This window comes from Miscanthus floridulus, chromosome 18 (assembly GCF_019320115.1).
Source record: "Miscanthus floridulus cultivar M001 chromosome 18, ASM1932011v1, whole genome shotgun sequence".
NCBI lineage: Eukaryota > Viridiplantae > Streptophyta > Magnoliopsida > Poales > Poaceae > Miscanthus > Miscanthus floridulus.
The window spans coordinates 21,602,109-21,673,863 of record NC_089597.1 but is presented as its reverse complement, the minus strand read 5'-3'; the positions used below and the strand labels follow the sequence as shown (position 1 = coordinate 21,673,863).

Here is a 71,755-nt window from a genome sequence, read left to right as displayed (position 1 = left end):
TCCCCTCCAGTATCGGCAGGCTTACCTAATATTCAATCTACACCGATACGATCAGATCTGGTACTACCAGGAGGACGAGTTCAGCTTAATACAGATCTATCGGCATCAGCTATGTCAGGCCCTGTGTCTCAGAATAGCCAGATTCCTGCTAATTGGTGGGGATATGGTATGCCTCCGGAGTCATCTGCTTTCAATCCTGGGTTACCTCAAGTGTTTGATGCAGTAGGAAAAGCTCCTATATCATCGGCTGTTTCGTCGATGGCTCAAGTGCCTCAATATGCCACAGCAACTACTGTGCAACCAACTCCAGGAGATTTCCAGATGCAAACACCCAATTCAGGTCCATCGGCAAGCTTACTGCCGATGCAGCAGAAAGCCCCTGCTATGAGTCAAACTGGGGTTCAGTTCATGCCTCAAGCTGGTTATAATTATCCAACAATGTCAGTAAATTACCAGCCATCGGTAAGTTTTGCACCGATGAGTTTTAATAATGGTTGGTTAGGACAATTACTTGTTCAACATACAGTTCAGCAAAATCAGTAGGTTGCAGGGATTCAACAAGGTCATATGCAAGCTGGTGTCCAGAATCAAGCATCGGCAGCTCAGCCGATGAATCCTTTCCAACAGGTTATTGGACCACAAGTAACGGCAAATATGCCGATTGCTGGAGATCGTGGGCCACAAAGATATGTGGAGGGATATCAGCAGGCACCTCTTGTAGAAATTTAGCCAGTTCGTCAGCAGGAGGCTGATGCTTTTTGGGCCAATAAGATAGCAGAAATTATGAAGGATCAGTTTGGGATAAAGCCTAAGGTCAATACTTATTCTTATCGGACTCCATACCCTCCTGCATATGATTTAATTCCTCTCCCAAATCGGTACAAGGTACCAGATTTCACTAAATTCTCTGGGCAAGATGATACATCAATAATGGAATACGTCAATCGCTTCATTATTCAATGTGGAGAGGCAGCTAGCAGAGATGAATTAAGAGTTCGGTTATTTTCATCATCTTTGTCTGGATCGGCATTTACATGGTTCATTTCATTACCACCAAATTCTATTATTACTTGGGCTGATCTAGAAAAACAATTTCATAAGTATTTCTTTGCTGGAATCCATGAAAAGAAGCTTACCGATTTAGTAAAATTGAGACAGCGTAATGATGAATCGGTAGAGAGCTTTGTGCAAAGGCTATGAGATGTAAAAAATAAGTGCTACAGCCTGGTGCTGGATGATCGGCAGCTTGCCGATCTGGCTTTCCAAGGATTATTGCCACATCTTAAAGACAGATATGCTTCTCAGGAGTTTGAAAGCCTCAGTCATCTTGTGCAAAGGATCTCTGATCAAGATACTAGGGTCTTTGAACCTAAAAAGAATTGGAGTAAAAAAGTATCATTTGTTGAAGAAGTAGGAGATTCTGATTCTGATGAAGAACCAGTTATCGGCTTAGCTGAGTGGATTAAGAATAAAAAGCCGATATCTTGTCCCTTTGGTCAGAAAGAGCCAGAAAAGTTTACCTTTGATATCACCAAGGCCGACAAGATATTTGATCTTCTGCTTCAAGAGGGCCAAATTAAGCTGTCACCTAATCATGTGATCCCATCAGCAGAAGAGTTGAAGAAGATCTTGTACTGCAAATGGCACAATGCAACTTCACACAGTACAAATGAGTGCAAGGTGTTCAGGCAACAGTTACAATCGGCTATTGAATCTGGGAGAATTAAGTTTGGTACTTCTAAGACCCAGAAGCCGATGAAAATTGATCAACACCCTTTTCTAGCAAATATGTTGGAGGCCAAAGGGAAAACCAAGGTATTGACGTCAGAGGCTGCTGAGAAAAATACATCAGTGGATCCCCAACATCGGATAACTACCGATGATGCAAAAAGTAAGGGTTTGCTGGGAGAAAGCAGTAGTTCCAAAAATCCTCCTTGACCTGGCATTGTGATTACTCATCGAAGGCAGCAGGAGGGTTGGCGTCAGCGTAATGACCGATATCGACAACAGCAAGAAGAGAGGCGTCGGGAAGAATGGTATCGGCATAAAAATCATTGGAGGTACCCGTTTTTCATCCATTGCTGGGAAGAAGGTATTAAATTGCCAACTGTTGAAAATTGCCCTGAGTGCAATGGTTATTATGGGGTCAATCGGTCAGAAAGGAGGTTTCAACCTGGCAGTCAAGGTTTATTTATCAATGAGCCGATCAGAGGCAGAGCATTAGTGCATGATCGGCTGGGGGGCAGACTTAGTGTACATGAGAGGCTTGGTAAACGCGCTGGATATTTTCCAAGGAATCAAGAGGAGCTTGAGGAGATGGCAAACACAAGAGTTCCCGATGAAGAAATATTCTACAGGGACCCTAATATACATCGTGTGGAATCAACTGAGACCTGTTATCAGCCGGTGTGGAAAACCAAGTTTCCTCGATGGTGCCCGGAGGGTTTGACAAAGACACAGAGAAGGAGGATGCAACGTGAGCATCAGGAAGATTTATACCGAGAGGAAAATTTCTCCAATGAGAGGTCCGGTCATCAGCAGTGGCAGGTAAAACACAAAAATAAGGGTCCATCGGCAGATGTTAATATGGTATTCATGTTGCCAATGGAATTTCTGGCACTATCTGATAATGAGAAAGAAGTTGTTCTCTCTGATTAAGTAGCTCAGTTGACACTAGATCCAATGATGGTTGTTTTTGAGAAACCTACCGATGATGAGAGACAGCATCTTAAGGCTTTGTTTGTGAAAGGCAGAGTTGATGGGCAGCCCGTATCTAAGATACTTATCGACGGAGGGGCTGCGATTATATTATGCCTTATGTGATGTATCGGAAACTTGGTAAGGGAGATCAAGACTTGACCAAAACCGATATGATGCTGAAGGATTTTGAAGGCAATGTGTCACCGGCTAAAGGGGCAGTATGCGTTGAATTGACCATCGGCAGCAAAACCTTGCCGACGATGTTCTTTGTTATTAATGGCAAGGGTGCATATAATCTGCTTCTAGGGAGGGATTGGATTCATGCTAATTGTTGTGTTCCTTCTACAATGCATCAATGCCTCGTACAGTGGACTGGGGATAAGATTGAGGTTGTTCTTGGTGATTCTTCTTATATCATCGCATCGGCAGAATCAGATACTTATGAGCGAACTAAATGCATATCAGGAGAAGTTTGGGAAAAAGAATTCCTTAGAGTGGCTGATTATGAAATTCCACCGATCCAAGCAGTCGGTTCTGAAGAAGAGTTTTAATGGATAGGTTTGCCGATGATGGAAAATTAGGTCAAGGGTTCACATCGGCAGATGATTTAGTAGAAGTAGATATTGGTGATGGCGATAGGCCAAGACCTACTTTTATTAGTGCTAAGTTAGATTCCAAGTGTAAGCAGCAAATGACTGATTTGTTAAAAGAGTATAAAGATTGTTTTACTTGGGATTATACTGAGATGCCTGGATTAGACCGATCGATAGTTGAACATCGGTTACCTATCAAATCTGGATTTCGGCCACATCAGCAGCCAGCGCGCCGATGCAACCCTAATATACTTCCTGACATTAAGGCCGAAATAACTAAATTAATTGAGGCAAAGTTTATTCGGTAGTGTCGATATGCAGAGTGGATCTCTAATGTGGTTCCTGTTTATAAGAAAAATGGAAAACTTCGTGTTTGTATTGATTTCAGGAATCTCAACAAAGCCACACCGATGGATGGCTATCCAATGCCGATTGCTGATTTGTTGATTGATGCTACAGCCGGACATCAAATTATCAGCTTCATGGATAGTAATGCAGGTTACAATCAAATATTCATGGCTGAAGAAGATATTCCTAAGACTGCTTTCAGGTGTCCAGGTCATGTAGGGTTGTTTGAGTGGATAGTCATGACGTTTGGTTTGAAAAATGCCGGCGCTACTTATCAAAGAGCTATGAACTTTATTTTTCATGAATACATTGGTACATTAGTGGAGATCTACATTGATGATGTAGTGATTAAGTCTGGAGATATCACAAAACATCTGGCCGATCTACGAAAGATACTGGAGTGCACAAGGAAGCATGGATTAAAGATGAATCCTAATAAATGTGCATTTGGTGTATCAGCAGGTCAATTCTTGGGTTTTATGGTGCATCAGCGGGGCATCGAAATCAGTAGGAGGTCCATTGATGCAATTAACAAGGTCATTGCTCCTGCCAATAAAACTGAATTGCAATCTTTGAACGGTAAGATTAATTTCATTAGAAGATTCATATCTAATCTGTCGGGTAAGATCAAGGCTTTCAGTCCATTACTTAAGTTGAAAGCCGATCAGGAATTTGTATGGGGAGCTGAGCAGCAGTTAGCCCTAGATGAAATTAAGAAATATTTAACAAATCCTCCAGTGCTAGTTCCACCTCAACACGGGAAACCTTTCAGGTTGTATTTGTCAACTAATGATACCGTCATCGGTTCAGCTCTTATTCAAGAATTTGAAGGAAAAGAACGTGTTATTTATTATTTGAGCAGAAGATTAGTGGATGCTGAGACAAGGTATTCGGCCATCGAAAAATTATGTCTGTGTTTATACTTTTCTTGTGTCAAATTAAGACATTATTTGTTATCTGCCGAATGTACGGTCATATGCAAAGACGACGTAGTCAAGTATATGCTGTCAATGCCGATATTAAGTAGTAGAATCGGCAAGTGGATTTTAGCATTATCAGAATTTGAACTACGTTACGAATCGACTAAGGCAGTTAAGGGGCAGGTTATGGCTGATTTTGTCACTCAGCATTGTAATACAGTGGACTCTCTGGAGGTTGCTCCTTGGACACTTTTCTTCGATGGGTCCACATGTGGTGAAGGAGCAGGTATCGACATTGTGTTGATTTCACCTCAAGGAAGGAAGTATGAGTTTTCATCGCCGATTGTTGCTACATCAACAAACAATTAGGTTGAATACCAAGCCTTGATAAAAGGGTTAGAATTGCTAAAGGAGATACGTGCCGATGCTGTTGAAATCTTTGGTGATTCTATGCTAGTTATAAATCAATTGGCTGGGATTTATGAATGCCGAAGTGAAGTTTTAATTTCGTATTATGAAAGATGTTTGCAATTGTTGAAAGGGTTTAGAGATGTTCGTCTTGAACATATTTCTTGACTGCATAATGAAGAGGCTAATCGACTAGCTCAGCATGCTTTAGGGTATCAGCCTATTCAGGAAGTGCTAACATCGGCAGTCGATACCGATGACTGGAAAAAGGAGATTGTCGATTATTTAAAAGATCCATGTAAAAAGGTTGAAAGACGTATAAGGTTCCAAGCTACCAAGTATGTGCTCCTCGATGATGAATTATATTATCGAACTATAGATGGAGTTTTACTCAGATGTGTTAGCAGTGATGAATCGAAAAGTTTGATGGGTGAAATTCATGAAGGAGTGTGTGGAGCGCATTAATCGGCTTTCAAGATGAAGTGGATGATCAGAAGGAATGGATACTATTGGCCGACTATTCTTGAAGATTGTTTTAAATATTGAAAAGGATGTCAAGGGTGTCAAAAGTTTGGTAATATTCAGAGAGCGCCTGCATCGGCTATGAACCCTATAATTAAACCTTGGCCGTTCCGGGGATGGGCTATCGATCTCATCGGTCAGATTTATCCGCCATCAAGCAAAGGACATAAATTTATTCTGGTTGCTACTGATTATTTCATAAAATGGGTTGAGGCAATTCCTTTAAAAAAGGTGACATCGGCTAATATGATCGATTTTGTGAAAGAGCATATCGTTTGCCGATTTGGTATTCCTCAGACTATCACTACCGATCAGGGTACTATGTTTACATCGGGAGAATTTGATGAGTTTACTGTAGGTATGGGAATTAAAGTTTTAAATTCTTCTCCATATTATGCTCAGGCTAATGGTCAGGCTGAGGCTTCCAACAAAGGGATCATCAAACTCATTAAGCGCAAAATTGAAGAAAATCCTAAGAGGTGGCATACGGTATTAAATGAGGCCTTGTGGTCATATCGGATGTCATATCATGGTGCAACCAAAGTAACGCCTTATCAGTTAGTATATGGACACGACGCAGTATTGCCTTGGGAAATTAAAACTGGCTCTAGGCGAATACGTTCTCAAAATCAGCTGACAGCCGATGATTATGATACTCTTATGAAGGATGAGTTGGAAGATGTGGCGGGTCATCGGTTAAGGGCTTTAGTTAGCATCGAAGAAAATAAGAAAAGAGTAGCCAGATGGTATGACAAGAAGGTGAAGGTAAAGGAGTTTGCCGATGGAGATCTGGTCTGGAAATTGATTTTACCGATTGGGACTAAAAGTTCAAAGTTTGGAAAGTGGTCTCCTAATTGGGAAGGTCCATATCGGATAAATCAGTCTGTTCCTGGTAACGCATATATTCTAGAAACCCTCGAGGGGGTTGTGTTTCCCAGAGCATTAAATGGAAAATATTTAAAGAAATATTACCCTAGTATCTGGATGGATGCATAAAAGTATAAGTGCCGATAACAATCCTATCGGCTAGAATTATACAAGGATATCAATATCTCATAAAGTGTCGATGTAATAGACAAGATTTACAAGTTTAACAAGGATTGGATAGCCAATATCGCACGCAGGCGAATCTGGTCGGCTTTCTTCATTTCTTTGATGTCTTCATCGGCAGCACCCTCCACAGGCTTGAGTTTTTTCTTCATGGCCAAGGCTTTGCGAGCCTGGATGTCTCTTTCTTGCTGAAGGGCCTTGATGACATCGGGTAGCTGGCTTTCTTCTTGTTGGGCATGAGTTAAGGCTGCCTCGACTTCTTTCAATTCAGCCAATAGAGCCATCTTCTTTGCTGATAAATCTAAGATTTTATGCTTAAGTTCAGCGCCCGAAGTCTGCAAGTTGCCGATGCCCTTGTGCTTCTCATCGGCAATCTGTTTCAGTTGTAGCATCTCTTCTTTGAGTTGAGCCTGAGCTGCTCTATCGGTAATGTGTTGAGCAGCCCGTTGATATTGCAGTTGGCGGCTTTCTAAATGGGCTGCTGGGAAGAGTGCTTCTTCAACATCGGCAGGGACCTGGCCACGGATTGTTTTGAAAATTGCCTTTGCGGGGTCCGAGTCGTCTACCAGTTGGGCGGTATCCTGTTGTAACAAGTCCAGGAGAGCTTCCAACTTGGACTTAATTTCTGCCGATATTGTTCCCAGTGCAAGGGAAGAACTTGTTTCCTCTCCATCATCGTCAGAAACGTCAATGGCAAAGGAAAATAGGCTGTTTGGGGAGTCTTGTTCCTGAGAAAAAGAAAAAGAGGTCAGTTAAGGATAAGTATGAATATTATGAATCGACTAGGTCAATCGGCTTACCTGTTTCAAGGCAATTTCCTGTACTTGGCTGGAGGAAGCAGCCTGGAGTATGCCGTGTGGAGGATCGACTGAGCTTGCCGATGGGATATCCTCTGTGGCCTCATCGGTGGTTGGCCCTTGGGGTATGATGACCGATGGTATGTCCTGTGCAGGAAGATTAACTGCTTGCTCAGTTGCATCGACTGATTTTGGCCGGCTTGCAGACATTGGGGCAGATGTGGGGATCGGCATGGACTTCTGTCGTTTTGGCTGTGCCTCGGTATCTGTTAAGGCTTTGCGCTTTGCTTGGGCCTCAGCAACGGTTGGCTGGGGGGCATCGGCACTTGTTGGTTGTGGAGCTTGAACATCTGGTACGCTTGCCGATGTACCCATTTGTTGCTGCAAAACAAGTGTAAGGTATAATATTTAACAGATAAAATGTAAAATCAAAGGAATACCTCTGAAGGATTGTTAGAGGTAGTGGTGCTTGATGTCGGAGGAATTGCCGATGACGATCCAGCAGCGGCTCTTACACCCTGATGATTAATGTTAATACAGTTTATGATCGGCATGAGTAGAAATAAACAGGGTTGTTACCTTGAATGCCTTGATCAGGGTTGTAGCAGCAGCCAATGGAGTGGCCCTAGCTATAGCCAATTTGGACTTGGAAGTGTTGGTCTTGGCATGGGTCTTCTGGTGAGTCAAAGCAGCTAGGGTGGGGGCGTTGTAGCCGATCAGTGATATCGGGGAAACAGGCTGAAGATCGAAGGGTTTCCCACTTTTGCTCATAGATGGTGCTGGGTTGTTAACCTGTCACGAGAAAGTTAGTTACCGATATATGAAAGGAAAAAGCAGAAGGGAGTTAACAGAAACTTACTGCGTCATCGGTGATGGCGTATTCAGGGTCGATCATGTGCCGATATGTGTGAGCAGATGTTGCAAACAATTGTTCCTTCCACTCTCGCCACCATTGCTTATATGATTCGGTGATGAAAGATACTGGCGTCCAGTTGGATATATCGACATCTGTAGTATCGGCATCGGGGGAAAGTCGCACTACCTTGCTCCAATCTGTTCCGCAGGTGATTGTTTCTCTAGGTTTGATCACATCGGCAAAACAAAGTTTGATTGGCAGTTGCCCAAAAGCCAATTGACAGGATACTGCCGATGGATTGTAAAATTCATATGTGATATTGGTGTTTTTCCCGCTACCGAATGTGTTTACTGGGATTGCCCTGGGAGTAATGATGGCCATCATGAGTTCATTATCCTGATTCAGAGTGTCATCGGCAAAGTTGAAGAGAAGGGGGAATCTGTTTTCTTCGTCAATATAAGGTACCCAGGCCCTATGATCATGAGAAAGACCATTGTAGAAGCTTTGGAAGAATCTGCCGATCTGGTCTTCATTGGCCTCTGTTCTAGGGAGGACAATTATGGCTTCACCAAAATTGAGGGGGTGAGCGTGTTGCCGATTCCTCATCCCCAAGCACGTGGTCTTCAGTAATTTCTCATGGGAATTGTTGGGCAAAAAAGTCCCATTGCAAACATTTGTGCATATGGGCATTCAGCCACATGTTGATAAACCACCACGGGCCTCCTAAGTTGCCGATGGGTTCGCCAAGCAAAAGTTTCTGAGACACTTGATGAAGAAGATGATAAGTGGAGCTCAGAAGGTATCGGCCAAGAGGGAACCTTACACCATTGGCCAAGAGTTCAGCCACGGGGAGGAAGGCGTTGGTTGGTCCTACTGATCGACCACAGAAGATAAATTTTTCTAACCACATATTCAAGAATGTGGCATGTTCCCTCTGGTTAACTGTCCCAGTCTTTTGGCATTCTTGAATGTATCCCGTCCAACCGCCGATGTTGCGGGTATTCACCCTATATTTAGATTTTCTGCCATAGATGGAGCCTTCATCGGCAGTTGAAATGTCCAAGCCAGTGAGCATGTAGACATCAGCAAGTGTGGGAGTAGCTGGGCCATGTCCAAACATAAAAGTGTTTGTTGTGTCTGACCAGAAGTAAGCAGCTGCAATCATCATTGACTCGTTCTTTTGCATATCGGCAATGGATAGCCTAATGCATTGGTCTAGCTTCCGTTCTGCCCAGTGTACTTGCATCGACCTGTTGACCCTCAAGTACCAATCTTTCCATCCTTTGGTGGTTTTTGGCCAAGATCGGAATGTATCTTTCCATAAATTCAGAGAGAAATTTTGGGCTCTAAAAGGGATTCTGTTAACCTCTGCATTAATCAGATTAGTTGGATCTGGGTTGCCCATTGGTCCTAGGCATTGGACATGCGGCTGATCAGTTGGAATAACTAATTTGTTGTGAAGTTCCTAAGTTTAGAGGATCCGAAGAACAAAGAAAAAAGAGGAAAAATTACCAACTGTATGAACTCGCAAAGACCAGAGGAATCGAGGTAAAAGGTAACGGAAGTGGAACGAACCGCAGGGACGTCGAAGTTGATTGCCATTATCTTGAGGTAGATGGGGGCACGAGCCGGAGAATCAAGGTTGACGTTGGAGAAAAGGTCTTGTTGGTTGAGGTCGCGCAGTTGTTCGTCGGAGTCGCCGCCGGAAAGAGAAATGTCAAAGATTGGAATCTGAGGGTAGAAGACGAGCGTTCCGGGGAAATCTATTTATAAGCCGCTTGGAGTAGGGGTATTTTGGACTTATCTCTATGCCGCATGCATGTAGGTCGAGGTGGTTCAGGTGGATATGGTAACTGTTCGCATGATAATCAAGGGATTGTATAGATGATTTGATAACAGATCAAATTTTGGCTTGGAGGATGAGTTACGGTAATTGGGTGAAGGCAAACGTTATCTAGAGTAAATTTCGGAGCATTAATGGTTTTATACTCCAAAATTGGGGGGCATGTGTTGACACCGTTTTTTGCACATGTCAGAATGATTAGAGTGGGCTAATCGGTAGGAGGAAAATTACTGTATACGCTGACAGCCAATGAAAGTCAGCTTGTAAAGACGGTTGCCGATGAATGGTGGAGATCGATGGAAAGGTTGATTTAGACTTGGGCGTTGCCGATAGAGTTGGAGATATTATTATCGATGCCGATGAAGGAAGGCTTGAAGACTACTGCCGATGAAACAGGAAGTATGCCGATGGAAAGGAGGTCGGTGAGAATTCCATCGTAATTGAGGCGGATAGGGAAATAGATAGGAGTTGATTTCCTTTTCTATATTTAGAGTATGATTCATGTAAGAGTCATGGGTTTCCTTAGATATGGACTTGGTGTCCTAGTCGTATTTGGTTATGTCTCTTTAGATCAGGGTATAAATATAGATTGAGGGGCAATGTAATAATATATATCAATCAATATCAAAACCAATTTTTACTCCTATTTGCATCTACTTACTTTTCGGCGACTTCGTCAATTTGCATATTTTTCCTTTTTACGAGTTCTCATTGATTCGGCGAGTTGCATAGCTTCAGTGTGATCTTCGGCGATTCTCGAGTTCCGCGTGAGTACCTCTTGGCCATGACTTCCGGGCGTATCGCTGTTGTCAGGACCAAAGTGCTCGTATCTTCATCCTTGTCGGTTAACAGGTCAAATCGACTGGCACGCTTTGGATATCGATTCGGGTATTAGCCCTTTGTGTTTGCAGATCTACTTTTTGCATCAACAAGATTTTGGTTGCTGTTTCAGTTTGACTTCTACAAGACTGTGATTCTTGCCAAGGAGAAGAAGATTGTTCAGATGAAATACATAGATTGGGATCATATTGAGACCATGAACACTCCAGACTCTAGGAGAGTGATTGAGGCAGTGACTGAGCATGACTGAAAGATATCATGGGTTTCCAATATGATTGGAACCAAGAGATTTTGGCTCAGTTTCATGCCACCTTCTTTCATGATGTGGCAAATGAAACCTTTCACTGGATGATGGAAGGTGTTCACTACAAGATTGACTTCACCACCTTTGGTCATTTGCTTGGGTTTGCTAATGGTGATAGATATGCTAACAGTATCCAGACATAGCCTGTCCTAAAACATAAGGACATTGTCTTTGCATATGAGAGAAGGGACATAGCTGATGGCAGAACAGTGGGTTTGAAGTCATTCTATGATGCCATGAACAACGTGTTTAGAGAGACTCTCAACCCCAAAGTAAGTGACTCCACTTCATTGAGGAAGTATGCCAAGAACTTGCTTGCTAGGATGGCTCCAGGTAGTGATGCTTTCTCTATCAGTAGGTTCATTTGGATTGAGTTGAGCACCTCACTAGATGATGCTAGGAATGACCTTCCTTGTGCTCCTTACATGATGTACATATTGAGAGGGTGTTAGGCATCGAGTTTAAAAAGGATGTGGAGCACATGCCATATAGGTTGACTAAGTGGCAGGATATAGGCTGGGAGGCACTGGTTGGGGCTGTTGGCACGTCAGCTATGGTAGGAGTTGCACCCTCAGAAAGACCTAGCAGCAGCAGGCCTTTGTCTTCCCATCATAGATCTAGGGGAGCAAGCTCAAGTACTTGCTCAGGAACATATTTTTGCATGTGTAAATATGTTGTGGGTGCCACTTATGAGGGAAGGAAGGACATCAATGACATGAAGAGGCAGCTGGGACTTGAGGTTAGAGAGATTCTGCTACCGCTAGTGTTTCCACCCTATGAGGATAGTAGTGAGGATGATGAAGAGATGGAGTATCCTCATGATCAGGAGACGCTTGGTGAGAGGATGAACATCCTCAGACGTGAGAGAGGACAATCTAGGCCATAGAGGTTCATAGCTACTACACACAAGGCAGCAGGGCTGTTGTGAGTGATAGTGATGAGGAGTCTGGTGAGAGGACTATTTTCGATAGCAGGCAGCAGGCCGACCCGACAGATGATGACGACAGTGACATTGGCAGTAACTGGAGTAGGGGGCAGTGAGATGATCGTGCTTTACCTCTCTTGTTGTTTCCCTTTTTGGCATCTATTGACAAAGGGGGAGAGGCAAGATTGAGATGTTTCTTTTATATCGTCGTTATCTTTCGTCATGGTGGCAGTTGCAGTAGTGGACATTGTGAGTTGTGAGAGTCGAGGTCTTTTTAGAACTCTCTTCTATCTTAGTGGTCTGTAATAATACTTTAATTCACCTTTGTGTGGCGATTGGTGGTCATGGACATGGATATGTGAATTTTATGTGAAATGAAATGCTAGAACTGTGGTAAAAGTTCTTTATATTCATAAGTTTCTAGCATTCCATAATTGTGTGATGTCTGTTCATATATATGTGATGCTTTCTATTCTGATTAGAAGATTCTAAGTGTGTAGAACACGGATGCTCCACGCCTTGGCCTAGAGGCTCTGCGCTTTGGCCCGGAGGCTCCATGGTCTGCAGACCCATGATATTTTCTTTTGTGCATAAACTGTCATATGCATCACGGATTATTTTTGACAGCCTTCTTTTGCACCCCATGATAGCATGAATACAATGTATCTTTCACATTTGCTCTTAATATATGCAAAGTATGTCTTGAAGGGACATTTTTATAATTCCAAACAAATCTTGCATATATTAAGGGGGAGCCCTTGTATTCATGCTATCAAAAGCTCAATCCTTCAATTAAATGTAAGCTTTAATTGTGTTGTCAATATTTACCAAAAAGAAGGAGATTGTAAGTGCAATCAAGCTCTAAGTGGGTTTTAATGATGTTGACCACATAATTAAAGGACTAATGGCTTTGACAAGTGTTTGACAACATATCTTTAATCATGGATGCAAAGAAACAAAGGATGAGACCCCTCAACTCGAATGGATGGCTTGCAACGGCTCCAAGAGCTAGTTTAATTTATTTTATATTTTGAAATTGAGTCATAGCACAAGCCATACTATTAAGGGGGTACTAATGGTGTGCTGGGTGGAACTAAGTGCTCAAAACTCCATCTTCAACTCAAATAATCCTAGCCACAAAAAGCCAGCCGAGCTAAATTCTTATCTGTTCTGGCCTGCGCGGAACCTCCGCGGCACGAAAGCTCTAGGGTATGTCTGACCAGCCGTTTTGTGGGTGACATGGGTGGTATTTATACCATACCTCTTCGCTCCCAATGGTCATCTTCTTCCTCATTTAGTCAAACTCGAACTAAAGCTCTCTCTATCTCCCAAGCTTGGTGCTCCCAACTTCCTTGCTCAAATCTTTGTGATTCCTTGAGGGATTTGGCTCTAGAGACTATGAGAAAGCTTGAGAAGATCCTTCTCCTCTGTTCTTGTGCACTTGGTGAAGCCTTAGCCGCTTGGTGTGTTCATTACTCTTAGAGCTTGGCTCTTAGATAGCTAACAGTCGCCCGGTAGCTCCCAATCCGCTGTGGTTGAGCACCAGGAAGTTTGTATTACCCTTTATGACTTAGTGGAACCCTCTAACCTATTGCCTTGGTGATAGGTCAGAGAATGTGGCAAAACCACCCAAAATAACACACTTTCAGAGGCGCTCATCTTCCACCAAACACTAAGCACCCCGAAAGCAAGCTATATCGGACGGTTCCGTCGAGCACACCCCAACGGAGAACTCGCACAATCCACGTTTTTCCTCTAGGATACAATAAGGAGAACGAGTTTAGAATTCTTAGTCCATTCCATAAAACAAGAGTTCTTAAAAATACATTATTACAATACCAAGTTCAGAGTACGGAATTTAAACAATAGAATTATAATAAACATCTAACGATAAGATACAATGATGAGTCTGTGCCCACCAGAAGAATCCTCCACACAACAACTACTCCTCAAGCTGCACCTGCAATAGGGGTAAATAAACTCTGAGTACACAATGTACTCGCAAGACTTACCTGACTAGTGGGAATAATTTCCCGACTCCAAAGAATATGATAAGCTTTATGGTTTGCTGGGTTTCCTTTTTGCAAAAAGCAATACTAGTAGTGAATCCTTATGTATGTGTTTTATTAGCAGTCATGATTAGTTCATTAGCTAACCATTCTATGTAAGCACATATTCTACTTTCAAGTAAGAGTTGAGCAATCAGATCCATTTCACCATCTTTTATCTTCCAGTTCTCACTATGGTGCTAGATCGTAGACAAGTTATACCGTATTACATGGTGATTTGTGAATCAATGTAGCCCAATTGGGTACCCCGAAACATATGCCCCACTTGTACCCTAGGCACAAGTAGGACCAACCCACCACTCTCCTGTCAAGGGGTCTAGGTCCCCGTCAAAACTTGGACTCCAAGCCCCCACACCTGAGTCCCAACTCAGTGTGGTGCTTAGACCTCCACCATCCCCTCCTCCAATTAGTCGGTCTAGAAAGAGCTGGAACCCATGACAAGAGAGCAACGAGCCTTCCCTGCTCCCATAAACAAGTATGTGCTCAGGATAATAAGTCTGTGACCTGACTAGAATCCAATACAACAGCCGGTCCTTAACCAACACGGATAGGGAAAACAGTGTAACCAAGCTATGTCTTGTTGGCCATGGGACACAACTGTGGCAGAACTGCCCGAAATAACATGCTTCCGAAGGCGTCCGTCTTCCACCAGACACTAAGCACCACAAAAGCTGGCTACATCGGATGGTTCCGTCGAGCACACCCCAAGGGAGAACTCGAATAATCCACGTTTTCCTCTAGGATCCAATAATGAGAACGGGTTTACAATACTTAGTCCATTTTATACAATAAGAGTTTTTAGAAATACATTATTACAATACCAAGTTTAGACTGTGGAATTTAAACAGCGAAATTACAATAAACATCTAACGATAAGATATAAGGATCCATCTGTGCCCACCAGAAGAATTCTCCACACAACAGCTACTCCTCAAGCTGCACATAATGTACTCGCAAGACTTACCTGACTAGTGGGAATACTTTCCTGACTCCAAAGGATATGATAGGCTTTATGGTTTGCTGGGTTTCCTTTTTGTAAAAAGGAATACTAGTAGTGAATCCTTATGTATGTGTTTTATTAGTAGTCGTGATTAGTTCATTTGCTAACCATTCTATGTAAGCACCTGTTCTACATTCAAGCAAGAGTTGAGCAATTAGATCCATTTTACCATCTTTCATCTTCTAGTTCTTACTATGATACTAGATCGTAGACAAGTCGTACCGTATTGCACGGCGATTCATGAATCAATATAGCCCAGCTAGGTACCCCAAAACATAGGCCCTGCTTGTACCCTAGGCACAAGCAGAACCAACCCACCACTCTCCTGTCAAGGGGTCTAGGTCCCCATCCAAACTTGGACTCCAAGCTCCCACACCTGAGTCCTAGACTCAGTGTGGTGCTTAGACCTCCACCATCCCCGCCTCCAACCAGTCGGTCCAGAAAGAACTAGAACCCACGACAAGAGAGCAACAAGCCTTCCTTGCTCCCATAAACAAGTATGTGTTCAGGATAATAAGTCCGTGACCAGACTAGAATCCAATGCAACGGCCGGTCCTTAACCGACACAGATAGGGAAAATAGTGTAACCAAGCTATGCTCCATTGGTCGTGGGACACAACCTCTTACACCCACCAATACCCATATCATATCTCTGCCCAGTCTCTATTTCCTTTCACCATTTTATCATGAGAGTGATAATAATAATCACCTATTGTGAGTAACAATAGGTTACCCACGCTATCGATAGCCTAAGCACAGAAGCTACTCGACCTATGCTAGTAGGACTCATTGGTAGGTTATCTATACATGTTGTTTCAATATAAATCCTGTAACATAAATGCACATCACATATATATATATCCAGTGATCACTCAAAATAAGGGTTATGCACCGGGGCTTGCCTTGGGTAGGTGCGGTGTCAGGTTAGTCAATCAGTGGTGGCTCTGGAACCTCCTCCTACATGAGGATCTCCTCCTTGTACTCCTCGATCACCTCCTCAAACTCATGATCTCCGATGGTCACGATCTCCGCCAACTCATTCTCTACATGCATGCGATGATGATGGAACACTTAGTATTTCGGCAACATCAATTCTTAAAATAAGAATACATCTACTAAGCCGCTAAGCTAGCTCTAATGGTCAAGATACTAACTACTTATCATTTTCATCAAATAAAGTGTTAGGTTCAACTAACAAACACCTACCTTTACAAATAAAGCATATATCTCTATTTCTACTAATGATTTAATGTATATTTGAAACAAAGAGCATTTAACTCCCTTATGTTAAGTCTATTCTAAAACTATAAAAATTACAGTGAGCACATAATAATAATACCACGAAGCTACTGTAAAATTTTCAAAGCTAAAGCTATCACCATTTTGCCACAAAAATTCCTATAATATTTAACCTATTAATATTAAGCACTCTCAAATGATTTAATAGATCCTGGTATCGACAAGTATATATATGGACTAAATACACTAATAGATAGAGCACAATTTTAGGAACTTAACAAAATTGGTTTCACAATTTTTGGATACCTACATGATTTTATATTAATTACCAAAGTTTACCTTAGAAATACAAATGAAAAGCTATTTCTATTCTCCTCAAAAAAGCTAAACTGGTTTCGGCCCACTCGGCCCACGTGACGCAATGCTCGCCTATGTGAGCGCACAGTGGCCCATAGGCGTGGCACGGCCCATGCGTGGAGGCAGCCCACGGCGAGGAAGCCCGCGTGCGCTGGCGCTCTTGCAAAAATGGCCCTAGACTATGAGCAAAACAACCCGTGGTCCATGTTACTATTTCTACAGACAGCAACTTTGCAACAAAACCCTCGGATCTTTCTCCTCTTTACAATGACAAGGCCCTCGACCTCCCCCACACGAGTCGACGCGGCGAGCGATGGCACTAGCGCTTACGACGGCCACACGGGACCCGCGTTGACCTATGGCTATCTATGAGGCCAACGCTCACATAGGGTTCGACGCGAGACGATGGGTGGCGGTTGCACGAGCTAGGACACCATAGAAGGACCTCTCCATGACAATGGGCACCCTGCAACAATGGTGACGGTGTTCAAGTGAGCCGCAGCAACAACAAGGTGGTTGGGGTAATAGGTGAGCAACGATAACTCACCAGTGACCCTACCGAGAAGTCGACTCGGCCAGAGACGACTCGAGAGAGGCTGGCCACGTGCACATGGCAAGGTGAATGACAGACCGCAAAGGCATGACTGTGTCAGTGGCGAGGAGGTGGCACTAGAGCTGTGACTAGTATGCGCATGACGAAGAGGGAGCCAAGGTGAGCTAGTGGTGCAGAGGAATTAGCGTGGGGTGAAGTGGTGGAGACTGGCCACGATGCAGGCGACGACAGGCCTTAACAGCACGGTGGTGGCAAAGCTCCAAAATTGGAGCTCGGCGTGACATGAGTCAAGGCAGGGTGGGGTTGGCTGGAGAGGAGACGTGAGGGTGAAGATGCGAGCATGAAAAATTGATGAGAGATGCTCAATCTCTGGCTCACCGTGATGTGACCCGACGGCTATGGAAAATAGAGGGAGAGAGAGGCAGGGCGCGGTAGTGGGTTCGGCTCGTCCACGCCTTGGTGGGACGTGGCCGACTGGACTTGATACGCATGAATTTTAAAGCGCTCAACACGACCAAACGGTTGCTCCTAAACCTAAACCGTCTTCACCATGCTCAAGATGGCACATGAGACTACCGAATCGAGCTATAACACTACACCACTCCTTAACCCAATCTCTCACAATAAATTACTAAACATAACAGTGTCTAACTATTGGCAGACTTGAAAATTTCCAAGTTTTTGAGCTGGATTTGATTTCCATTTGCGATTTCTAAGCTAGTGGAAATATTAGCTAGTGACATTATTTTTCGACCGCAAGTATTTCATTGTCATCTACAAAGTTTGTACTTCTAACTTTATTAAGGTGACCCATATATGTTCTATAGCATTTTTGCTTAATAAAAATTGGTTTTAAACCCTAAGTGATATAACATGACTATCGAATCAACTTTCATTTCGTATTTTAGTTGATCGTTTCGAGTTACAAAAATTGATCTACACACTTTATTACATGCATTAACACATAAACATGATGCTCATGACATGTTTTAGTAAATGATGTACGGTGTAACACCGAGGGTGTTCCAAATCTACCTCCCTTACAACAAAATCTCGTCTCGAGATTTCATGTGCCTAGTGTGGGAAAAGAGATAAGAAATAAATTTTGATCTGAACAATTACCTCGGTGAACTAGAAAGAAGGTGAGGGTAATGCTTCAAGATATAGCTTTGTTGGTCCCACATTGCTTCGTCCTCCGAGTGATTTTTTCACTGAACTTTATAAAACTTTACCACCTGTTTCTAGTCACTCTTTCTTTTTCGTCCAAGATCTTGATAGGGTGCTCAATATAAGACAAGTCAGGCAAGAGAGGAAGTCCTTCAATTTCCATAGCTTCATCGGAGACCCGCAAACACTTCTTTAACTAGGAAACATGGAAGACATTATGTACTACTAACAAAATATCCGAGAACTGGATATGGTAGGCAGCAAAACGACACCGGGACAAAATCTTGTATGGTCCAACATAACGAGGGGCAAGCTTCCCACGGACAACAAATCAATGCACCCCTCTCATGGGTGACACTTTGAGATACACATGATCACCAACTTCAAATTGCAAGGGCCTTCTTCGCTTGTCCGCATAAGTTTTCTAATTGCTTTGAGCTGCCTTCAAATTGCTCTGAATAATACTGACTTGCTCTCAAGCTTCTTTGATAAAATCAGGCCCAAAATATCCACAGTCTCCCACCTCAACCTAGTTAAGAGGTGTTCTACATTTCTTGCTATATAGGGCCTCAAAAGGTGCCATACGAATGCTTTCTTGATAACTATTGTTATAAGAAAACTCAGCTCGAGTCAAGCATTCGTCCCACTTTTCAGGAAAAGAAATGGCACAAGCCCTCAACATATCCTCAAGTACCTGATTGACTCTTTCTATCTGATCGTCAGTTTGTAGATGATAAGCTGAACTTCTGGGGAGACTAGTATCAAGACATTGCTGAAGTTGCTCCCAGAAATGAGAGACAAAAACTGACCCCCTGAAAGGATCTAGGATGTCGCCTAGAGGGGGGTGAATAGGCGTTTCTGAAAAATCAACACCTTTAAAAGCGGAAACGATTAGTAATAAGAGTTTCCAAAATGGAAACTCCAAATCAAAGTAATACCACCCCTCACAAGTTAGCCACAAAATATATAAAATATACTAGATAAACCTAGGGAGCCAAACAGCTGCAACCAAAGAGTTGAATCAAAATGCACTCGTCAGTTAATGTCGGAAGTCCCGACGTTTGTGTCGGAAGTTCCGACGTGTCAGAAGTCCCGACGTTTGAGTCAGAACTTCCGACGCAAACAATCAGCACTTGCGACCCCTACGGGAAAAGAACTACAAGTGCTAAAATGAACTTTGTGATGCCGATAACTTACAAACCCACTTCCTAGTGGTAAGGTAAGGTGTTGGGTTACTCTCTTGACGTTGATAAGCCACCACTCCATAGATCGAGTCCCAAACCCTAAGAAATAGCTAGAGAGAGGGAGACAACCACATACAAGTAATTTCGAGCAAATCACAACAACAACAAGCACGCGGGAGATAAGGATTTATCCCGAGGTTCGGCAGCCCCACAAAGGAGCTCCTACGTCCTCGTTGTTGAGGTGACCACTTAGGTCGGAGTCTCTTCCACCTCCTTGCCTCACTCAAGGATACCACAAAGGTCACTTGAGTTTCTTCACTAGAAAACAAGGGTAATACAAACTTCCCAAGGCTCTTCCACAAGATGGAAGCTCTTGGGCGACGCCTAGCCGGCTAGGGGAAAATCCCCAAGAGTAACAAATGCAAATCAAACCGGCTTGACGAAGAAATCAAGTGCTCAAGCTTGCTCCAAGTGTTTTTCTCACTCAATCCACTCTCCAATCACTCAAACCCTTTGGGAATCGAAGTTGGAAGTAAGGGAGTGAAGAGAGGGGAGCCTAGAATGCTTGGGGGCTATTTGGCCGAGTGTTTGTCGCAATGAAATGAGTGGGCAACGGTTAGAAGTGAGGAGAGGGGTATTTATACCCCAAGTGAAAATCGAACCGTTCAGATCTACGTCGGAAGTTCCGACGCAGATCCCGGGACTTCCGACGTATGAAGAAAACACTGTTCACAACAGGTCAGAAGTCTGTGTGTGCAAGTCAGTGTCGGAACTTCTGACAAACGTCGGGACTTCCGACGGTCATCACTTCCGACGTACGTCGGGACTTCCGACGGGCACAGTTAATCAAACAGCCAACACCGCTGAGGCCGGGACTCCCGGCTTGGGTCAGGTCAGTGTCGGAACTCCCGGCGAACGTCGGGACTTCCGACGGTCGGAACTCCCGGCGAACGTCGGGACTTCCGACGTGCACAGACAGCGAGCAGTCAGAAGAACCATCGATGCTGGGACTGCTGGCTTGGGTCGGGACTTCTGACTGTCGGGACTTCCGACACACGTCGGGACTTCCGACTGTCGGGAGTTCCGACACACGTTGGGACTTCCGACGTCCACAGTCACCGCACAGGCTGTGACTGAGAGTCAGCACTTCCGGCAAGAGTCATGACTTCCGACTGTCGGGAGTTCCGGCTTACGTCGGGACTTCCGACACCGACAGTCACAGAAAATTATTCTATGTGCTTGTGAAGTGCTAGAGTGTCTCATTATTGATTTAGTTATTATGCTTGAGCACTCTATCTTCCTCAGACCACCTAAACTTGCATCCCTCTTAATAGTACGGCATTCCTATTAACTCAAATTTAAAAGTATAAGGAAATTAAACCTTTTGAGTTGATCTCTTTGAACCGAAGCCGTGTTTTCCAATCTTCATCAAGTGAGGGTGCCAATCATATTGATATTGATCTTTTCACTTGAGCATAGCCATCTTGAGCACGTGACTTGATTCCATTCATCAAATATGAATAACTCCAAATGCATCAAGTCACTTTCAACGCTTTGTTCAATATAGGTTTGATGCTCCACATCAATATGACCGTCGCAGCTTGATTAGTACCTCAACTAAATGCAAGTACTTCCTTCTTCACCCTAGCTAGGTTCTTCGGCCGCCAAGCCGTCGCTTGCCCTTCACCCTTGCTTAGTACCTCGAAGCCTTTCCTTGCTATCTTCACCATCTCAAGCCATCAAGTCACATCTTGTGTTGAATCATCCATTCATTTGTATTGTTGCCTTTTTCATTTCAATTTAGCAAGTTTCAAATATGAGACCATTCCATATGCAATCCCTCATGTCTCATTAATTAATTCTTACTAGCTTGCTTTCACATAGATCATTGAAATCCCACAATAAATAAGCCTTTGCATGAATTCCATTTGCATTGTTGTCTTGTGCTTGAACTAGATTGTTTTTACAACAATACATTATTTTGGCTTTATACAATTTCATCAAGTATCTGTGAGATAATCAATTTCCTGTCTAACACTTAGCAAACATGTTAGACCTTTAATCGTGTTGTCATTCAATCATCCAAAACTCACTAAAGGGCTAGATGCACTTTCAATCTCCCCCTTTTTGGTGATTGATGACAACCCGATTAAAGCTTACAAAAAGATATAAACAATTAGGCTTTTGAATTCAATGATTTATGAGAGGCTCCCCCTTAATGTGTGCAATATGAATTGAATTCATAACTGACCTCAAATGTCAATTTGCACATACTAAAACACATAGGAGACCCCCTTAAATCATTGATCCGTGGGGTGCAAGTGTGTGTCAAAATTAAAAACCGTGATGCATATGACATGATATTTCACACAAGACTAAACAGAAAGCATCACACCATACAAAGTCACTCTAAACCATGCATGGTCCTTATGAAGGTAAATACATCATATATATCACACACATAGCACTCATCACAAAGATTTCTCAAGTCATATCTCTCCCCTTGTCATAGCTAGTCTCCCCCTTTTCTAGCTAGACACAAGGTTGCATTCTTGAAGCTTTAAACATATCTCTCCCCCTTAAGCTTTCATCTCTCTCCTCCTTAAGCTTTAATCATATTTCTCCCCCTTTGACATCTATCGCCAAAAAGGGTCACACAAAGCACAAAGGGTGCTTAAGGTTCAAACTTAGTACTAATCTCTCCCCCTTTGTATTAACCTCTCCCCCTTTGTCATCTTAAAGAGGTTGTACTTGTCACTTGTTTGCAATTCAAAATAGATCAAGTACATGGGTTTACTAGCTCATGAACAAACTCATACACTAACCACTAGATTATATAACCATTCAAGCAACAGTGGTAGTCTATGAATCTAAAAATTTTCATTTGTAATGCATGATCCTATAAGCATGTACTATATGCACTAACCGCATACTAGTAAGGGATGAAAAATGATCATGCACAATACAATGATACCTTTGCTATATTGGAGAGGAAGATAGTCATATAGATTTCAATTCATTTCTCCAATAGCACCATGAAGTCCAATTATAAGCTTGGTGAAGACCAATAGATATCAATTCTTTGAATTCCTATTCTTCACCCATATGAATTAAGAATCACTAATGATTAAGTGCACTCTTCTTGTTGTGGTTGGCTTGCTTCTTCTTTGATCATTGCTTGCTTGAGAGAACTAAAAGATGCACCACTTGTAATACCACTTGAAATTTCATGATACCACTTGAAATTTCATGACTTGTTCTCTTTTGGGTGTTGCTTGCTTTCTAGACCAATCTCTTGATTTTCTTCAACCAAGTATCTCAAATGTCCCTTTAGATTACCACTTGATTTTAGCCATCCAAGCCTAGGGCGAAGTGACCTCTCTCCAAAGAACCATCCTTGATACTCACTTGAAATAACTTGAAAGAAAATCACTTGATCCACTTGAAAGATTTTGTTTGATTGATCCATATTGTTGGACTTAATTTGATGAATAACTTTGAATCCTTCTTTAAGTCCTTTTCTTTCTACTTGTTTAAGTCCTTTTGTTTCTATCAAAAGATCTCCTATTATCACTAGAACTTAAACTCCATCTTCATCTTGATCTTGGTCTTAATCTCTAGCTTGAGTACCAAATGTGTACCAGATACACTTCTTCAAACAAATTGTCTTGTACTCATCATTTGTCATGCTACTATCTCAAACCAAACCCAAAACATAGGTACCTCAATCACTTAAAGATATGATTCTAATTTGAGGACCTTTGAATCTAAGTGACTTTTGATCAATCCAATAATTTTCACTTTCCTGGCAGATTCTGTACTCTTCAAAGAATAAATCATATCTCCCAAAGTACATATCCAAAAACCACAAAATTTGGTGAAGATGTGACACACTAAGCCTTCTAGTAGCTGTAAAAATTTTAGCTTCTTTTGACTTCTATATTGCTACTAGATTTCATATCTTTCCACACAGGTACATGCTGAAAACTGCTGCACTATAGCTGACAAGATCTACTCCAAATCCGAAGTATCACTTATCCAAATCTCATGAAATTTGCACAGCAACTAATACCATAAGTGTAGAGCATGCAGACCAAATTTCAAGCCAATACAAATAGATTTGATTACTCAAACATGTCTATGATCACTGCTAGCTCAGATTTTCAATATTGGACAGATTTCAATAATTGAGCCATTTTTCTCCAAATTGAACCAAACTTGAAATCAACTTGTTTGAATACTCTCACAAGACATATGTCCATTCAAACCACTTACTAGAAGAAATCTTATAAACATATTCAATCAAACCAACTTCAAACTTGATTACTTAAGCATTTAATCCATTCAAACATCTCATAGCAAGCAACATATGCATATATATCCAATTCAATTAACTCATATGCACCCAAATAAACTTTGATCAACAAGAGATATACCTTGATAGCTTATGATCATCTTTGCAAGCTTCAACTCCACTTATTTGCATGCCTTCAAATATATCAATAAATTCCCACAACTTGAATATGACACTTGTATGTTGATAGCATATGGACTTCACTCAATTTTGACTTGGCATTGGGATAGAATTGCACTAGGCTTCAATACTTGACTCAACATAAGATGAACAATAATAATTCCATTGAATCAAGTCTCCAATGCCATGGTACCTACAAACGATCATCCACTTTTCAATGGTACCCAAACTAGTTTGGGTCCTCCCATGTTAGACGCAACATACTTAGGCATAGCCTTAGTATGAATAGCGGAAGATTTTTGCAATGCTAACCAATAGGGTACCATAACAAACCTTCCTAGGCATAATATTTGCATCAATTGAAATAGGCTTAGGATTCTCACTTAGGGGACATAAATTAGCCAAGAATTGATTTTCTCTTTTTCGAATATTTGGCAAATTTATGATTTTCAAAACTTGAGAGAGATTTTAGTGGGACATAGGGATATTTATAGACTTGAGAGAACCATGTCACATGTGATTAGGCAAATAATCAACCAAGGGTAGCAACAATCACAATATGACATGACTAGGTCACAAAGACCCAAAAACCACATGATTTTCAAAAAACCACACCACCTACACATGCTAGTTAGGGATTTTGTAAAACATCTATCCTATATCACACAAATGCACACACTAGCATATAAAGGGCCTTAGATGCACTTACAATACACGTATGTAACTACATACCTTTGCCTTGAGCCCACAATATCACCATTGAGATAATACATGGCATGACAACATCATGTTGACCTCACTTGTCAAATAATCATACCATATATGAAATCAATTTTCATCTAAAGGACTACAAATAATGCTAGATAAATTTGTTAGTCCACAATATCACCACTGAGATAATACATGGCATTACAACATCATGTTGACCTCACTTGTCAAATAATCATACCATATATGAAATCAATTTTCATCTAAAGGACTACAAATAATGCTAGATAAATTTATTAGTCCACAATGGTGCAAAATAGAAACTGAGCTCCCCCTAAATAAGTACCACAAGTAATTTGAATGACTTTCAACAAGCACTTTATTCTTTTAAGAATTTGGGAGTCAATTTTCTATTTTGACCAACACAAAGTAATTTGCCATATTTAAATTTCGTTGAGACATACTCACAACCCACTTAGGTTTGATAGATCACAAGCTTCTGAGCAAATTAAGGATATATGAAATCATATGGATCAAACCTCAATTGCATCCCAATTAGTGCTCTGGTTCCTGCCATACCAGACACGTCCGGTAGGTGCAGGACAGAAACAATTGAAGCGCTGCTTGTGATTCTTCGTTTTAGCTCTAGTACTTCTTGTATGCCTGCATCTAAACAATTGCATTGCTCTACTAGAGAGCCATTAAAAGCATCACATGGTAAACATGATAATTATTAAATGAAACTAATTAGCCACTTCCAATTATTTCATAAATATACTTATTTGTGAGCCATTTAGCACTAAACACAAAGTGGCTATCCTATAAGGTTTTTAGGTACTTGTTACCAATGGTAGAGATGAAGTAAATGATATGGTCATTGATTTATCTTTGGGTCAACCATATATGAGATTATGATAAAAATTGATTGATAGATTGAGTGAATATTTTCAATTTGCTTGCTCAACCACCCCGAAGCTTTCATCTCACCACCAAGTACCTACATTATCAACCTAAGCACATTTTGGTACCCAACTCTTGTTGGGTCCTTTTGGGTTAGTCAACAAGTGCTTAGGCACCCAAATGGCCTTAGTACTAGTTTGTGGTGAACACATCACCTTGCTAGTGCTAACTCCTTTTGTGGTCTTCCTAAGCATATTATCATAAACAAATGTGTTCGGCTTAGGGATGTTACCATTTGGGCAATCATAGCTTAGATGCCCCTTTCTTTTACAAGCATAGCATATGCGACCTTTGTTTGCTTTATGCTTGTTTTGCTTGTATGGACATCTATCAACCTTGTGGCCCATCTCATTGCATCCATAGCATCTTCTTGTTGCAACTTGGGCTACCTTTCTTGACTCTTGATATATTGGGCATTTCTTGGTAGGATGCCCCAATTTCTTGCTCATGAGACAAGCGCTTTGTCCATCACTCTTCACTTGCTTGGCCTCCTTGATTGAAGCCTTTTGAGTGGCGGCTTCAACCTTGTCAGCCCAATTCTTATGTGGACACGTAGCCCACTCATGTCCATACAATCCACAACCATAGCACATACTTTTTCCATATTTCTTGCTCTTGGTTGTGTTGGCCTTGCTTGAAATGTGATTCCTTTGTTGGGTTTTGAAGGAAGCAAGGTTTGAACCCTTCTCAAGCTTCTTCACCATGTTATCACAGTTATCTTGAGAAGGTTGTGCTTTCTCCTTACCCTTCAATCGAATCACATCTTTCTTTAATCTTTTCACCTCTTCTTTGAGCTCTATGTTTTCTATAAATTTTTGCTCAATCGAAGATTGGCTTGCTTGAGAAGCACACTCATTAGCACAAGAAATATTCAATTGAGATTGTGTACAAGTGAGTGTGTGAGTAGGAGGTTGAGATGATTTTACCGTTGTAATCACAACCTCATGAGCCACCTCAAGCATGATGCTTGATTCTACTAATTCTTCATGAGAGCACTTGAGATGAACATAGTTTGCTTGTAGCACATTATAATTGCTTGAGAGTTCATCTAATTTTGCCTTGAGCTCAAAGTTTTCCTTCTCTAGTTGTGAAACACTAGAAGAGGAGTTAGTAACTAAAGCATGCTCAATTGATAATTTCTCATACCTCTCATTTATGGCCTTTAGCTCTTGCAATTTGGAGATGAGAAACTTTTCTTGATTTTGAAGTGATTGCTCTTGTTTCTCATTCTCTTCCTCTAGCTCATCATTCTTCTCAACTAGCTTCATGAGAATGAGCTTGTCTTTGTTGCTTAGATGATCAAGAGTGTAGCTATCTTCAATTTCAATATCACTCTCTTCTTGATCATCTACTTGTGCTATCTCCTTGGCTTGATCTTTCTTGCTAGCCTTCTTCTTGCTTTTCTTGGCCATGAGACACAAGTGATGAGTATCATGAGATACTGAGGTTGACTCATCACTTGGCCACCACCGGGCTTGAGCCTCTTGCTCTGGCTCAGCGCTCTTGAGGTCTTGTGAGGCTTCTTTGCTGCATGAAGACATAATGGACGTATTTTCCATTGACTCGACCTCAAGTGCATCATCGCATTTGGATTTTCCATATAACTCAACGAGTTTGGTCCAAATGAGATGAGCACTCTCCGGAGGTGGTTGTCCATTGAATATTGCCTCATCTTGAACCTCTGCACTCAATGTACTCAAAATGATATTAATAGCTTGAGCATTGAGTTGCACGCATATCTCTTCCTCTTTTGATAAATTCTTATAGTTGCTCCAATCAACTATAGGAAGAGGTATGCTTGCAAACACAATATGCTCAACAAGAGGACTAATATCTCTAAAAGCATTGAGTACATGAATTGACCAAGGTAGAAAGTTTGAACCATTATTTTGGAGAAGCACCGGCTCCAACTCGATAGGCGTCGACATCCTTTTCTCACGGCGGTGAAGCTTTAGGTGAGAACCTCGCTCTGATACCAATTGAAAGGATCTAGGATGTCGCCTAGAGGGGGGTGAATAGGCGTTTCTGAAAAATCAACACCTTTAAAAGCGGAAACGATTAGTAATAAGAGTTTCCAAAATGGAAACTCCAAATCAAAGTAATACCACCCCTCACAAGTTAGCCACAAAATATATAAAATATACTAGATAAACCTAGGGAGCCAAACAGCTGCAACCAAAGAGTTGAATCAAAATGCACTCGTCAGTTAATGTCGGAAGTCCCGACGTTTGTGTCGGAAGTTCCGACGTGTCAGAAGTCCCGACGTTTGAGTCAGAACTTCCGACGCAAACAATCAGCACTTGCGACCCCTACGGGAAAAGAACTACAAGTGCTAAAATGAACTTTGTGATGCCGATAACTTACAAACCCACTTCCTAGTGGTAAGGTAAGGTGTTGGGTTACTCTCTTGACGTTGATAAGCCACCACTCCGTAGATCGAGTCCCAAACCCTAAGAAATAGCTAGAGAGAGGGAGACAACCACATACAAGTAATTTCGAGCAAATCACAACAACAACAAGCACGCGGGAGATAAGGATTTATCCCGAGGTTCGGTAGCCCCACAAAGGAGCTCCTACGTCCTCGTTGTTGAGGTGACCACTTAGGTCGGAGTCTCTTCCACCTCCTTGCCTCACTCAAGGATACCACAAAGGTCACTTGAGTTTCTTCACTAGAAAACAAGGGTAATACAAACTTCCCAAGGCTCTTCCACAAGATGGAAGCTCTTGGGCGACGCCTAGCCGGCTAGGGGAAAATCCCCAAGAGTAACAAATGCAAATCAAACCGGCTTGACGAAGAAATCAAGTGCTCAAGCTTGCTCCAAGTGTTTTTCTCACTCAATCCACTCTCCAATCACTCAAACCCTTTGGGAATCGAAGTTGGAAGTAAGGGAGTGAAGAGAGGGGAGCCTAGAATGCTTGGGGGCTGTTTGGCCGAGTGTTTGTCGCAATGAAATGAGTGGGCAACGGTTAGAAGTGAGGAGAGGGGTATTTATACCCCAAGTGAAAATCGAACCGTTCAGATCTACGTCGGAAGTTCCGACGCAGATCCCGGGACTTCCGACGTATGAAGAAAACACTGTTCACAACAGGTCAGAAGTCTGTGTGTGCAAGTCAGTGTCGGAACTTCTGACAAACGTCGGGACTTCCGACGGTCATCACTTCCGACGTACGTCGGGACTTCCGACGGGCACAGTTAATCAAACAGCCAACACCGCTGAGGCCGGGACTCCCGGCTTGGGTCAGGTCAGTGTCGGAACTCCCGGCGAACGTCGGGACTTCCGACGGTCGGAACTCCCGGCGAACGTCGGGACTTCCGACGTGCACAGACAGCAAGCAGTCAGAAGAACCATCGATGCTGGGACTGCTGGCTTGGGTCGGGACTTCTGACTGTCGGGACTTCCGACACACGTCGGGACTTCCGACTGTCGGGAGTTCCGACACACGTTGGGACTTCCGACGTCCACAGTCACCGCACAGGCTGTGACTGAGAGTCAGCACTTCCGGCAAGAGTCATGACTTCCGACTGTCGGGAGTTTTGGCTTACGTCGGGACTTCCGACACCGACAGTCACAGAAAATTATTCTATGTGCTCGTGAAGTGCTAGAGTGTCTCATTATTGATTTAGTTATTATGCTTGAGCACTCTATCTTCCTCAGACCACCTAAACTTGCATCCCTCTTAATAGTACGGCATTCCTATTAACTCAAATTTAAAAGTATAAGGAAATTAAACCTTTTGAGTTGATCTCTTTGAACCGAAGCCGTGTTTTCCAATCTTCATCAAGTGAGGGTGCCAATCATATTGATATTGATCTTTTCACTTGAGCATAGCCATCTTGAGCACGTGACTTGATTCCATTCATCAAATATGAATAACTCCAAATGCATCAAGTCACTTTCAACGCTTTGTTCAATATAGGTTTGATGCTCCACATCAATATGACCGTCGCAGCTTGATTAGTACCTCAACTAAATGCAAGTACTTCCTTCTTCACCCTAGCTAGGTTCTTCGGCCGCCAAGCCGTCGCTTGCCCTTCACCCTTGCTTAGTACCTCGAAGCCTTTCCTTGCTATCTTCACCATCTCAAGCCATCAAGTCACATCTTGTGTTGAATCATCCATTCATTTGTATTGTTGCCTTTTTTATTTCAATTTAGCAAGCTTCAAATATGAGACCATTCCATATGCAATCCCTCATGTCTCATTAATTAATTCTTACTAGCTTGCTTTCACATAGATCATTGAAATCCCACAATAAATAAGCCTTTGCATGAATTCCATTTGCATTGTTGTCTTGTGCTTGAACTAGATTGTTTATACAACAATACATTATTTTGGCTTTATACAATTTCATCAAGTATCTGTGAGATAATCAATTTCCTGTCTAACACTTAGCAAACATGTTAGACCTTTAATCGTGTTGTCATTCAATCATCCAAAACTCACTAAAGGGCTAGATGCACTTTCACCCCCTATTAGAGACGATAGTAAGAGGAACTCCATGTAGGGTCACAATCTGGTCAAAATACAACTTGGCATACTTCGTGGCTAAATACCTTGTATCCACCGGGAGGAAATGAGCAGACTTAGTAAGACGATCCACAATGACCCAAATAGAGTCATACCCCTTTGTCGTGCGGGACAAACCCACAACAAAGTCCATGGAGATATCCTTCCATTTCCAAACAACAATAGGCAAGGGCTGCAAAAATCTCGGTGTACGCATATGGTCTGCCTTAACTCTTCCACAAGTGTCGCATTCCGCGATGTACTTGGTGATATCCTGCTTCATATTTGACCACCAATACAAGTGGCGCAAATCATGGTACATCTTGTTACTTCCTGGATGGATGGACAACTTGGAGTTATGAGCTTCATCCAAATTTTTTCTTCTAAACTCCTCACTTGATGGAACAACGAATCTGTTCTTGAACCTCACTACACCTTGATTGTCAATACTAAAATGAGGACCATGTCCTTCGGTAATTAACTCCTTGATATGTGGGATTTTCAAAACATCTTGCCTTTGCTCTATAATAATTTGCTCAAGTAAATCCGAGTCTAGAGCAATATGAGCTAGCACCTCAGCATGGTTGAGAGACAAAGGTGCTTCTTCGACTTGATATGACTTCTGGCTCAAAGCATCAGCTACCACATTAGCTTTTGTAGGATGGTAATGAACCTCCAAATTATAATCCTTGATTAGCTCCAACCATCTCCGTTGCCTTATGTTCAGCTCGGACTGAGTGAAAATATATTTGAGGCTCTTGTGATCCGTATAAATATGCACTTTATTTCCCAACAAATAATGCCTCCAAATTTTTAGAGCGTGCACCATAGCAGCCAGCTCTAAATCATGGGTGGGATAATTCACCTCATGCTTTTTCAACTGGCGTGAAGCATAAGCTATCACATGACCATCCTACATAAGCACGCATCCCAGTCCAATCCTTGAGGCATCACAATACACATCAAATGGCATGTCAATATCTGGTTAGGCAAGAATAGGAGTAGAGGTAAGAAATTTCTTCAGAGCTTGAAAAGCTTCTTCACAAGCTGAACTCCATACAAACTTGACATCTTTCTAGAGCAACTTGGTCATTGGTTGGGCTATCTTGGAGAAGTCAGGAATGAAGTGCCGATAATAACCAGCAAGACCAAGGAACTAACGGATCTGATGCACTAACTTCAGAGACTTCCAATTTAACACATCTTGCACCTTGCTTGGGTCTATAGAGATACCTTCAGGTGTCAAAACATGTCCCAAAAACTACACTCAATCTAACCAGAACTCACACTTACTGAATTTGGCATACAACTTGTGTTCTCTTAATCGAGTCAGTACTATCCGAAGATGCTGTGCATGCTCTTATTTGTTCTTGGAGTATATCAAAATGTCATCAATGAACACCACTACAAACTTATCCAACTCCGGCATGAAGACTAAATTCATGAGATATATGAAGAATGCAGGAGCATTGGTGAGACCAAAAGACATGACTAGGTATTCATATAGCCCATACCTAATAGAGAAAGTTGTCTTTGGTATATCTTGTGGTCGGATCTTAATTTGGTGATACCCAGAACGAAGATCAATCTTTGAAAATACCTTGACACTAGCCAACTGATCGAACAAAGTATCAATACGAGGTAAATGATACTTATTCTTAATGGTTACCACATTGAGAGGGCGGTAATCCACACACATACGCAGAGTACCATCCTTCTTCACAAAAATAGCTGGACAACCCCATGGTGAAGAACTAGGACGGATAAAGCCCTTCTCCAATAATTTCTCTAACTGCTTCTTCATTTCTACTAGTTCTTTAGGAGCCATGCGGTAGGGACGCCATAAAATAGGAGTAGTGCTAGGTTCTAACTCAATGGAAAACTCCACATCTCTATCCGATGGCAACCCAGGTAGATCTTTAGGAAAGACATCCGGGAACTCACAGATCATATGAATAGAGGCAAGATCAGGAGAAGCTTCAACATGAGTAGCAACTAGTAAGGTTGGATCTGAGGGCATAAGAAGAGACATCATATCCTTGGAAGAAGGAAGTCATAACTCAGCAACTCTCTGCTTAAGGTCCAAGACTATCCAATAAACTCACAACCAGTTCATGCCTAGAATTGCATCAATGCCTTGCCCAGGCAACACCATGAACTAGAGACGGTAAGTGTGAGTGGCTAGCACTAACCTGACTATGTCCGTCCAAGTATTAACGCACAACTGCACACCCGGAGTACTAATTCTATAGGCAATAGGAATATCCATAAGAGATATATTGTGCCTCTGTGCAAACCCCATGCTCATGAATGGATATGATGCACCAGAATCAAACACATATGCTGGGTGAGAATCAATGGTAAACATACTAGCCATCACAGGCTCATTCTGCAAAATCTCCTCAGCCTCAGTGAAATTGACTTGTCCAGAGCGGCTTACGGACACCTTCTTCTTGATAATGGTACTCTTGACTAGATGGGAGTTGGCTGAAGGCTGGGAAGACTGCGTAAGCTGATTCTATGGACACTCTCGAGCATAGTGGCCTTCCTTGCCACACTTGAAACAAGCACCTGGCTTGTTCCCCTACCCCTGACGAGGCGAAACCTGCTGTCCCTGAGGCTATTGTTGCACCAGTTGAGTAAGCGCACGTTACTAAGTGGGAGGTGCTTGGTAAGTCTGCTAAGGCTGATGGAATGGTTGCCCACCCGAAGACTGATAGGGCACCCACCTAACAACATGTACCTTCTGAGCCTAGGGGTGACTAGAAGACCCAATAATCACCCGCTTGCGCTTCCACTCAGCCTGAGAGTCACACTGAAGTCCTTCTATGGCAATAGTAGCATTCATCATAGCACCAAAAGTCTGGTAGTTCCCTGTGTACAACTCCTCCTATAGACTACAAGAGAGGCCACGATAGAAACAGTCCCTCTTCTTCTCATCAGTATCGACGTGGGTCCTAGCATACTATGTAAGATGGTTGAACTTGTTCACATAATCCATCATAGTCATGCTCCCTTGCTTCAGGTTTAGGAACTCAGTCAACTTCCTGTTCAGCACACCAGCAGGAATGTAGTACTCTCTGAAAGCAGCGGTAAACTCCTACCAAGTCACACAGTGGTCCACAAGGCTGCATGGCATTGAACGTGTCCCACCATGCACTGGCAGAACCCAACATCAGCTATGCTGTAAAGCGCACCTTCTGTTCTTCCATCATGGTGAGCAGCTGAAACTTCTACTCTAGAATATGAAGCCAATGCTCCACATCTAGAGGCTCAGCCATTGGCGTGAATGTGGGTGGGTGTGTCTTTAGGAAATCCTGGTAAGAACAGGGCCCCTCGAGACCACGGGCACCACCCTCGTTCTCACCATTGCCTCCGTGGCCCCCACGGGTGAAGCCACCAATAGCCTGGGCTAGCATTTCCAAGGCACAGGTTGACTCGCACCGAGCAGCTAGCATCTCCACCATCATCTCCGCATGGGTCATCGAAGGTGGTGGTGGTGGTGGAGGAGGAGGAGCCAGAAGTGGGGCCTCGTGGCTCTCCCCATTGCTGTTCTCGTTGCCCCGACCACTTTCGCCTTGGCCTTCGCTAAGGCCACGGCCCGTCCTAGCACCGGTACTCCCTCGACCAGACCTCAAGCTCATCTATAAATATATAAGAACCAACCATTAAGATCAACCCTCTAGATTAGGAATAAGAGACTTAGAGAAATGATAAGGCTTTTAGACAAAGCATTCGTTTTAGGTTATCCTATCAATTCACTAATCCAAATTATACATGTGGGGGAGTTTAGTTTAAGCAAGATTCTCTTTTCATGATGCATGCATCGGCCTACCCGTTCACTCAAGCTAGAATATAGCGGCATTCGCAAAAATTTTCGGCACATTGCACACTCACTTTCTGCTTGCTAAATGATTCTTGCGCAGCGTAAGTTAGTGTATCTATAGAAAATTGATTAGATAAAACCAGTACCGCTATCCTAGATAGACCATATTGCTAGGGCTTATACTTATTTACATAATTTTATTGCATCCTACTTTTCGCAAAACTTTTATTGTTCAAATTTTAGATTTTGAAGAGGGTTATGAAACTCATAACTCAAAATTGGCTCTAGTACCACCTGTGGCAGAACCGCTCGAAATAACACGCTTCCAGAGGTGCCCGTCTTCCACCAGACACTAAGCACCCTGAAAGCTGGCTACATCAGATGGTTCCATCGAGCACACCCTAAGGGAGAACTCAAATAATCCACGTTTTCCCTCCAGGATCCAATAATGAGAACGCGTTTATAATACTTACAACAAGAGTTCTTAGAAATACATTATTACAATACCAAGTTCAGAGTGTGGAATTTAAATAGTGGAATTACAATAAACACCTAATGATAAGATACAAGGATCTGTCTATACCCACCAGAAGAATCCTCCACACAACAGCTACTCCTCAAGCTGCACATAATGTACTCGTAAGACTTACCCGACTAGTGGGAATACTTTCCTGACTCCAAAGGATATGATTGGCTTTATGGTTTGCTGGGTTTCCTTTTTGCAAAAAGCAATACTAGTAGTGAATCCTTATATATGTGTTTTATTAGCAGTCATGATTAGTTCATTAGCTAACCATTCTATGTAAGCACCTATTCTACTTTCAAGCAAGAGTTGAGCAATCAGATCCATTTCACCATCTTTCATCTTTCAGTTCTTACTCACGGTGGGTATTCAGTTAACCGAAACCGATCGGTTCGGTTCCTTGGTTATTTATGAAATTCGGTTAGCACAAAACTTAGAACCGATCGGTTAGCTAGAGAACTCGAAACCGAACTAACCAAATCATCTTTTAAAGCAACAAAACAGAAGGGGAAAATGGGGAAAAACATGGCGCTCAGATCTGACCCTCCTTAGCCCTCACTGGGGTACAACTGCTAGATGCTGGAGAGGACCACCGCTGCCGCACGCGTCGTAAGCCATCGCTGCCGCCGCTCACACCCGCAGGGAAGGCCGCCACCGGCTACCGCTGCTCACACCCATAGGTACGACTGCTACCGCCACTCGTGCCAGCTGGTGGTCTGTTGCCGTCGAGCGCTGGTGGTCTGTCATTGCAAGGAAGGCCGCCAATGTCGAGGGCGCTTGCTGGAGGGCCATCGCCGCCATCGAGGGCCCCTGCTGAAAGGCCATCACCGCCGCGCTACTACGTCCTTAGGACGCGGCCTCTGCCGACTAGGAAGGAGCTACGGGCGACAGCTGGGAGGAGGCGTGGGGTTGGATGGCTGGTTGGGATGTGTTGTGGGCTGTTAATATATCAGGGTTGCAAGTAATGGGCTAGTTGGGCTGCATGTTCTTTTGGGCTTCTTTGGAAAGTTTGGTTTTTCGGTTAACCGAGGATCAAAACCAAATTAACCTATTGAAATTTGGTTAGTTGAAAGCAAGAACCGAATTAGGGACCGAATATTTCTGTTTCGGTTCTTTTGGTTTCGGTTCCAGTTATTTCAGTTTGGTTCTCGGTTCTCGGTTAATTTTGCCCAGGCTTAGTTCTTACTATGGTACTAGATCGTAGACACGGCGTACCATATTACACGATGGTTTGTGAATCAATGTAGCCCAGTTGAGTACCTCAAAACACATGCCCCACTTGTACCCTAGGCACAAGCAGAACCAACCCACCACTCTCCTATCAAGGGGTCTAGGTCCCCATCCAAACTTGGACTCCAAGCCCCCACACCCGAGTCTCGGACTCAGTGTGGTGCTTAGACCTCCACCATCCCCGCCTCCAATCAATCGATCTGAAAAGAGCCAGAACCCACAACAAGAGAGCAACGAGCCTTCCCTGCTCCCATAAATAAGTATGTGCTCAGGATAATAAGTCTGTGACCTGACTAGAATCTAATGCAATGGCTGGTCCTTAACCAACACGGATAGGGAAAACAGTGTAACCAAGCTATGCCCCGTTGACCGCGGGACACAACCTCTTACACCCACCAATACCCATACCATATCCCTGCCCGGTCTCTAATTTCTTTCACTATTTTATCATGAGAGTGATAATAATAATCACCTATTGTGAGTAACGGCAGGTTACCCATGCTACCGATAGCCTAAGTATAGCAGCTACTCGACCTATGCTAGTATGACTCATAGGTAGGTTGTCTATGCTGTAGTTTTAATATAAATCCTATAACGTAAATGCACATCACACACACACACACACACACACACACACACACATATATATATATATATATATATATAGTGATCATTTAAAATAAAGGTTATGCACCGGGGTTTGCCTTGGGCAGGTACGGTGTCAGCTCAGTCAGTTAGTGGTGGCTCCAGAACCTCCTCCTGTACGAGGATCTTCTCCCTTATACTCCTCGATCACCTCCTCAAACTCGTGATCTCCGATGGTCATGACCTCAGCCAACTCGTTCTCTACATGCATGCGATGATGATGCAACACTTAGCATTTCGGCAACAGCAATTCTTAAAATAAGAATACATCTACTAAGCCGCTAAGCTAGCTCTAATGGTCAAGATACTAACTACTTATCATTTTCATCAAATAAAGTGTTGGGTTCAACTAAGAAACACCTAGCTTTACAAATGAAGGATATATCTCTATTTGTACTAATGATTTAATGTATATTTAAAACAAAGAGCATTTAACTACCCTTATGTTAAGTCTATTCTAAAGCTACAAAAATTACAGTGAGCACATAATAATATCATGAAGCTACTGTAAAATTTTCAAAGCTAAAGCTATCACCATTTTGCCACAAAAATTCATACAATAGTTAACCTAATAATATTAAGCACTCTCAAATGATTTAATAGCTCCCGGTATCAATAAGTATATATATGAACTAAATACACTAACAGATAGAGCATAGTTTTAGGAACTTAACAAAATTGGTTTCATAATTTTTGGATGCCTACATGATTTTATATTAATTACCAAAGTTCAGCTCAGAAATACAAATGAAAAGCTATTTCTATTCTCCTCGAAAAAGCTAAACTGATTTCGGCCCACTCGGCTCACGCAACACAACACGTGTGCATGAGCGCGCGGTGGCCCACATGCATGGCGCATCCCATGTGCAGAGGCGGCCCATGGCGAGGAAGCCCACGCGTGTTGGCACTCTTGCAAAAACACCCTAGACTATAAGCAAAATAACCCGTAGTTCATGTTACTATTTCTATAGACAGTGACTTTGCAACGAATCCCTCGGATCTTTCTCCTCTTTACAACGGCAATGCCCTCGACCTTCCCCGCGCGCGTCGGCGTGATGAGCGGTGGCACTGGCGCTTATGCCGGCGACACGGGACCCACACTGACCTATCTATGAGGCCGACGCTCACCTAGGGTTTGACGCGAGATGATGAGCGGTGGTTGCATGAGCCGAGACACCGTAGAAGGACCTCTCTACGACGGGGGGCACCCTATGGCAATGGTGATGGCATTTAGGTGAGCCGTAACAACAACAAGGCGGTAGGGGTAACGGGTGAGCAACGACAACTCACCAGTGACCCTACGGAGATGACCCGAGCGAGGCTAGCCACGTACGCATGGTGAGGTGAACGACGGACCATAAAGGCACGGTCGTGTCAGCAGCAAGGAGGCAGAACTAGAGCTATAACTAGCATGCGCATGACAAAGAAAGAGCCAAGGCAAGCTAGTGGTGCAGAGGAATTGTCGTGGGTGAAGAGGTGGAGACTGGCCATGACGTGGGCGACGACGGGCCTTAACAACATGACAATGGCAAAGCTCCAAAATTGGAGCTCGACGTGACGCGAGTCAAGGCGGGGTGGGGTCGGCTAGAGAAGAGACGTGAGGGCAGAGACAACAGCACGAGAAATTGATGAGAGGTGCTCGCTCTCTGGCTCACCGTGACGTGACCCAACGACAGCGGAAAACAGAGGGAGAGAGAGACGGGCGCGGCAGTGGGTTCGGCTTATCCACGCCTTGGCGGGACGCAGTCGATCGGACTTAAGGCGGTGTCTGCGCACCCGCTACACAACATTGCGACCAAACCATGTGCGCGCGCACAGAGGTAGGTGGAGGCGCGGCCGCAGCGCCATTAAGGCGGGACGATGGCATGGGGCAGCCCACATGCGAACTAGGACAAGGCAAGCGACAGCAGCACAGCGTCACAGTGGCGTCGGTAGCGGTAGCATCGTGACACGAGGCGGGTCTGTAGTGCGGACGTGACGATGAGTTGATGGCGCGGGTAGCGGCTCCGTCGCGGTGCGTGCGGGCAGTCGGCAGCAGCAGCAACGACTCCGCACGGCGGGACCAGCGGCAGCCGAGACCTGGCCAGGCCAAGGCGGCCATGGACAGCCATGCGTGACAGCGCGCGCATGCACACGCGCGACCAACGCGGCGACGCTGAGCGCCCGAGCACGGTGATCGCGGCCACGCGGCCAACCATCCCGAAACCGTGATACGCACGAATTTTAAAGCGCTCAACATGACCAAATGGTCGCTCCTAAACCTAAACCGTCTTCACCATGCTCAAGATGGCACATGAGACTACCGAATCGAGCTATAACACTACACCACTCCTTAACCTAATCTCTCACAATAAATTGCTAAACATAGCAGTGTCTAACTGTTGGCAGACTTGAAATTTTCTAAGTTTTTTAGCTGAATTTGATTTCAAGTTCCGTTTCTAGACTATTAGAAATACCAGCTAGTAACATTATTTTTTGACCGTAAGTATTCCACTGTCATCTACAAAGTTTGTACTTCCAACTTTATTAAGATGACCTATATTTGTTCTATAACATTTTTGCTTAATAAAAAATGGTTTTGAACCCTAAGAAATATAACATGACTATCGAATTAACTTTCGTTTCGCATTCTAGTTGATCGTTTCGAGTTACCGAAATTGATCTACACACTTTATTACATGCATTAACACGTAAACATGATGCTCGTGACATGTTTTAGTAACGATTTATGGTGTAACACCGAGGGTGTTACAGAGAAGAGGAGTGAGTTGAAAGGGACTCCATAGCCTTTATGGCTAACCTCAACAACGTGGATGTAGACAAGCCTTTATGGTGAGTTGAACCACGAGATAAATCCTTGTGTTCACTGTGATTGCTGTTGTTGTTGCTATTACTTGTGATTTGGATTGATTTTTAGGGTTTGCATCCGATCTACGAATTCCTCATCTTCTAGGTGCAACCGACTGTTTGGATAGGTCAAAATATTTCCAGGAAGGCTGGTATTACATTCGATCTATTTTTCATTCGTTAAATTCCACAGTAGATCGATTTCATACTCTGATCTTCGGAGGTTCCACGCTCAGTCCCTGAACCTCCGCGCCCCGAAACCTCCACGTTCATACCCGGAGGTTCCGCGTTCTGACTGTTTTTATAAGTTGATTAAATTTCAGAAAAAGGCCTATCCACCTCCTCTCTAGGCCACTTGCTAGATCCTTTCAGGTGGGCGCGCACCCACGGTAGTGACGTCGATTGCTTGGACGCCCAGCGACATGGGCAAGGGCATCAACGGCGGCCAGCGGGGGCCATGGCAACGCCACAGGTGCGCGCGGGTGGCAAAAGCTCGTCCTCATCGGCGTGGAAGACGGAGGCGAGGTCTGGCGGCTGTTGCGGTCGAAGCACGCTCGTGAGGAGGAGCCGAGGCGGTGGCAGCGAGTGGCCGAGGTCGGACACGGCTGCAGCGTCGTGTGCTGGGCGAGCTCAACCGAGACAACGGCTTCTGCTTGGTTGTCGGTGTGCGTTGAATGTGTGGGTTGAGCTTGAGCATGTGAGGGCGTGAAGGTGGCCCTGATGGAGAAGAAGATATTTTATAGGGGTATTATTGTTATTTTGTTCATGTCTCTACTCCATTCATAAAAGTGTAAATATTTGTTGGGCGGAGGGAGCACGTGAGCGTCTGTTGATCTGAATGGGACACGCACGTCAGCACGCCGTACGCCCCTCACTCGAGTTGGGCCGTGGGCCGCGCTCGTTCGTGCTTCGTATTGGCTGGTCGGGGAGGGTGGTCGGCAGCGGGCTCCTGTCCGACTGGTCGGCAGGGAAGATTTCCGCAAGGGCCAGGACCCAAGCAAATTCGTCGGCTCCTGACCCTGCGGCGTGCCGGCATCCAGTCTGCTGTCTGCCTCTTTCTCCAAGTTCGCCCCGCCCCGTCTCTCGGTTGTCTCCCGTGCCCGCTCGCCGAGTCGCCGCCTCGGTGCTTCCACTCTCCCAGCGCCCTCACCTCCGGCATACTCCCTCTCCCTCTCTCTCGCTTGTCTCGTGCCCCTCGCGTGCGCTCTGTCTCTCTGTGGCGTCGGCCCAGACCTACGCCAGGTGCCTACATCGCCCATCTTCGGGACCTTCGCCGGCGACGAGCACCCACCAGGTACACCATCTGTCTTCCTTTCCTGCCGTGCGAAACGGAGCACCCAAACCCAAGCTATCTGTACTCGGATCTGGTCTGATCCAGTTACAAGTGTGTTTTGGGTCCGCTCCTGCGTGTCGGATGGATGTTTCTGCTGAATCCGCCCCTGTGTTGGTCTCTTTGAAAACGAAATATGAACCTAGATCCAGACCTCTCCGTCGTACCTCACAGCTTGCATAGAGCCTAAGCATGTGAGATAATCCGAGATCCTTATAGCTGAGAATGTAGTCTTCGTTATTAGATGAATCAGGTGTCACAGGAGAAGATATAATATATGCTTATGCTTTTATCTTTTATTAGGATAATAAAATGTGTTCACAAATTCAGTGACACATATTGTGATCTTATCAGACAGATCGAGGCTCTTTATAAACAAAAGAAATCATATTGGTTTGTAAGTGCATTAATTTACTGTTTCATGACCAATTTGAATCGTTGGACATGAACTGGAGGATCAGTTATGCATTTGCTGCATATTAGCAAAAGATATTATGCAATTTGAACAATGGGCACTGATACTGAATTAACATTTTGAGCTTGGTGTTCATATTGTATGAAAGTCCAAATCAGAGAGATCTTAATCCGATCGAGAAAGTATCCATTCAGAAAAGTTGAACTGTTTAAATGCCTATGAGAAGTGTTCTTTACTGGATTAATTATCTGTTACTGTTACACTTATCAAGAATTTTACAGGGCTCTGGATGTTTCTCTGGAGCTGATACAGGAAATTTACTTTTATCTCTACTCCGCCTTCTTTGTTGACTATGGCACTAGCAGCTATCTATAACCTTTTCGTCATTAACAAATCTGGCGGCCTTATATACTACAAGGTATGTTCCGGGGATCCCCTTTCTCTACTTTATTGAGTTATTCTAGACCTCGAGCTGTCAACCACGTCATCTGAAGAACCTGCACATATCTCCAGGACTATGGTTCAGCAGGGAGGATGGATACCAATGACACTCTAAGATTAGCAAGTCTCTGGCATTCGATGCATGCTATCTCCCAGCAACTCTCCCCTACCCCAGGCTGTACTGGCATTGATCTCTTACAAGCTCATAACTTTGATCTCCATTGCTTTCAATCCCTCACAGGTATGTCAGCTTAACAGTTCATAGATCTGGTCTGCATCCTACAGTTCTGAGCTAATGCATACTTGGTGTGTGTGGGTACACTTACTGAATCAATTTAAGTTTTACAAGCTCTGATTAAAGTATACAGTAAGTCATAAACTTGAACAATTCTACTTTCCCCCCTTCTACATGTCAAGAGGATGATCTCATTGATATTGCATATAGCACCAAATCATATATGGTTGTGTGCTGACCATTACATGTGTGGGAAATACTTGCATTATCTACTATTACTTTGCCACTGAAGTCAGAATTATGGCGGCGCTAAGTAGAAGTGTTTTTAACTAAGGAATGGCAAGATTTTGTAGCATGTGAGATTTTTTCGGGGAAGTGAGGGCTTGAATGTTATGGTAGAAAATGGAGATTTTGAAACTTGTTACAGTCCATTTGCAAAACAATTGTTGTTAGAGCCATGGATAATTTCATTTGAACCATTGTGCAGCTGAAATATATCTTTGGGGTAGATTGATTTATCTCTAGAGTTAACTTATGCTGTTATCTTTTGGTTGTTTGAGATTGTGATCTGTAATAATTGAATAGTAACTCACCCAAATTGGCCTGTTTCGCTTATAGTATATGCTCTGATTGCTTCACTTGCTTCAGGGACAAAATTTTTCGTTGTATGCGAAACTGGAGCTCCAAATATGGAAATGCTGCTGAAAGTGATTTATGAGCTGTACACGGACTTTGTTTTGAAGAATCCGTTCTATGAGATGGAGATGCCGATTCGGTGTGAGCTGTTTGATCACAATCTGGCTCAGGTGATCCAGAAGGACCGTGTTGCACTTCTGGGTCGGTGAAACTTGAAAACTTATGGCCTCAAACCCTATCATGTATCTTGTACTTTTCCCTTTTTCTACATTATTACCCTGGACTTGCTCTGCTGGAACTCTAAGTTCTACCGCTGCATAACCGATAACTTGAATAGTGTGTTGCTCGCTTGTAATTCTTTTGATGTAAATGTCACGTGCATAAAATGCTGCCGCAAATAGCAACTCCATGGAAGAAGCTTTTGTTCTAGCATGTTTTGCCTGCTAGGAGCTTGAGCATGCCCGTGCAGTGATCTGGTGTTCCTTGTTGGGGATCAATGTGTCCTCGGTTATAATCTTCTTTTGATGTAAATGGGATGTAGAGCTTTGCGTGCATAAAATGCTGCCGCAAATAGCAACTCCATGGAGGAAGCTTTTGTTCTAGCATGTTTTGCCTGCGAGGAGCTTGAGCATGCCCGCGTGATCAGTGATCTGGTTTTCCTCGTTGGGGATCAATGTTCAGGTGACCAATGGTCTATGGCCCTGTTTGCTTCGCTGAAAAAAAAAACCCGAAACACTGTTTTGGCTGATTTGTTGGGAGAGAGAAAACACTGTTCTGTTTGAAAAAATAAATTGAAATGCACGGATTATAACACAAGCGAACGGTGCCTATGTCAGTGCCATGCCACCGGCCTTCATCTTGTCGTGGCATCTGGTTTCTGAAAGATGGATGCCACCAGCCTTCAATTGGTCTCTGCCTTCTGGTTTCTGAAAGATGGAACAGGCTGTGCTGTGCTTCTGCAGTACTGTTTGTGATGATCCATCTCAAGCTACCAGCAAATTCAATGCAGGACTGCAAGTGAAATCGGTGTTTATCGCGTTTAAATGCTTCTGACCTAGTAGCACTAAAACTTTGTTTATCCTATATAGTCAAGGGTCTGTTTAGAATGTAGGAATTTTATGGCGTATTTGGAACCCCTGAAAATAATTCCTGTTTCTATGTTTTTCATATGAAATTAAACTGATTCATGTGAAATTCCTATATTCTAAACGTGTCCTATATAAATTTCTATATTCTAAACATGTTCTATATAGGAATCATGTAGGGATTTTACACAAATCAGTACAATTTCACACAAAAAGACAGACACAACAATTTTTTTTCACGTTTCAAACAGACCCTTTCACATGAATCAGTTCAATTTCTAGGAAAAAAAAACAAAGGAACAAATCGTTTTTTCCGTGTTTCAAACATTCCCTTAATAAACAGAAAGAAATTTTAGGTTGGAGACGCAGCTGCAATTTGGCTCGGCTCCAAGAATTTCGCCTCCCAAAACCCAGTGCGCGAGTTGCCAAATCGACACACGCACCGGGCCTGCACCCAATTTTTTTTCCGCTGAAGGCAGCAGTCCCGGTGCTGAAGGCAGCAGTCCCGGTCGGCGGCAGTGAACCGAGCAGAGGAAGAGGAAGCACGCCCGCCGCCCCCGCCCCCGCCCCCGCCCGTGCCGAGCCGAGCTTGCCTCCTCCGCCGCGGCGCGTCGAGATGAGCCTCTCCCACCGCCTCCCCCAGGCCGCGGCGGCGGTGGACCCCTACTACGTGTATGCGCCGCACCCGGACCCGCAGCGGCAGGGCGTGCTCACGCTCTTCGTCGCGGGGCTCCCCGACGACGTGAAGCCCCGCGAGATCCACAACCTCTTCTCCCATCGCCCCGCTTTCGACCACTGCCTCCTCGAGTACACCGGCCGCGGCAACCAGGTCTGTCTCCCTCCGCCTATCGCCCTTGCCCTTGGCTCCTGCCCCGTGCTACTCCGCTAGGCTAAACCCAACAGGAGGCCACCACTGTCTGTCTCTTCTGTGAGCCCGTCTAAGACTAAAGTGTAGTTTAGAGCGCAACCCGGATTGATATAGCGAGGAGCGAACATAGACTGCTGCAAATACTGCCTCTGTATGGATGTGTACATCGATGCAATGATGTTGTTATGTTCACTGAATTTCTGATTCTTATGCCGCAGGCGGTTGCTTTTGTGACGTTCTTCACCCCTGAGGCGGCCCTGTCGGCAATGACTTCCTTAAATGTAAGCCAAATGATTGCTGTATACCTGTACTGTAGTGTATATGGCTCCATAACTGTCAACCATGAAGTTGGTTGTCTTCAAACTTGTTACTAGTGCTGTAAAGACAGGGGGCAATAATAATCTAATTCCTTCTGCATTTTCTTTCTGCTCGACAGCATGCCACGGGGTGATGTGGATAAATATCTGAATTCTCTTGTGAATCATGCCAAACCATCTTACCTAATTATGTGTTCATTGTTCTGCATTATGTGAACCTGACACATGATCCAACTGAGTAGAAATTTGAGTATTGAAGTCTACTAAACTGAAGCATCAGCATTTAGCATTTTAGCAATACTGAGGCATCAATGGCGCTTTGTGGACTCTAGTTCATGTCACTGACTCATTAGAATTAGATAGTTTTACCATTCATCCTGCCAGATGCAAATAATGGAACATTGCACAGATCGCAGCTACATGGTCAGAGGAACTTGGAAGCTACTGTGTTATCATATTCGCCACTTAAGCTTACTAATGAATTATTCTGTCTTAGTATTGTGTGGCTCTAGCACCTTCAATTCAATTGCTGTGTTGCTCATTATTTAAATCTACATCTTGTGTAACAACATCTGTAGTCAGTTAGCTTGTACAATGTGCTTGACTTAATGTCCATAGGTATGTCCAAAATCATGTCCAGATATTTCTTGGCCATTTACCAGTAGTGTAGCGAGTTGATACAAATTCTATGTGAAACATTGCTCTGGCTACACATAGCGAAAAACCAACTTGGAGTTTCAGAAATGCTAGCTGAAAGAATATCTGTGCTTGTGAAACCTCACCAACATGTAAACTTTTATTTTATTTATAGCATGTAAAGTGCAAGTTTAATGAAAGCACTAGTAGATAGAAATTAGCCTACAAATTCATAACTCTTATTACTTTGTAGCTATATTTATTCAGGGTTGAGTGCTATTGTAACTGATCTAATATTTTGATCCATTTCAGGGAACAATTTTTGATCCAGAGACTGGTGACCGTTTGCACATCGAGCTAGCTAAATCAACTTCACGCAGACCTCGTGGAGGTGTTTTATATGCCATTAAAATTTTTCATAATATTATTAGAGTTTCCTGCCTGCCTTGATCGTCATTTAATGTTAACATGCCACCACATAAAGATATTTAATGTTATCAAGCGACTATGTCGACTCTAATCATTGATGGTAATTTTTCATTAGGTGGCGAAGTCTACCGAGTTATTGACAAACGGGCTAACAAAACAGAAGGAAATGCTGATAATGAGAATGTTGGTGATGAAGGTGATGAGGAAGTATGGGGGGAAGACGAGGATGGAGGCAATGATGATAATGGTCAGCATTATTACTTGATATCTTTATGAATCACTTTTGGTTTTGTTAAATGAGGTTACATGAAATGGCGCTTATGTGGTGCAAGCCCTTAATCCAGTGGCAACATTCTAATCTTGTTACTAGGGCATGGACAAATCTTAATAACGCACATGTACAACTATCCAATCGCAATGGTGCGATTAAAAACTCTGTAACTTTGTTATTTACGGTAATGAAATTCAGGTGTGCCTCTCTTTGGAAAATATATAATGCTAGCCCATTGATATATAATCCAGGCTGGAACTATCTGGAATTTCTAATTCAAACCTGATTTGTATTTACCTTTTCCTTTGTCATATTGAAATTTCAGGTTGTTGATGACTTTGATGGAACCTCGTCCATCGTTTTTATTATGAAAATTTTCATGTTGATTACACATTGTAACTAGGACTGAATTAAGATTGACATAGCACCAAATTAGGGGGCGGCAACTTTCTCACTCTTTTAATAAAACAAATGCAGTCTAGGATTTCCGAAGGCACTATAATTAATCATAGCATAAACCTGACCTGCACATTTTTGTTGACACCAATCGTGTAGGTGATGGAGAATCAGATGAGCCATCGGGCACAGAAAATGAAAATTCCAGTGATAAGAATGAATTGTCTGCGGATCAGAGGTTGACACGCACTTCATATTACACATAGTTGGAGACGATCTCTTTCTTTGTATTTATCTTAATAAAACACCAAAGCTGCTTCTCTTGTGTTATCAACTTTTCATGGGCCTTTTAGTGGTTTATCACTAATAATGTTTCCTTTAATGGGCAGTGATCAACCAGGGCACAAGAAGCAGAATGGGCAATCTCTCTCAAATGTGAGTTTATTGTTATGGTTTCACTTCACATAGTTATACCTACATCATAGTTGTAATAACTAATAACTGCACACAGTGCTGTAAGCCTATGAAACACTGTAAGTAGCTGTCAATTTTTCATTAGATTGTTACTTGAACAACATGCGTTTGTGCCTGTAGGGGCTACTAATTTTAATAGCACCTAGAGAACCCTTGCCAAACCATTCTTGAAATGTGGATATATTTGCATTTCTTGTCTGAAGAATCATCTAGTATCTTGACTTATCCACCAATCAAACTAGTGGATGGATTTTTTTACAAGTTCTTTTGTTTCTTATTTAAAGCTTGCTTGACATGTATAAAGCTTGATATAATATGGCCTGTTTGGTGTAGGATGGACGAGATAAATCTTCGAATGATATACCACCTTGCTCTACTCTCTTTATTGCAAATTTGGGACACACATGCACAGAGGACGAACTAAATGAAGTTTTATCCAAGTATGATGTGTGAATTCTTCTAATTTGCTTGTGAAGTGGACCCATAGTAATGAAACTGATCATTGTTGTTCTATATTGTCAGGGAACCTGGGTTTCATGTCCTTAAAATGCGTCGCCATGGTGGAATGCCTGTAGCTTTTGCTGATTTTACGGTATACCTACCTATACCTTTATTAATTTAGCTAGTGACTTGATCTACTGCTGTTCTGTGGTCTAAAAAATAAAAATGAAGGATGTATCCACATTTTTTCCTTGCATGTTACTCCCAGTTAGTGAAGTTTCTGAAGATCACTTATTAAGTTTAAATTAAGCCAATGTGAAATGCTGGTTCTATTAGCATGAATAAACAAGCACCATATTTTTAAAAGGCTATAAGGGATGCGTTTTTTTTTTCTTAGAGTGACACCTCATTATTTCACCATATTTTTTTTACCTTTTATTTTTACCGAGAGCCTGAGGCAGGCGGTTGCAATATGCAGGATATTGAATCGTCTACAGCTGCTATGAACAGCCTCCAAGGCACTGTATTGGCTTCTTCTGATAGCGATGGATTGCACATTGAGTATCCTCAAAATTACTTGCTTTTGTTGCAATATTTCTGTTTGTTTGCTGTATATGTGTCAGTAGCATAAGGTATCTTTTTTTTTCTCTATCGAAAGGATGTCAGATGCTCTACCGTAAGTTTTTTATCGGAAAAGCCAGGAGTACCAAAGGCATCTCATAGTACAAGTTAATTTATCTCTTTTGGGTTCGGAATCTCATAGTAATCCCTCCGTCAAGAAAAGAATGCAATTATAGCACAATATCATGTTAAAGTATCTTGAGTTTGGCTAACTATATATAAAAAATATCAATATTTATAATATCAAAATGAGTATCATTAGGTTTTTCATTAGATATATTCTCATTCTAATGTGGTGTCATAGACGTTAATGTTTTTATCTAAATATTTAGTCAAACTTTAGACACGTTAACCAAGAATGCACATATAATTGCATTCTTTTGTGGACGGAGGTAGTGCAAGTTAATTATCTCATTTGGGTTTCGGATTACATTGGTTTTGGTATTGGTTTGCCATTTACGTGGTGTTCACTTTTTGAGTTTTCAAGATCGTTTTGCATTTGCCATGAAATGGTAACCAAATGTTTGGTCCTCGCTTCAAAGGAGAAACACAATTGTTTGATTCTGGGTATGTTAGGCTAAAAATATCATGTCCGGTAGCTATGCAACAGAGGCGGCTAGAATTGCTGCTGCCATTCTCCATTGATGTGTCATAGTCGAAAATTCTCCTGGCTTATCACAGTGCACTGTACAGTACAATTTATTTCATTGGCTTGACATGAGGCGTCGTTATATGTCCTTGTTTCCTTTAACTCTAGCAACAGGTACGCAAGGTCAAAGATGAGGAAAAGCTAAGCTGCTGGACCGTAAGGATTGGCATGTCATCTCCTGTCTTCCTGAAGGTATCAGTAGGCATACCTGCACAAGTGCACATGTAACTGCATGTAGCTTGCTAGTTGCTCATCCAGGCGTGAGAATCGAGAACGGTGCTAATTGTCCTGTATACCATTGTAAAATGTTTACCTGTATCGGGATGTCCGTGTTTGGAAACTGCTATCATCATATCATCAGGCATGATGTCTACGGCACCTTAAAATAGAATTTCACGTGAATCCAAGATGGGATCAGAATCCAGATCTCTGCCAATGATGAAGGGAAGTCAAAATGTTGCACTGTCTCGTCAGAAGACAGTTGGTGATCAACTCCGGTTCCGTCCCGACTACGAGTATGTTTGCGTTTTCTGATCGCCTGGTATTGTCGAAAGGTTCAGAACCGTACACGGTACACGGATGTGGGCATGTGGCCGAAGGGTCCTTTTTCTGGACTTCACAGGTCAAGTACAAGTTAATGTCTCTCATTTGGGTTTAGGATTACATTGGGTTTGGTGTTGGTTTGCCATTTCCGTGGTGTTCACCTTTTGAGTTTTGAAGATCGTTTTGCATTTGCCATGAAATGGTAACCATATGTTTGGTCCTCGCTTCGAAGAGACACAATTGTTTGATTTTGGGTACGTTAGGCTCAATATATCATGTCCGGTAGCTATGCAACTTAAAATAAGCTGCAGCCAGCAGCTGCTTACTGTAGGTAGTAATTTGTGAGAGGAGTCAAAGAAATAGCAGCCGGCTGCGGCTTATCATGTCCGGTAGCTATGCAACTGAGGTGGCTAGAAGCCTAGAATAGCTGCCGCCAGTGATTTGTCACTATTGAAAATTACTCCTGGCTTATCACAGATCCACAGTGCACTGTACAATTTATTTCATCGACTTGACATGAGGCGTCGTTATATGTCCTTGTTTCCTTTAACTCTAGCAAACAGGTACGCAAGGTCCAAGATGAGGAAAAGCTAAGCTGTTGGATCGCAAGGATTGGCATGTGATCTCTCCCTGAAGATATCAGTAGGCAATCCCTGCGCATGTAACTGCCCGTAGCTGCTTGCTAGTTGCTTTATTCATCCAACGCTTGAGAATCGAGAATGGTGCTAATTATCCTGTATACCATTGTAAAATATTTACCTGTAGCGAGACGTCCCTGTCTGGAAACTGTTATGATCAGGCACGATCTCTACGGCACCTTTAAATCGAATTCCACATGGATCCAAAGTGGGATCAGAGTTCAGATCTCTGCCTTTGATCAAGAGAAGTCAAAAGCTCAAACGGTCTTGGCAGAAAGACAGTTTTTTTTTACAACAAACGATATTATATTAGCAGCAAGAAGCTGACAGTAAGGTTACATGTTGCATGTTTACAGAGTTCAGTGCTTCCACTAGTGGGCACTGGTGACTGTGATGCAAATAAGAGCATACAGGCTGATATCTAGTGCCAGATGCAGAGAAAGCCTGTCTAGCTAGGCCATCAGCAGTTGTGTTGAGGTTCCTGTTGATTTTGAGAATCTTTGCCCGTCGATGAACCGAGCAATCGGTAACACAACAACAAAGCCTTTAAGTCCCAAACAAGTTGGAGTAGGCTAGAGTTGAAACCCAACAGAAGCAATTAAGGTCTAGGCACGTGAATAGCTGTCTTCCAAGCACTCCTATCTAAGGCTAAGTCTTTGGGTATATTCCATCCTTTCAAGTCTCCTTTTATTGCCTCTACCCAAGTCAACTTCGGTCTTCCTCTGTCTCTCTTCACGTTACTATCCTGACTTAGGATTCCACTACGCACCGGTGCATCTGGAGGTCTCCGTTGCACATGTCCAAACCATCTCAACCGGTGTTGGACAAGCTTTTCTTCAATTGGCGCTACCCCTAATCTCTCACGTATATCATCGTTCCGAACTCGATCCCTTCTTGTATGACCGCAAATCCAACGCAACATACGCATTTCCGCGACACTTAGCTGTTGAATATGTCGTCTTTTCGTAGGCCAACATTCTGCACCATACAACATAGCAGGTCTAATCGCCGTCCTATAAAACTTGCCTTTTAGCTTCTGTGGTACCCTTTTGTCACATAGGACACCAGACGCTTGCCGCCACTTCATCCACCCTGCTTTGATTCTATGGCTAACATCTTCATCAATATCCCCGTCCCTCTGTAGCATTGATCCTAAATATCGAAAGGTATCCTTCCTAGGCACTACTTGACCTTCCAAGGCAGCCGCTTCTGATAATTGGTAAATGATTGAGTAAAGAATTTGATTCTCCAGTCTGGGGGATGTGTGTGGTCTTGTTGATTGAGGAAATGCACCAACTGTTGAAAATCTGATAAGAAAGTTGTGTTGTCGAAGTTGAGGCTCTCATTCACCCTTGCAGCCAGTGCTAAGGCAGCCGCTTCTGCCATAAGCACCGATTGGACTCCTGTCAATTGCGCTTTGATGAAAATAGTTTGCGCCGGCTGTACCTGCGTGTTAACAAAGAGAATTCCAAGACCAGCCATCCTAGGTGGCAGTGATGGATGGTCAGGTACGGTCGATGCATCAACATAGCATCGGACTCCTGAGAGAAGCGCCAGCACCTGGACGGTATACCTGTCCGCCTGCTGTGAGGGGGTACCTGCAATTGTAGAGGCCATATCTAGCATTCCTTGGTTGTTGTGGTCGGTTTGTTGGTTCAGGTGAAGCCCAGTTGCCTGTTGGTTCCGGCCAAACCCAGTTGCCGGTGGATGGGTAGATCTTTGGTCCAGTCCAGCTGCTTGGAAAGCTGTGGTGTTTGTTCCTGTATCCTGCTCTTGCTGATGAGAAGAAATGTGCGCAGCAACTGCGTGATGTACCTGCCAAGGAGTCCAGGTCTTTCTCTGGAAGCGAAAGCTGCGAGAAGTCATAGAGGATGGATTTAATGGCTTCTGCTTCAGCGACGGTGGCGTGGCCGCAAAGAATCAAATCATCCGCAAAGAGGAGAGAGTGAATAGCAGGACATCCAGGGCCCAAGGTGATGCCTGAGAGGTTCCTGTTATGCAGTTCAGATTGAAGGCGAATAGATAGTTCATTAATAGCAATCACAAAAAGATAGGGGGAGAGGGGACAACCTTGACGTAGACCACGCTGAGAAATAAAAGTGGTAGACGGCTCACCATTAACTAAAACTGCAAAGGATGGAGAGGTAATACAAGCATGAATGAGATTGATAAAATGTTCATTAAAACCTTGCCGTTGAAGAGCCGACCTGATGAAATCCCATTCCAATCTATCGAAAGCCTTAGCCAAGTCAATTTTAAGAATAAAAGCATTGTGGTTCCAGGTTTTTAAATTAAAGGAATGGATAGGTTCCTGAGTGATGATAATATTAGAAGAAATGGCCCCGTTCGCTGGTCTGAAACTGGTGTTCCGGCTGAATTGTTGTGAGAGAAAAACACTGTTCCGGCTGAAAAAAGAAGCCGAACAAGCCGAATATGGGGTAAGCCTGTCTATTTGCAATAAAGGCCGCCTGGGCATGATCAATGGAATTAGGAAGGTGATTCTTTAGCCTGTTAGCCAGAGACTTAGAAATTATTTTATAAATGACATTGCAAAGGCTAATGGGTCTAAAATCCTGAGGTATAACCGGTTGATCCTTTTTAGGGATGAGAGTAATGTAGGTTTTATTAATCTCAGCAGGGAGGTAGGCAGAGGTATAAAACTCAGTTACCAAATTGTGTACATCTTGCTGAATCCATGACCACACAGATTTGTAGAATGCAGCGTTGAGACCGTTAGGACCAGGGGCGGCGTTGCTTCTCATCTGTTTTACAATGTCATAGAGTTCAGTCAAATCAGGTATAGAATTGGTATACCTGTCATCAGCCGGTGGAAGTATAGTTCCAGTCAGGGAATGGTCCGGCAGAGCATGCGGAGGTTGAGGCGACACAGGGGGTAGGTTGAGATGGGTGGCGACCTGAGGAGAAGAGATAGACGGGTGAGGAGAGTGGAGTGAGAGCTGATTGGGATGTGGATTCTGGGAAGTGAAGATGGTCTGGAAATAATGAACGAGAGTGGAGGCAAGCTGATCTGGGGTGGTGGATTGAGAGCCATCCGGATTGATAAGATGGGTGATCCGGTTTTTTCTATTTCTCTTAACAATGGAATGGTGAAAGAAAGTGGTGTTGCGGTTGCCAAAGATGGCCCAATTTTTTTTTGGCTCTCTGAAGGTGATAGGTTTCTTCTTTGGCAAGGAGGTCATAATGCTGATGGGTGAGATGCTCTTGAAGGGAGTAATCTTGGTGGCTAGGAGGCTTGGATTGTTGGTCAAGAAGCTGATTCTCAATGGCAGCAAGAAGATCAGAATTTCTGGGCTTGCTCCTTCTCCATTTGCGCAAGTCAGAGGCAAGGAATCTGGTTTTTTGGGTAAAAGTTCTGGAGGCGGATCGCTGCCAACTCTGGCGAGCAATTGTATGGTATTCCTGTTCCTGCAACCACCAATTCTCAAAGCGAAATGGTTTAGTAGAACGAAAACGTTGAGAATTAAGAACGGCAAGAATGGGAGTGTGGTCGCTGTGCATCATTGGCAGGTGGTAAATCGTCGTCGCAGGAAAAGCCATGCACCATTCTGCATTGCCTAAACATCGGTCAAGTCTTTCGTAAGTAGGATTAGTGGAGAAACGTTTATTAGTCCAAGTGTAAGCAGGCCCACTGTAACCTAGATCAATAAAACCACACTGCTTGACATGAGCACAGAAATCATTGATACGTCTAACATCAGCCCTAGTGGGACCTAACTTCTCATTAACATGCATAATATTGTTCATGTCTCCCATACATAAGATAGGCAAAGTGCTATTACTTACAACAAAATTAAGCACTTGACTCCAGATACTACTAGTAGCGTGGTGGTGAGGGTCTCCATAGAGGCAGACGAGACCATACTGCTTTAAACTGAGCTTATTTAGACATAACGCAAAGATGAAATGATGACTATGGTCAACAACAGTAAGATCAACTTCATCATTCCAAATCAGCCAAAGGCCACCAGACTGGCCTTGAGCAGGAACAACAAAAGCATCATTATAATTAAAACGATTTATAATAGAAGTTTTTGTGATTGAAGAGTTCCGGGTTTCTGAGATGAAACATACCTGGGCTTTAGTTGAAGAGAGTAGGCGGGCGAGGTGAGTCATCTTGGAACTGCGAAGGCTCCCACCTGAGCCTCGACAGTTCCATGTGAGGCTGGCGCCGGAGCCTGTGTAGTGGGTAAGACGCTGAGTAGGATCATCGCGAGCTGCAAGCCGAGCTCCACCATCATGGCCACCTTGAACTTGAACTGTAGTGTGGGGCGAGTGGACGGGGAACAGGTGCTGGAAACCAGCACCCATACCCAACCACCCGACATCAGGTTGGACAGAGCCATGGCGCTGAAACGCCGCCATCGAGTCCAAAATGTAGATTCTTCCTTCCTCGAGTAGTCGAGTTGGAGTGCAGTTTGTTTGACCTTTCCTGTATCTGCAACCTGATCTGGCTGCGCATTGCGATCTTCCATCTTGTTGTCATCGTTAGGTGCCTCGGTGCCCTCCTGGAGCTCAGGAGGCGGGGCAACAACCATAGTGACCACTGGACTGTGATTGCAGAGCTGCTGTTGAGGAGGATCAGGCTGGATGAGCCTCTGCGAGGCTGAAGGACCCGGGCCAAGAGCAGAGCTGGGAGCAGCAAACGTCGATCGGAGCTTGGAGAGGAGTGTTGACAGCTGGGCTCCATCAGAAGCAACCGATGTAATTTGTCTGGTGACAAAATCCATTGGGATATCAGAGAGTTGAGTCATCCAAGCATCGTGGAGCTGAAATAGAGTCGGCCTCTGCTCTCCAGAAAGATTTGGAGGAGCCAAGACAGTGCTATTTCTTGCATGGCAGTCATCAGCATTATGGAAAAACCCAGCACAGTAATTGCAGATTGTTTGAATTTTGGTATAGTGAACGAAAACTATAATAGTTCTAGTGTCCGAGATTGGAACAAACACCTTGTCTGTAGCTTTCCTAGTGACATTTATTTTTGCTGTAGCCGCTTCAAACAGTTCATCACGGAGGATGGAGGAGTAACTAAGTTGATCCAAATCCGATGGTCGCCAATTTCCTGCAGTGACATACATGTACTGAAAGCGATAACCATCAGGAATATTTTTCTGTGGATCTACTATTTCTATCAGCAGATTGTGACGACGAACAATCCAAGGCTGCCTCTTGACAACAAAAATCATGCTTACAGGGTTGGCAAAGGTGGCAAGAAAAAGATTTGTCAGTACCTCGTTGACTGCTTTGTAGCTATCTCCCCAAGCTATCTGCTGGAGCTCAAGCCTGACTACATGGATCGGGATCGCCCTTGCCGTCCCCTGGGGGTCCGGCACCTTCAACAGCAGGTTGTATTGTGTGGTCACCTGTTCTTCATCCTGGTGAGATGAGCTCTGCGCCGCACGTGACGAGAGCTGGAGCGCCTCCGGGGACCTCACAAGATCCATGTGAGGATGGAGCGGCGATTGGTTCGAAGCATTTGTCAGGCGTGGTGGAGGAGGATTGCGCGGTGGTGCTGGCAGAGTGGGCGAGGTGGAGCGATCAGGTGGCTTAGGATCCATGGGTGGCGGGACCGGTGCGGTGGAGCTCTCTTTCTTTTTGGGGAAAGAGGGAGAAGGAAACAGACGACAGAGTAAAGAAAGCCGGAGCTTTGACGCTCATCGACAAGGTAGAGCATGACGGAGGTGGCAAAGCGGTGGATCGAAGTCTGTCGGTGGCGAAAACGAAATGGATCGGTAGATCGGCGCGTGTCAAGGGGAAAGATTTACCGTGCAGGTGACAGCTGAAGAGGGACCCTGAGGCAGGGCAGGTGACAATCTTGGCAATGAAGCGGACGAACGGAGCCGGAATCGATGGTTGCAGGTGTCGATCGATGATTGAAGAAGACCTCGATTGAAAGGAAGACGGATTTAGGACGGATTGGATCAGGGGAAAGGGGATTGGGGAGAGGAAAAGTGGAACATGGCAGAACGCCTACTCCTCGGACTGTCTCCACCAGTCCGAACCTATACACGCATTCGATGAATGAATTGGGTAGCCAACAGCGAATGGGTGAGTGACCCAAAACTCCCCTCTTCCAACAGCCCACGCATACTCCACGCTCCGTGTCGCCCTCCCCGTCCTGCACGACCGACGACTCACCATGGTCCATGGGCAGCGGACCTACCGCTGGAGGAACCGCCGAAAGCAGAGCTTGCAGGTGTGCCTGTCCATCACCAAGCAACAAGCAATAAGCAAGAATTCCTACACCGAAAGCGGACGGCCAGCGCAGAGCACTGAGCACACGCTTCAATGGTGGAGGAGCAAGCAGCTGCTAGCTTGCTTGCTTTGCCCTCTGGCTCCCTTGCTTTCTCCCTTTGCTTGCTCTGTCCGTGCTGCCTTTGAGCGGGCCTCACTCACTCAATCCAAGGATTCGTCACTCTGTGATTTTGTTCTTCACTGTGTTCTTCGTTCCTGTTTCTTTCCCCTTCTTGATTCGTGCTCGATTTGAGTTTTGCTGTGAGATTTGTTTAGTCAGATTGATGCTTTGATGAGTGTTGAACAATCCTACCAAGTGGTTTGAATCAATTCCACTCGTGCATCAAGATCCAAGCCGATCTTTATTTTGGGGGAAAAGCTCGTTCTTGCTCGAATTTCTTCGATTCACAGAGTTACAGTTTAAATTGAGCAATGATCTCCTAGGAGTAGCTTTTTATCTTCATTGCGAATCGGTGTGCAAAGTTTGGGAGCGATCCATGAAGATTTGAGTCGGATTTCATCGATTTTCTTGGGCGCTCCTTTTCTGTTCTTCGCGTGCAAGCTATCTGTTCGTCGTGTGCTAGTTGATTTGGCTCATGGGCGAGCGCACCAGCAGTGCCCTTGCCGACGCGCGTGGCCCTACGGTCCGCCAGAGCGGCACCTGCGACCCCCTTCCTCAACTCCGATGTGGCTCCGGTGCGGTGACCCCGAGGTGCTGCTCTCGCCGGACCGGGCTCCGGTCGTCCCCTTCCGGTGGGCCCGACGCCTGGGTGGAGATGCAAAAGGATGAAGAGAGGACGTATGTTTGTGTTGCGCGTTGGTATCAATCCAAAATACGTCACTCATTTACCTAGTCTGTTGGAGGTTGTTTTGACCAGCAAAAACACTATGAACAACCCATTCGTGGGTTTGGGTCACGCTGTTGAGTCAGTCTCGCGGAGACTCAGCATTGAAAGACAGTTGTTGACCAACTCCGGCTTCTGTTTCCTGATCGCCCGGTATTGTTTTGTTTTTCACGAAAGAATTATCGCCCGGTATTGTTGAAAGGCTCAGAACCGTACACGGATGTGGCCGAAGGGTCCTTTTTCTGGCCTTTACAGGTCAGTGCCCTGCGTATGAAGGTACGAGTGCGAAGCCTTCTCTGAAATGTGGCCGTGGTACCCGTGCACGTATGGTATTCTTTCGTTCTCTGAAGTGCGAACGCTTCCCATCGAGGCATCGACTCATCTCCTTCAAAGCCTCGAAGCGTCCAAGTGCTTGCTCCCAAGTCCCAAGTTCCAACCATTTCTTCGCGTGCGCTTTCTTGCGTTCATGTCTCCACCGCCACAACAGAGGCCCATTCCCCTCTCTCCAAGACCACAGTGCTCGTTCCTGCCCGCCGGAATGCCGGCCGAGCGCGTCGACGTCGCGGTCACCTCACGGACGCTGGTGCGGGCGTCCGACCCGCCGCGGGGCTTTCCCGCGGTACTCCAGCCCTCCAACCTCGACCTCATCCTCGGCTCCTTCCACATCTACCTCATCGCCGTGTACCCCGCCCCGGCCGCGGGCTTCCCCGCCGTGGTGGCTGCCGCGCGGGCCGCCTTGCCCGCGTTCCTCTCCCGCTTCTTCCCCTTCGCCGGCCGCATCGTCGCCAACGCCGACACCGGCGTGCCCGAGATCGCCTGCGACAACGCCGGCGCGGAGCTCGTGGTGGCGCACGCTGGAGTGAGGCTCGCGGACGTCGACTTCGCCGACGCCGACCGCTCGCTGGGCCTCATCGCGGTGCCGTTCCAGCAGGGCCTCACGCTGTCGCTGCAGCTGGTCCGGTTCGCGTGCGGCGGGTTCGCGCTGTCGTGGGCGACCAACCACCTGCTCGTGGACGGCCACGGCCTGACGGCGCTGCCCAACGCCTGGGCGGAGCTACTCCGCACGGGCGGCCTCTCGTGGGAGCCTCACCACGAGTGGGCCTCGCTCTTCCGGCCGCGTGACCCGCCGCGGTACAGCCCGACGCTGGACGCCGAGTTCACGCGGTACGCGCCGGGGAGCCTCCCGAACTCGCTCCTGACGGCCACGCTCGTGCGCCGCAACTACGTGGTGTCCGCTGCGGACGTGGACCGGCTCCGCGCCGCGGCCAGCACCCCCGCGCGCCGCGCCACGCGGCTGGAGGCGGTGTCCGCGCACGTGTGGAAGCTGCTCGCCGCGGCCGCGGGCGGGCTCGGCGACGCGCGCTGCCGCATGGCGTGGCTCGTCGACGGCAGGCGGCGCCTGGACGCCGCCAGGTACGACGCGGGCACCGTGCGGCGCTACCTCGGCAACGTGGTGACGTACGCGTCGCGGGAGGTGGACGTGGAGGCCGTGTCGTCGTCCCCGCTGGCCGACGTGGCGGCGATGGCGGGCGCGGCCATCGCGGAGGTGTTCCGGTCGGAGCGGTACGAGGAGCTGGTGGACTGGATGGAGGCGCACAAGCGGGTGTTCCAGGAGGGCGGCAAGTGGACGGAGGTGGTGGGCACGGGCACGGGGAGCCCCGCGCTGGTGGTCTCGTCGTTCGTGCCGTTCCACGTGGAGGGGGACTTCGGGTTCGGGCGGCCGCGGCTGGTGATACCGTGGATTCGCCCGGGGCGGCTGGGTTCCGCGGCCATCACGGTGGCGCGGAGCCCGCTGGAGGACGGGTCGTGGCAGATCACCGCTAGGCTGTGGCCGCGGCTTGCCGACGCCGTGGACGCGGACCCGGACGCCGTGCTCAAGCCGGCCACCGCCGCGCGGCTCGGGTTCGGCGCGCCTGATCCGGCAGACGTGATGCAGCATACTACCAGTCGCATGTGAGTCGATATTTCCCAGTCGGAGAGGCGGCGTTCGGTGTGCACGAGCCGGTGGGCCTCAGCCCTCAGCCCTCAGGGCGTGGGCGCGGGCGTGGCGTGGCACAGGCGGACAGAAACAGCAGCCCCCAGCCGCCTGTGGGGCCCGCGTATGCGATGTGGTCATGTGGCGGATGGCGCTGACGGGCTGCGTTTCGTGTGCGCGTCGTATCCTCTCGCATCGATCTGGTGCAATTTTGTCCATTTTTGTCGACACGATCCAAGAAGTATTTTGGACCTGTTCTTTTCGATCATCGTGACATTGGTCTAGCTTTTGCTAGCAATTTTTTTTTACCTTTCTAATTTTCACCGGTGACTAGCACATATTCTACGTTTGGATCCACTCTTACTGGTTCTTAGGTCAGGTGTAGATTATTCGATCGATCTCTTCTCTTTTGAGTCTATATATTAATTATTCCAGTCCCATGCAAAAAGGTACTAGATGATTTTTTTTTTATTGAGCTGCGTATCGGATACCGAACTTTTTCGTTGGATATTGGCACGCCTATATTTGGAAGAAATCTAGGGTCCATCCGCCGTGTGCTGTTTTCAACACTTTCCAAAAGCTGCCATTGGTTCTTTGAACAAGGGTGAGCAAACACAAGATCCTCCAAAGTCCAAACAAGGACAAGCTGCTCACCAATTGTCATGAAGTGATGCTCACTGCGGACCTCATAAAACGCACCAGATTCTGCAGTCCGAATTAAAATAAATGCGATTCTAGAAACAACGGGAAGAAATGGACGGAAATGGCGAAGGCGTCCACGCAAGTGTCCTCAAATCAAATTCGTCCACGGCTCTTCCCTTTTTTTTCTCATAATGGCGAAGAGGTCAGAAGGGCCAATCAGTTCTGGACTTCTGGTGATCTCGCGCGGAATCCCGCAAGCCTAGGCGCCGTCCCAACTCCCAAGCGACTGAACGAGTCCACGGCGCGCACGCCAAGGCCTGGCTAGGGTTCGGTAGCTAGTAAGGCCCTGTTTTAGATTCCAAAATTTTTCAATACAAAGTGTCAAATCGAATTTTGCGGCACATGGATGGAGTACTAAATGTAGACGAAAAACAAAACTAATTACACAGTTAGGTGAGAAATCGCGAGACGAAACTTTCGAACCTAATTAGTTCATAATTAGATACTAATTACTAAATACAAACGAAAGTGATACAGTAGCCAAACCCAAAAAAATTTGTGAACTAAACGCGCCCTAAATATACAGGGTTGCCACCCCTTTGGCGTCTCAATCCAAGCCCCCCCCCCCCCCCCCCCCGACGTTTCCGATCTCGTTTCTCTCCTCGCGAGTCGCGCCATCTTCTTCGCGTTCATTCAAGGTATGCGAGTTGTCGATCGATCTCTAATCTCTTCGTGTTTGATTTCTAGGACTGTTTCCAATGAGGTTGTGAATCATGATATGATTGTTGATGATTCTTTTTCGTAGATCGTTCTACTTTCGATCGGTTGGCATTGTCAATTAATATATGGTTCTTTCGATTCAATTCAACAGATTCATTGCCGATGATACTTCTTTTCGTAGATCGTTATAGTTTCCATCCGTTGGCATTGCCGAATAATATTTGGTTCTTTGAATTCGATTCAACAGATGTTGATCTTTGTCAAGACCCTCACCGGCAAGAGCATCACTCTGGAGGTGGAGAGCTCGGACACCATCGACAATGTCAAGGCTAAGATCCAGGACAAGGAGGGCATCCCTCCGGACCAGCAGCGCCTCATCTTCGCTGGCAAGCAGCATGATAGAGAGAGCAATGGAGCCAACGGTTCAATCTGTATTGATCTCAGTGTATTTGTACAAGCTACAAGGCAGGCAACTGCCAGCGTGAGGTGCGACTGCAGCCGAGCGCACAGCGACGCGGGCGATATCGTGGGCTAACGAGCGCAGAAAAAAAGCCTCAGCTAAGCTATGAACTACTCCTTCCGGTTCTCTAAAGCAAGTCGTTTTGGACATCGACACGGTCTTTAAGAAACGACTTTGACCGTTACTTTTTGCTATAAAATATTTATAAAATATAGTCAATATATACTTTTATGAAACTACATTTCGAGATGAATCTACTTGCACCACTTTCATATTTTCAAACTCAACCCAAAAGAAATTATTTGTAGTCAAAGTTTAAAATATTTGACTTAAGACAACATCAAAATGACTTGTTTTAGAGAACCAGAGGGAGTACAAGATACAAATTACACTTTATCAGATGGCCACTTTGGCTGACTACAACATCCAGAAGGAGTCCACCCTCCACCTTGTCCTCCGCCTCCGTGGTGGTCAGTGATCTGATCTGATTTGATCGCCATGGGAACTGGTTGAGTCCTGCTGCCCGTTTTCCAGTGTTTATCTTAGGTCGTTTCTTCGTTATTATGTGAGGCCTGCCAGTCTTATCTTAGGTCTTAGGTTGTTTCTTCGTTATGTGAGGAGGCCTGCCAGTCTTTATCTTATTAGGTCTTTTCTTCTTCAGAATGTGGGGTCGTGGCTGTGTTTCTGAGCACATTATGTAGTACTTATTTTGTTGAAACAATTTGAAGTAATAAGTTAAGTCTGGTTTGCCATATTATTCTTCTGTATATTTTCTGAGCCATGTTACCTTTTTGCTGATTTTCATTGCGTTTTTCATTTCCGCGAACGTCCCACCATTGAACGTACAGTTCACACCAGCGATTCGGCTTGTTTTGTTGTTGGGGGCAGCTAGGGTCTGGATGTCCGCCTGCAGGACGCGCCCTACTCCCAGTCCCGGCCCGCGCATACGTGGGATTTTGCAGACAGCCTTGCGTTGCTCCGTTCCCGCGCCACTAACGCGGCTCTTTCCCGTGCTGTGCCCGCTCCGCTTCCTCACGCCTGCTCCGTTTCGTACACGCAGGAATCCACCCGTCTGTGGATGCGCGATATAGATGCATCACAGTGACACAGTGGTGCTCAATGGCAGATGGGTCCTATTGCAATATGTGCAATACCATATTTACTTTTGCAACATCCAGATAAAATACTTACAAAATGCGTAACATACTTCTGAAGCAAAACACTTGAAAAGCTATTGTAAATATATGCAACATTCAAATTAAACATTTACAACGTACGTATGAAACACCTGAAACACTTCGAAACATACGCTTGCAACATGCATGTTATGCAACATCCAGATCTACTTTTGCAACACCCAGATAAAACATGAAACATACATTTGAAACACTTGAAACATATGCTTGTAATATGAAAAATATACGCTTGCAACATACGCAACATCCAGATGAAACACTTGAAAACACGATATCGCCGGTGGCCACGGCCTGGCAGGAGCAAGAGCGCCACCAGGTGAGCGGAGACGGTGGTGGCAGGAGCCACTACCCCAGATTTGGACATCACTGTCGGTTCAAAAAACCCCTTCATTGCCGGATTTTGAACCGACAGTGGCATACCGGCAGTAATGTGGGGTTGATATCACTGTCAGTTCTTAAAAACCGACACTGATCTGCAGGAAACAGTGTCGGTTCCTAGCTCCACCCGACAGTGTTGCAATGTCTAGTTGAACAACACTGCCGGTTTATAGTCCCAACCGACAGTGATGGTTGCTTTAAGAGTGTCGGTTCTTGGCTCAAGCCAACAGTGTTGAGCAAGCCTACACTGTCGGTTCATGGCTCAAGCCGGCAGTGTTGAGAAATCCAACACTGTCGGTTCATGGCTCAAGCCGACAGTGTTGAGCAAGAAAACACTGTCGGTTCATGGCTCAAGCCAGTAGTATTGAGCAAGACAACACTGTCGGTTCATGGCTCAAGCCGGCAGTGTTGAGAAATTCAACACTGTCGGTTTGTTGATAACCGGCAGTGATGGTTACGACAATACTGCCGGTTCGTTGCTAACCGGCAGTGATGGCCCATTCGCATTTTATTGTTTTATAATTGATTTTAATTTATATTTTTTTTGTGGAATCGGGTTTCGCTTTATATACGCTACGTAGACGACAGGTCCATCAATATTAAACATTACAAATGTTACGGTTACAGTTCAAATGTTCTTATCCAGATCTCGATCCCTCAAAACAAAAAAGAAATATTCTCGGACTTCACAGATTGTGCAATGCTTCTCGGACTTCACAGATTGTGCATAATCTGGCGAGCCGCTCTAGGCCACACTGGTCCTTGTACCTCACGGATTGTGCAATGGAAAATACTCCATCTTTTTCCAATACCTCGGCTAAGATGAACTTTGCGAGCTCTGATTACAGTGCGACGATCTCCATGTCTAACAACCTTTGGTGGTTATATTTCTTGCGCTGTCGTTCAAAATAGATGATATCCAAAGAGGAACAGTAAATCATTTTGTTGAATTATTAACAGACATAAATGAAATAGGGATTATACACACCAACTTATCGGCTTCTTTCAATTTCCCACCGATGTAGCGAAGCATTGCACACATTACATAAAACCCGCATTCATTGTTTTCCGCCGGCTGTGACAGGTACTTCCCCTCCATTTCGACAACCTTGAATGAGACCGGCGTCCCACCGATATGTCTTCTTCAGACACTGAGCAACATTAAAGGGAGAAACATTAGAAAGCGGTATGTGTGATTAGAAAATAATATGTTATTAGGATCGCTTCCTAATTCAACACTGCCACCAGTGCATCCAGATGATGAAATGGTTTTTTTCTTCGAGTCCCACACCTCGATCAGATTTTTAGCAAGATTGACACAAATGAAGACGAAATAGTTGCTACAATCACATAATCTTAATTATCGAATAATCTTAACGAAAAAAGAAGCATAAAATTAAAAGCCGAGAACACATACTTGCAGTTGTAGGCTAGAAGTATGTGGATTTTCTTCTTCATCGCGAATTCGTCGAAAACAGCAATCAATCTCTGTTTCAGGTCTTCCACGTCACATCCATAGAGCCCTAGACATGTCCTCTCATTGACTCGCAAGAGGTCCAAGAAGCCTATGTAATCCCATTTGCTTTTTACAATGCGAAATTTTGATATACACCTACATAAAATCATAAGAAGTGCTCAAAAGTTAACAATTTGTCTTGAGAGAGTAGTTAATTGTAATATCGTGCGTGTAGGGTACTTACATAGTCCACAGCGTCAACATTTGAACATCAAGATCGCGTTTCTGGTATAGCTGGAACAAGCACTCCCACTCGATATCGAACTTCTCTTCTTCGGGATAATGGAAAACATGTGGCGAACGAATAATAACCTCAAAATCAAAGTCGTCCGTCTCTGTTGCTTGAGCCATGTAATATTCATGCAACTGGCGCATATATGTTGTCAGATTTTTATACTCGTCATCGGGAACCAAAAGATTGCCCCTTTCATACTTCATTGCTGGTGTTTCCGTCCCTTGTACATCATAATAGATGTTCGCGGCCTCTTCCATGGTTAATCCTGGGTTGTCTTCGACGTACTTCTGTATGTTCCTTAAATCTTTATTGTGTATTTCTTCATCTCTTGTTGTAGCGTATTTATTCTGTGTTTGCCTTTTGAATTTGGACTTCAACATATACGAAGGCAGTGAGGCACAAAGATTGAAGAAAGTAACACAATCTTCCTTCGAGATATGTACTATAAATTTTTCTTTCATTAAGGTGGTAACGCTGCCACTGAACGACCTTTTTCTTTTCTGTTGGTCCACTTTGGGAGCATTAGCGACCGAATCCAAGGACCTTTTTTGCGACTGCGAGGATGTCCTTGATCTTGTTTTGGGCTGAGGTAGAGGAGGAGGAGGATGACGACGAGAATTCTGTTTTCCCGACGCTGATGAAGATGGAGGAGGAGGAGGAGGAGGAGGAGGAGGAGTCTCTTTTCTCGGGGCTGATGAAGATGGAGTCGGACGAGGAGGAATAGAAGGAGACCTCTGTCTTCTTGAGGGTGATGGCTCCGGATGAGGAGGAGAGTGATCTCTGTTGGGAGATGGTGAGTGATCATCGCGGGTGGGCGAAGACTCGCAGTCGTCCTCATCATCAGAGGACAATTGATGGTCAAGCTTAATAAAGCGCTTGCGCTAGGCCACTTGAGAGCTCTTGTTTTGACCAAGTTTTGGCCTATCTTCCGTTACGGGGTACTCAATGTGTATCTTGTTAAACTTTTTATCAAGTATTCTGTCAATGTTGACGCGAGCGTACCCCAGTGGAATTGGGTGGCCATTAATTGTCCTATCTCCCGTAGGCCAGGCCTGGCCGAGCGCCACCTTATCCTTTGTCCATTCCTGACGGATGTACAACCTGACATTGACAGGTTCAATGATGTCGTCCACCGGATGAGGCACATTCGCCTCTTCTTCGTTGAGAGGGGTCAATCCACAGCTGCTGCGACCCCTAAACTGTGGGCTAAAGGCACTAGGAGTAGGGTTTTATGGTATTACTGACCCCTTGGACAGCAAAATTTGCTCGACTCGCGCTTCAACGGTCGCCTCAATCCGTGCTTCCATTCTGTCTTCCATCTCTTTTAGTCTCCTCAAATACTCTGCCTCATGTTTCGCTCTACCCCTCGAGCGGCTCCGATAAGTGTTAGATTCTTGGGGGAATGCAAGTTTCCAAGGAACAACACCGGTTCCTCTAGTGCAACCAGGGTGCTCCTTGGTTTCGAGTGCTTGGGTGAGCACGTCTTTCTCCCTATTAGAAGTGCGAGTCCCTTGCCTCACCTCCTCTGTTATCTAGGAGATCCTCTGGATGAGTTCGCTCATGGGTTGATTTGAGGAGCTAAAGCTCCCGTCCTTGGCATGCTGTACATTTCTCCTTATATAGTATAATACCGATCTGGGCTCCCAATCGGCGGTCTCAACCTAAACGCCTTCCTCAGCAAGGCGATCCATCTTTTGAAGTTCTGCTTCAAATTCTGGCATCTTTTTGGCGTAGCCACGAGAGCCGAGATGATGAGGATTCGTCGCTTTCTGCGAATTCTCCTTATTCTTCCTGTTCAGTTCTAAGTACTCTTTGGATAACCTATATTCCTTGAAATTCTACCAGAAGTCCTTCTGCTTGCTAAACTATCCACCATCGAAATCTGGCTCTTTATTTTGGAGGACAAAATTCTTGTACAATGTCCCCTTGAAATTCTTGAAGCATGTCTCCATGATTTCTTTTGCTTTTTTCTTGACTAACTCCCTATCATACTCGGCTGGAAAAGTGAAATACTCTGGGATCTTGACATCCCATATGTAATCCTTCTTGCTTTTGGGAACCCTCCACCGGTCATCATCTTTCCCAATACACTTCCTGTACTTAATCTGGATGAAGTCCCTAACAAGTAACCCGATGATAGTCTTGTATTTGGTCAAAGCTATAGATGGTGAGAGTGGATCTCCGAATTCATCGAACTCAGTAATATGCTAGTGTGCATTCCTACCAACAGGAATCTTTGACATGCCTCGCTTGGATCTAGCCTTCTTGGTACCCGAACCCTCTAGCTCCTCGGTCGACAGAGGCTCCTGCTAGAGACACCAAGTAAGCTATGACCCTCTCAATTGATTAGCGTGTGTGGCTACATAGTGATATGATACCAAAGTTACTTGGCCATCTTGGTCATTTTGACCCAGATCGAGCAGACCGAACGAGGTCCATGGCTGCTCGTTCTCACCGACCTGATTGACACCGTCACCGTTTGTCGGATCATGCGGCTCTCCCATCCCAGCGATATCAGCCGCTTCTTGTTGCCGATCAGTTCTTCAGCGACAGGGTAACAGGCGACGATGAGTCATGGCTATGACACGATCATGGTTAGTTTTGGCCGTGGACAACTACTAATAGCATATGTTCATATATATATAATATGTTTAATGCAAAGTCTAATAATAAGTCCACATACAACAAAGTCAAATAATAGCATATGTTCACCTAGAACAAATTCATTGTTTGATTGACCACATACAACAAAGTCCACCTACTCTTCTACGAAACTAAGCCTACATCAACTTCCAAATAAGAAAAGTGATGACCATAGCCATAAATAAAAGCATGACATCTTTCTAAGACCAAGGAGCAATTCTCCTAATCTTCACATCTCCGGCGGGTGGCTTCTCTTCGATCTCCAGTGCCAGCAGATGGCCATGGTTTGCATTCATTAGACCATAGTAGGCCAATTGGCCATGGTTTGCAAGGTAGGCCGGATGACTATAGTAGGCCCTCAAAGCTTCAGCTTCTATGTTGTATTTTTTGTGCAAATTACCAGGGTAGCGATTGACTTGAGCATAGCAATCTTCCCAGGTTCGATAAATCCCAGGCATGTGACCAACATGCACTACATACCATGTCATGGTTGCCTATACATTTAAGTAAATTAGGCATGTGGTAAGTGGTAATGGTAACTCACTAAAGAAGAGTTATTATTCAAGTTATATGGTCTCTGAAAATAGCATTATTTCTAAAATATACTAAAACTTATACAAGAAATAAATAATTTCTTGTAGTATATATAAGAAAATATTAGATGAAAGGTCAAAGCAAAACATCTACAACAGAAAGGAAATAGGCAAGTCATTGTAATTAACCAACATGACCAGTCAAATAAAGTAGGACCCTATCAAAACACCAGAAAGTTTCTACAAATATATTTCAAGGACCATATCAAGGTCAGATCCTAGCTAGGGATTCAATAAACCTAAGGATTGTAAAATTAATTAAGATGAGATTGTAGATAACACCAGAACCAGACTAGCTATTACGAAGTGAGATTACAAAGTGAGATTAGATTGTAGATGGTAGTGAACCTGTTTTATCTGACTATGGACTAGCTATTACAAAGTGAGATTGTCTCAAAAAACAGAGGTGATTTTAATAGCCCGCATACATTAGGAATAAAAAATGTGTTTGGATCAGTGACATTGCATAGCCTGCAATGGATAGAGTTGCATACATTCTTCATCTTTAAAACTATTTAAAAAAAATTAAGTCCATTTCTTGTGCCTCCGAAAACAATAAAAAGTAGCTGTCCATTTCATCAAACACTTAGCGGACAGTGAGCCAGCACTCACCGTGTGGGTGGGAAAGCAACTGTTCGTGTGCTCCTAAAGGCCTCGGCGGTGCTCCGGTGTGGGGCGGTGGATGGCGTGGGGAGTGCTCTGGCGTGGTGGGGAGTGCTCCGGCGTGGGGTGGTGCACGAGCGTCGGCGTCGAAGAAGAGGAGCGTGTGGCTAGGAACGGCGGCGTAGGGGCCGGTGGACGGGTGCTCCGACGTGGGGCGGTGCACGGGCGTCGACGTCGAAGAAGAGGAGCACGGGGCTAGGAACGGCGGCACGGGGGTTGGTGGACGGGTGCTCTGGCATGGGGCGATGCACGGGCGTCGGCGTCAAAGAAGAGGAGCGCGGGGAATGGTTGGCGCGGGGTTGAAATTTGGATAATTTCAACCCACGGCGGCCTTTTATACCAAACCTCATCACTGTTGGTTCAAATTAGAAACCGACAGTGATGTGGGTACATCACTACCGGTTGTAAGTTGGAACTGACAGTGATGGGGGTACATCAATGCTGGGCCATTCTTTAAACCGGCAGTGATTTCCGTGTAGCGGTTACAACATAAGTAATTTATCTTTTTCACTTCTTTTGAATACCTCCTACTGGCTCAACGGTTAAGACCCCGCAACTTAGCGCCCGATACCCGTGTTTGAATCCCGGGCGACCCAATTTTTTTAGTTTAATTTTATAATTTATTAAGCGGTCTAAAGGTCAAAAAGATAAAATAAATGTGTTGCATCCCTGAATCGAACCGAAGCCTACAAGTTCCAGAGCAGCGGACAAATCATTGAGTTATCACCTGATTTCGGAAAGTTTGAAGGAATTTATTGCTTTGAGCGATTACCTATCCCTGCTTTGCGCGTAGGCCCTTCAACTCCCCTGCCACGCTGGTCGCGTGGTTCCCATGAAGAGCCGCTGTTTTCTCGGTCCTTGGACTAGTCGCGGCCCTTCAGTTCCCCACGAAGAGATGTTGCGTTTACCCAGGAGTCCATCGGCTACTCACGCCGCCGGTTCCCAACGCAGGCGCGCTCTGTCTTCCCAACGCAGGCGCAATGGCGCGTTCAATGGCGGTTCCCAACGCAGGCACGCTCCATCTTTCGAGGGGTGCAAGTTACTGCACCGTGATCAGTTCCACCCACCGACACATCTATATAAGCCAGGCCCCCATGCACATAGTCGGCCGCCATTGCACCACCGCGCGTCAAGAAAGCGAAGCACCCTTCCACGCACACCTCGCCCTGGCCCTCGACCCGCCGCCATAATGCCTCACCGCTTGAAGACAACATGGGCGATGCTGAACCCGTCGTCCTCACGTCGCCCTCGATGCCTCCATTGACGCCGTCGTCGTCGTTCGAATCGGACCTCAAGGTGAACCTCGAGGACGATCCAGACCGTGAGACCGCATCGGAGGAGGAACCGGAACCTCTTTCAGTGGAGGAGGTTGTCTTCAACTCGTTGGAGATGGCTCGAAAGGAGGAGGAGGACCAGCACCTCCGTGCCATCACACAGAAGGAGACCGACGACTGCATCCTGAAGCGCGTCGTCGAGATCTCCAAGGAGGAGGAGCACCATCGCGAGAAGGAGGAGGAGCGCCACCACGAGGAGCGCCGCCACGAGGAGGAGGAGGAATGCCGCCACCGCCAGGAGGAGACCGAGCAGCGCCGTCTCGTGATGGACGCGGAACGGCGCCGGCGTAGGGCTGAGCGAAAGAAGCGCGAAGAGGAGCACCAGCAGCAGGGGGACGACGCATGTGGCAGCACTAGTAGTAATTAGTAGCACTAGTGATTAATCGATGTCTTAGGTCGATGTAATAATTTACTGGTGCTGAAAAAACCATGTCGTTGAATCCTTTGTTTGATCATCATCACCTTGCATGACCTCGTTTTATTTGCTTACATATTGGATGTTGCATTGTATGACCTCGTTTTGCTTACATCGTCCCTTGGATTGTATGTGGCGATGCATCTTGGTCGTTGTTTCGTTGTCACGAAGACCATAGTATATGATATGCTACGCACCAGAGATCTTTTCGTGGGTAGACTCAGTTCAACCTATAATTAAACGGTCTCGTCGCACGGAAATTCTATTAAACCTCAGAAAGTAGCAAACCATTTTTGAAAAATCCCAAACCTGGTGTTTCCTTCACATGTGGCACATGCAAGCCTAAGAAAATGTTTGAGACCAATACGACACCAGAATGCCTATGAACCACAGAAACCTTGATAACCTATGTGTTTAGTCATGGTTCGATGAAAGAGCACATGTAGCTCTATGAAGCATGTATACTCCGCCTATGTCAAAATGGCTTGAAAGTTTTTTGGCAAGCATGTACACCCAAATTAAGACCCCACACAGGATCTTAGATTTTTCTGTTCATTTGTTATTTATTATATTTTTCTCTGTGCCAAATGAGACAAAAGAGGGTGAATTTCTTCTTGGACCCAATAGATTTTTTCATCCACCTCCATAAAATTCTTATCCCTAGGGCACATTAGAGCCTGTGTAAAAGTTTGGCACCATTCCGGATCTTTTCGTGGGTAGACTCAGTTCAACCTATAATTAAACGGTCTCGTCGCGCGGAAATTCAATTAAACCTCAGAAAGTAGCAAACCATCTCCGGAAAATTCTAAACTTGGTGTTTCCTTCACACGTGGCACGTGCAAGCCTAAGAAAAAGTTTGAGACCAATATGACACCAGAATGTTACACGAATTACATACATGACAATAATTAAACACACAAAGCCATACATATTAAAATTAGAACCCGATTAAACTACGACCTTGAAAACCTAGCTAAATAAACATTAATTACTATCGGAATCACTGCCGAGATCGATCGGGCCACGCACACTAACATGCCTCTGTAGCCATATATTGTAATTGATGTCACGGATCATGTATCCGCTTGTATCGATGAAGTCCAATGCCCGTATGAGTGCACTCTCTCGTGCCTCACAATACCGAAAGAATGGTCGGCCATAGATGTAACCTACTGAACGACCACTACCCCTGTTAGTAATTCTTATGTAGTATTGGCGTTCTTCTATAGTGAGCTGATCGAGGTTTCCATTGCAGAAGTCCCAATCGTACCCGAGTTGCTCCGTAGCTTGGTCTAGAATGGCCCACAAGCCACATGCAGCATAGGTAAGGTCCTGGAGCGCAATCTGCATGTGGATTAAAAGAAAAAAATTAGAGAATGTTATTACAATAATAAACAACAAAAAACCACGACTCAGGTATAAGTGACCATTTTACCACATCCGCATGGTTGTAGCTCGCAAACCATTCGCTTGCTTGCGGGACGGGGATATCATAAGCATTCAAAGCAAGTGCCTCGAAGTGTGAGAAATCAGGCACATCATAGCAAATACGTCGAAGTGCCTCTAAACAAATGCGCATGGCACTTAATTGGGCGCTTATTATGTCTGGGCTCTGTATTTCCATCCCGTGGATATGGTTCCGATGATTTGAACCCCTCGCAGGGATGAAAAAACTAAGTTCACACATCCATAACTGACCACTTGCATTAGATGCCGTGTTCTCGACGATGTTCGAGATAAAGAACCAGCTAAGTGCTGTTCACAGCCAATCTATTAGGGATATAGTCTGCGACATATATGCATGCAACAATAATATTAAACTAATTACAGTTATTTGTCAGCATCAAAAAACAAAAGATGTTGGAAAATATTTCATACAATAGCTGGAACAGGGAACCGTGGAATGACCACATTAGGAGCGAATGGCTCATCGCCAGGGTAGAAACCTGGTTCTTGTGGTGGGGGAGGTCCGTTGTTCATACCACTTGATCGATAAAATGCAAAAAAAAAATGAACATAAAATATATGCACAAAAAATTCTTCCAAGTAAAATGTGGCAATATAATTA

The 71,755-nt window shown here is 44.6% G+C and overlaps 5 protein-coding genes across 6 annotated transcripts; 4 read left to right on the top strand and 1 right to left on the bottom strand.

Annotated features, from left to right (window-relative positions):
- Positions 1-40,408: 40,408 nt before the first annotated feature.
- Positions 40,409-42,920, top strand: LOC136521366 (uncharacterized). Of its 2 annotated transcripts, none has more exons than XM_066515100.1 (4): positions 40,409-40,689; positions 41,412-41,558; positions 41,654-41,822; positions 42,465-42,920. In XM_066515100.1, exons 2-4 carry the CDS (start codon positions 41,493-41,495, stop codon positions 42,659-42,661), a joined length of 432 nt encoding a protein of 143 aa, XP_066371197.1. In that variant the 5' UTR covers positions 40,409-40,689; positions 41,412-41,492; the 3' UTR covers positions 42,662-42,920. The 2 variants fall into 2 exon arrangements, with proteins under 2 accessions (XP_066371197.1, XP_066371196.1); XM_066515099.1 differs by having other exon boundaries at positions 40,410-40,689; positions 41,422-41,558.
- A 1,014-nt stretch (positions 42,921-43,934) lies between these two features.
- Positions 43,935-49,078, top strand: LOC136522146 (uncharacterized). The gene is made up of 10 exons (XM_066515933.1): positions 43,935-44,366; positions 44,624-44,686; positions 45,671-45,749; positions 45,903-46,034; positions 46,614-46,692; positions 46,844-46,889; positions 47,262-47,368; positions 47,451-47,520; positions 47,848-47,930; positions 48,754-49,078. The coding sequence occupies exons 1-10, from the start codon at positions 44,154-44,156 to the stop codon at positions 48,782-48,784; spliced, it is 903 nt and encodes a 300-aa protein (XP_066372030.1). The 5' UTR covers positions 43,935-44,153; the 3' UTR covers positions 48,785-49,078.
- A 4,738-nt stretch (positions 49,079-53,816) lies between these two features.
- Positions 53,817-55,422, bottom strand: LOC136522145 (uncharacterized). The gene has a single exon (XM_066515932.1). It carries the CDS (start codon positions 55,394-55,396, stop codon positions 53,951-53,953), a length of 1,446 nt encoding a protein of 481 aa, XP_066372029.1. The 5' UTR covers positions 55,397-55,422; the 3' UTR covers positions 53,817-53,950.
- A 1,796-nt stretch (positions 55,423-57,218) lies between these two features.
- Positions 57,219-59,342, top strand: LOC136522144 (coniferyl alcohol acyltransferase-like). Its single transcript, XM_066515931.1, has one exon. The coding sequence runs from the start codon at positions 57,219-57,221 to the stop codon at positions 58,872-58,874; it is 1,656 nt and encodes a 551-aa protein (XP_066372028.1). The 3' UTR covers positions 58,875-59,342.
- Positions 59,343-69,150: 9,808 nt separating this feature from the next.
- On the top strand, positions 69,151-69,639 carry LOC136523439 (vicilin-like seed storage protein At2g18540). The gene has a single exon (XM_066517124.1). The coding sequence runs from the start codon at positions 69,151-69,153 to the stop codon at positions 69,637-69,639; it is 489 nt and encodes a 162-aa protein (XP_066373221.1).
- Positions 69,640-71,755: the final 2,116 nt, after the last annotated feature.

Coding starts and splice junctions, on each gene's coding strand:
- LOC136522145 (XM_066515932.1), bottom strand. CDS start 55,396: ATGGATCCTAAGCCACCTGATCGCTCCACCTCGCCCACTCTGCCAGCA.
- LOC136523439 (XM_066517124.1), top strand. CDS start 69,151: ATGGGCGATGCTGAACCCGTCGTCCTCACGTCGCCCTCGATGCCTCCA.
- LOC136521366 (XM_066515100.1), top strand. CDS start 41,493: ATGGCACTAGCAGCTATCTATAACCTTTTCGTCATTAACAAATCTGGC. Junction 41,559..41,653: donor GCGGCCTTATATACTACAAG/GTATGTTCCGGG, acceptor ACATATCTCCAG/GACTATGGTTCAGCAGGGAG. Junction 41,823..42,464: donor TTGCTTTCAATCCCTCACAG/GTATGTCAGCTT, acceptor CACTTGCTTCAG/GGACAAAATTTTTCGTTGTA.
- LOC136522144 (XM_066515931.1), top strand. CDS start 57,219: ATGTGGCCGTGGTACCCGTGCACGTATGGTATTCTTTCGTTCTCTGAA.
- LOC136522146 (XM_066515933.1), top strand. CDS start 44,154: ATGAGCCTCTCCCACCGCCTCCCCCAGGCCGCGGCGGCGGTGGACCCC. Junction 44,367..44,623: donor ACACCGGCCGCGGCAACCAG/GTCTGTCTCCCT, acceptor CTTATGCCGCAG/GCGGTTGCTTTTGTGACGTT. Junction 46,890..47,261: donor ATGGGCAATCTCTCTCAAAT/GTGAGTTTATTG, acceptor TGTTTGGTGTAG/GATGGACGAGATAAATCTTC.